This window comes from Dioscorea cayenensis, chromosome 18, assembly GCF_009730915.1.
Source record: "Dioscorea cayenensis subsp. rotundata cultivar TDr96_F1 chromosome 18, TDr96_F1_v2_PseudoChromosome.rev07_lg8_w22 25.fasta, whole genome shotgun sequence".
In the NCBI taxonomy this organism is placed as follows: domain Eukaryota; kingdom Viridiplantae; phylum Streptophyta; class Magnoliopsida; order Dioscoreales; family Dioscoreaceae; genus Dioscorea; species Dioscorea cayenensis.
The window spans coordinates 7,955,108-8,027,196 of NC_052488.1; the positions used below are offsets into that span (position 1 = coordinate 7,955,108).

Below are 72,089 nucleotides of genomic sequence, written 5' to 3' on the forward strand. Positions count from 1 at the left end.
GGGAATTTTCTTGAGCTTCTACATTTTTATGCATAACATAATGATAAAGTCAATAGTGTTGTATTACTAATGCTGTAGGAAATCAAAAAATGATTGCTCCTTTAATCTAAAAAGACATTGTGTCTGTAGCTGCAAAAGAAACTACCAAGGCTATAAATATTATTGATCTTAGAGATGATTTTTTTAGGATTTTAGCTAATGAATCTCATGATGTGTCATGTAAAAAGCAAATGACTTTGATTTTGTGTTAGGTGGATAGAAGAGACATTTTGTGGAAAAATTTATCGCCCTCGCTCATGTTTCTGATACTTTAGCTGCATCACTTAAAGGTGCTATTAGTTCAATGCTTTTATAGCATCAACTAAGTTTCTCAAGAATTCAAGTGCAAGGTTATGATAGTGCTAGTAGCTTGAGTGGGAATTCAATGGCTTGAAAACTATGATTATGAGAGAAATTAAATTTGCCTGCTATATTTATTGTTGTTCTCATTAATTACAATTAGCTTTTGTGTTTGTTGGAAAGAATAATTTTGTTATCAATGATTTCTTTAATTTAGTTTATCATTTGTTAAATGTGATTGGAGTTTCTTATAAGCTTTAAGACAAGCTTGAAGAGCAACATGCAAACAAAGTTATGGAATCATTGATTAATGGTGAAATGCAAATTGGTGAAGGCTCAAACCAAGAAATGAGTATTAAGAGGTTTGGTGATACTTGTTAGGCCTCTCAATGCACTTCATTCTTGAATATGATGGCTATGGTTTCTTCAATTATGAATGTACTTGAAGACATCAAAAAGAATGGTACTTATCAGGATAAAAAGGATGAAGTGCATCATCTCTTGGAACTACTAGAGTCATTCAATTTTAATTTTTACATACATTTGATGGTGGCAATCTTAGAGATTGCTAATGAAGTGAACTTCACTTTTTTGAAAAAAGGACCAACAAATTATAAATGCTATGTTACTTCTTAAAACTGCTAAGAAATGATTACAATAAATGAGAGATGATGGATGGAAAGATTTCATAAATGATATTTCTTCATTTTGAAATAGTATCAAAATTCAAATGCTGGACATGGAAGATACATATGTTAATGGAAGGAATCATTAAGTGTTGTATGTTAGAAATCTAGACCATTATCAAGTTGAACCATTTTATGGTATGATTGATATGCAATTTTGAGAGCTTAATTATCATTCTAATTAAGTAAATATTGAATTACTTTTGTGTTTCTTGCTTGAGTCCAAAAAACTCAATTAATGCATTTGATAAAGAAAAGTTGCTAAAGATGGTTGAATTTTATCTGAGTTTTCTACTATTAAGCTTTTGGCTCTCAAAAATCAACTTGAAAACTATACTGTGTATGGACATGGGGATGAAAGGTTTGCTAATTTAAATGGAATAGGAGAGCTTTATTAAGGGATGGTAAAGACCAAGAAACATTGCATTTAATTGCTCTATTGAAGTTGTCATTGATTTTACTAGTAGCTGCAACAACTGTGGAGCAAACATTTACTGCGATGAAATTGATAAAAAGTGATTTGTGAAATCAAATGAGAAATTAGTGGTTGGATGGTTGTCTAATAATATATATTGAAAAGGATGTCTTTGGTAGTGTTAACATTGATGCAATATGAAAAAACGTAGAGGAAAATTGTAAAAGAATTTTATTAGTTATTTTGGTATTATTACTGTTATATAATCAAAATCTTTTTTACATGTATGCCAACTCCATTTGATCACATGAAGGTTGTCATCATCAGATAGGTATCTATTCACACCAAAAGAGCCCTTTTTTATATTGAATTCTTGGACATTGAGATTATAACAATGATACTTAAATTTAAGGATCTTGGGGCTTTTTTTCTCTATGGCTGAGGTTATCAAGTTGCCTACAAACCTAATGAATGTATTCAAGAAGCTTCACAAGGATGTTGGATGCTCAATTCCTTCACATGGTAATCTACAAAGATGGGTTGTCCAAGTAACTGGCGTTATATATGTGCTATTAATTATTTTTTGAGTATTTTATTTGGTTAAGTATCTTTAGATCATCCATGGGATTTAAATAATTCAATTTTTACTTGTGCTTGAATGATTCTGACTACTTTTCTATTGAGCTTCATTGTGAAATAATGAAGAGAAAATAGATCTTATTTCATGTAGGACAACCATAGCATTAAACCATTCTTATGTGTGAAGGGTGTTATTTTTGTTAGTGTGAAATATATTTACTATTTGATTTGCTTGGCATCACCATGCTTGCATAGTAAATATCTATCTTTTCTCTATAATTTAATTTTATATTACATATATGGCCCCATTATATAAACTCACTAGATCCACCAGTATTGTAGAGATCATTTTAAATGTATAGCATGCTTGCAAATCTTAGTGCTCTAGTTTGTATTTCTATTTGTGGTGCATCATTATATTGCAATGGAGGGACTTTGAATCCTTCATGTTTTATTGTTATTTGAGATGATTCTAGCTTAAGAAATGGACAAATAATTTGGAAGGAAGGTGATCGAAATGCAAGTGTACGTGTCTATTGTGTGATAGCAGTGTGCGCAAAACATAATGTCGGTCTACAGGAAAGAAACTGATTAGTAGTAGTAGCCCTAATTCTGAAAATTATCCTAATCGATTGAATGATGTATGCGTGAATAAAAGAGAATGAATTAAGAAATACAAAAATAAAACATTACATAAGTCAGGGGAAGAAACGATGTCCGGGCATAATATCCATTTAGGTATATGAAATACAAGACAAAGGTTGTCGAAGTATGCAATCCTATTAGAACCAAGAGGTTTTCAAAAGTATAATAAACCCTTCTTGCAAAGATGAATAGTAAATAAAACGGTACAATGCTGATACAGTCACCCTGCAATCGCATTAACACTCTATGAAACTTCATTGCAAGCAAATGATGATCTCTTAAGTAGATAGCCTCCATTGTGAAAAGAGATTATCCTTAATCCGAATACAGAGTAGAGACGTGATTTCTCCTAAAATCTACTCCACATTATTGAAAAGAGCATAGAGATGATCACTAACTCATTCCAAAGAATTAATGTAGATGTGGTATCCAAAGTATCCGATCTAGAGGCTTACTCACAATCCCCTCGAATTGTGGCATGTCTATGCTAGGTGGGGATTTCTTCTCGTCACCAAACACATCAAACGTATGAAAATTTGGGGCCTCTAACCACAATAGCAATCAATCAATAAAAGCACCCAATTAGATATGAAAACATATATTGAAATTAATAAAATAAAAAAACACAAGCATCCATAACCATTGTAAAAGTATAAACCATTGATTTAACTATGCCCAAACATCTAATAAATTAGCTCTCCATAAAAGGAGAGCTATCAATCCAAATACAAGAAACAATGAGTAAGATAGGAAGCATTAAAACCCCTTCTCTATCATATCATAGTGGGATTATTGGAGAACTATCCAAGAATCTTCCAACACGCCGTCAAGGTGAGCTTGATAGTTGAGATCTCCAATCCCCTTGAATGTGAATTAAAATCTCCCTCGGAATAGCCTCTTGAGCCTTGGAGATTCATCTCTTTTCTTTCCTAACGTCACATCCAAGAAAAAGAACAAAAGAAATCCAAGAATGCTCTAAAAATCCTCATCAGATCTATTTATACCCGTCTGCTTATGGGTTGCTTACAGGTGTAAGGACGTGGCCGCAAGAGATCTAGAGAAGATGGTCGTAAGCATTATGGGAACACTTATGACCATAAGTCATGTCAATAAAGTCTTCTATTTGTGTTATGGTCCAGCTAATGCCCGTAAGCTCTGGACCGTAAACTCTACTGTACTTCTTCTTGCAACCGTGCTTACGGGCATAAGCTATGGTCATAAACTCCTCTGGATAGTCCTTACGGGCATAAGCGTAGCCCGTAAGGTCCTCAGTTTTGGTTCTGGCTCCTCCTTACGACCATAAGCATACCTGCATGGTTCTTTGGAAAGTACTCATAGCCGTAATCTCCCCATAAGCCACCTAGTTTGCCTTGTCCTTAGTCAAATGACGCAGAGAGAACTCTGACTTCTTCGATTAAGATCTAGAATACTTCTTTTGGTTCTCTCTCATCTATAAGGTCTACCTTAAGCCTGAGAATATGAAACATAGTTGATTTATCATCGAATAAACAAAATAATTCTAATAAAAACCAAATGAGTGTACAAAATGATATAAAATACATGAATTTTCTACACTCATCAAGAGGAAGTGATGAAATGCTTGGCATACTTGAATTTTATGGAAAGTGGTAAAGAAAGCTTGGTTGGATTTGTTCTTGGGTTTATATAACTTTATGCTTTAGGTTTTATTGTTTTTAGAAGTGAATCCGATGATATTGTAAAAATTTCCATAAAATTATAGGATTGATTTTGTATTTAGATTGTTGAATTAGAATTGTTGGATTGTTATGTATTTGTGTAGCCTTAATTTGTGTAGGATTCATGATGTTTCATTATCTATTTGGATGCTCCTCAATCACGACCATTACTAGATCAGACAGCCACTTTTTTAGAGCATCTTCTTGATCCACAATTAGAGCACCTTTTCTGCCTTAGGGCAAGAATGGAGGAGATTAACATTCTCTATATAGTTTGTTTTTTTCTTTTTGTAGTATTTTGTTTACCTATCAATCTTCCATTTTCAATTTGCTTTGAAAAACAATGAATTCACACCTCAGTTCAATTATTATGAGAATTACTTATTAGCTAATCACTGGATTCCAAAGTTTGAAAATAAATAGATATAATCTCTAGTTCTATTGTCATTATGATTTTAGAATGAGTTAAGAAGTAGGTTGATGTCCTTAAGAAGTGGACTGAATTTGATCCCTTATTGTAGTAGTATTTAGAGATTATTAGCTTGCATGCACTTAAGTGATGTATAGTTACAAGTTCATGTTGGTAACAAAAAGATTCAAAATGGTTTCTTGACAAAAAAAAAAAAGATTATATATATATGGTTCTTTCACAACCTTCATTTGAAGGGTAAATTAGAATCTAGAAGTGTTTTCTTATGGTGAAGAGAAGAAAGGTTCATAAATCAGAAGTTGTTGAAGAAGGAAAAAATTGTGAAATATATTGTAAGATGGATTTCTATTAGACTGATTCCACGGAAAACATACTTTGTAGCAATCAAAAAAATATTTCGGGATTGATAATTTTATTTTTGCAATAGTATTGTTGAATCTACAATTCATTCTTCTATTGTAGTTTGCTTGGTTTTTCTTATTGTTAAAGATTGGAGTTACATTGTTTATCTTCTAGCTCACTTTTGTTTCTTAAAGTGATCTTTTAATAAGTTTGAATTCTCTATTGTTTGATGCTTACTAAAATATATGTTTAAATACGTATTAAAACACTAGTAGTGAGAATTTCATATCTCATACATGATTTAGTTTGCTATGCTTTTGATAAGAAAGTGAATGCCTTGGAATAAGCCTTGCATATGAAAGAGTAAGACTAGAACTATATGTATTCAAACTTCAAAGGTTGGGGAATGAATTGTCAAAGTTAAGGATTGTCTTCCCTTTAATAAGGACTTGAAGTAAAATGAAATGTAGTCCATGTATGTGGTATATGTCATGACAAATTGTAATAAAAAATTTATATTCTTAAATGCTTCCTTTTATTATTTTATGATGTAGTGTATTTACAAAATTAGTTTGTGGTATGAGACACTTTATAAATAGAAAAATAAGGTAAAATGGTATGTGCCAACATTATGTAGCATTCATGGGAGTAGTTTATGCTATTTTACATGAATTGCCTTAGAAATTATGAAATGAATTATGGTTAAATGTTGAAACATCTATTGCAAGTAGATGGCTAAAAAATATTGCACCTATGATAATTAGACATGATTTTTATTGGTTCTAATTAATTATATGTTTATGTGTTCTCGCAACTCTAATAAGCTAAATTATGGTCTACCAATAATAAAACTAAATTTAAAATCAATAAAAGGCAAGTGAACCTTATAAGTTCCATGAGAATTGCATGTTCTTATCAAAAGCAACAAAAGATCGACCTCAAGAGGAAATGCAAATGATGGCTTCCATGTCATGTTTTTTTAATAAAATCAAGTACTGGCTATACTTGAATATTCCACAAACAATATGAAGCTTCTTATTCTTGTTAAATTTGTGAGATGTAAGAAGAATATTATGGTTAGCGAAGAGGTTAAATGATGTCCTACATGCAACAATGTTCTTACTATGCATTTTGTTCATGAAATGGGGATGAAAGTAATGGGAATGGTAATAAGAATGGGAATAATAAAATGAAAAACAATGTTTATTGAAAGAATTTAGAATTGGAAATCAGAAAAATTGGAGGATATGTGATAAAATCACTTTCATGTCTTATACAAATAATCGACATTTTAAATAGTGAGTTATAATTAGTTCCCTTATGTTAATTTCTATTATTTTTTTAACTATTATAATTAAATATTTAAATTAAACAATTTATGTTAATGATAGTTTTATATTTAAAACATACAAGTCAATTTAATTATTATAATTAAATATCTCAATTATAATTTTTGAGTTGAATGTGTACCAATTTCTCAAAAAGAGAACAAAACTTTAATTTTACAAAGCTATCAAAAGATAACACTTTCATTCCTAGCACCATAGTTTATCATTAGTGCTAATATCAGAGAAACTCATCACAAACAATAATAGAACAGTTAACCATTGGATAACCCAATGGTATCACACAAGAGTGCTAAGGGAGAGGGCAAGGGTTTGAATCCTTCCCTTAGGAGTACTGTTCATACACTATTTATAAGTGCTATTCACGGGTCTATGTCTATGTCCCCTGTGGGAGAAACATTGGTTTCACCGTTCCAGGGTTCCACAGCAGGGGAATTTTTCTAGGAGATTCCTAAGCCACCATAACTAGTGCATCTCCGTACCTATCTATCCCTTTGACAATTCCTTAAATGGCGGTATTTGTCACCTATTAGTCAAAGAAAAAAAAGGGAAAAAGAAAGAAAGAAAGAATAGAACATAAATTGTGGGTTTCAACATGATGTGAATAATGAATTAAAAAGTACAACTTTTGAAAGCATTTTCTTCAAAAACAAAAACCAGTAAAAGAGTCAAAAAAAGGGAAATTTATATTAAAAATATTATTTATCAAGTCTATTTTAATTTGAAAAATTAAGCTGCAGAATACATAAGAGGATCAATAATCACTGGCCAAGCTTGAGGGAAAAACCACAAGCACTATTGATCCATGTCACATTTATGTGTTCAACACACATGAAGCTTACACATATATGCCAAACCAAATAATCAGATCAAACAAAACCAAAGAGAATAGTTCTCCATAAAACTTTATTGCTTATATAAAGCAACAACCTAGAGTAATCATGATTCTCATAACATCCTACCACTATAGACTCTTGGGAGATGATTTATTTGATGTTGCAAGAAGGTGAAGAAAACATATTGCTCGAATAATAAACCAATCATCATAGTAGCAAAGCAATGGCCTTCATGACAAAGGATACATTTTAAAGATGCATAACTATGATAACTAAGATAACTAGATAATTAAATAAAGTTAAAAAAAAAGAATAAACATCAACCATTTTAAAAATAAAACATCCTACTTATTTATATAGAATAAACTCAAAAAAGCAATTATTAGAATGTATTGCATTCACCAAAACAATAAAAAAAACTAACAAATATGACAGAATTGTCACGCCCCGAACCCGTTTCATGGGACTCGATACGTCAACAAATGGGAGCATACCCACAAGGCCAAGACCAAGTGGACAAACAAGGTATCAATATCTGTCTCACAAACATAAAGTATAACAAAGTACCAAACTTCAAAAACAAAAGAATTCAAGGGATACAATAACCAGGTTTACAACTATGGTCCAAGGAAACTAGAAGTACAAGATTCAAAGCTTTAAACAAATAACAAGTTCTTGGTTCACAACAGAAGATCTATTTACATGCTAACCGACTGGTGTTCACTCAACGGTCCCAGTTAAGCTATCCACCAAATACTTACTCCGGATCTAAAAAGGATAAAAAAACTATTTATGACCTTGATAGCATAGTAAGAAACCACTAAAAACAACAAAATATACAGATCACAAAAACTCAATAATTTCAAAAACATACTTAAGTGTGACCTTGTATAATAAATATCAAAAATAAAACCAAGAATTCAGAGTATTTCAAAGCAACATAATTTTTCAAATGAACAAGTATATATGTCCCCAAAATAACTGATGACAAAAAAAAACAACAGAATTCATATATTTAAACTCATTGACCGTAGACAGATTATCAGAGTTCATTTATTTACCCTCGGTGATCCGAGCCAGGTTATCAAAGGTCATTATTCTCCACCGACGGAACGGTGCAAAAACTATAGTTTCTTATCAGAGTCAGAGGTTCACGTCGGCATGGTCAGTGTTTAACCCCACGTGATAGGGTTATTGCAAAGTTAATTTGGGCACTACAAGTTAATATATTAAAATGCGTCGGGTCAAACCTATTGTCAACGCAGAGATACTGAAATTCGGTGATATTGTTTTCAAATGAAAATAATCAATTATTCCAAACAATAATACATTTAACAAACCAATAATCAAATAAAAATCTTTTTATAATTTAACCATAAAACAAAAATAAAAAAATAGTTAAATAAGCATAGCTAATAACCCAATAATTAGTCAGATAAATGATTAAATATATAATAATCAATAATTGAATACATAATTAAGATTATAAATCATGATTTCTTCAAACCATTCAATAATTAAGTAGCAAGTGCTTCTAGAAATTCACAAGAAAGAAACCAAAATAAGAATATCGTATACATAAGTAAAGTGGTTGCCAAACTAAACATACAATCCAAAATTAAGTAGTAGCAAAATCAAATGATTAAATAAACAATTAAATAGATAAAAATCTATACGTTCTGAAATGGATGAAAGGTATATCCTTTAAAACCCCAAAACATTTAAATATTATATCATAATGATTTTAAACTGTAAAAGCCAAAAAAATAAATAATTATGTAAACCAAATTCGATAAACCAAATTCGGTAATCCGAAATTTTATATGTATATATATACAGGTTTATATGTGGTTTACTTAGTTGATGCTGGTGAATACCGAGGAGGTTTTCCTATGGATTACTTGTTTTACTTTTGATTTGATTATTGATTGTATCTTGCTCCATGAAGAGCTAAACCCCCTAGTGGGTACTTGGATTTGTGAACCCTAGAATATATTTGTTTCATTAATCTTCTATTATGTTTTCCTTAATTAATGTCTTTAATTGAGCTTCAATCTTGAATGCTTGTTGCACGATTTTTCCCTTAGAGTGACACTAAGGTTGAGAGTCTATATTAGTTACCTTTGTGAGTGAATGACACACCATGAGGATTATACATTGCAAGATTGGAGAGGGTCGAGAGGGTGAGTCGAGAAGTAGCAGAGCGTCCTCTTTCACCTCCGATGTGATTTATCCTAGCTCCACATTCCAAGAGTTCTTTCCGGTCATAGTAGAATGAATGGGCTAAGGGATGACCTTCGCTGGGGCTTAGTTGCACAAAGAACGGAGTGAAGCATTGAAGTGATTTTAGCACCTAGAGCTTAATTGTGACTAGGGTTTTTTGCCTTGACCAAAAGGTTAGATCTACATATAGGAATAGGGTTTATCACTCTGAATCCCTAGAGATTCTTGCAACTTTACATGGTGTGAGGTGTTAAAGCTGAGCGATTTCTCCACCGGGGCATAGTGTAGAGTTAGTCACGGTTGACCTTAGGATTGGGATCGTGTATTTTAGGATTTCCACGACTCATTAAGCATCAGTTAAGAGACATAATAGTTGGTCTTGTACTTGAAGCAATAGTCCTAGGGGGAGCAATGTCCGAGTACCCCACTTCTTATCGATTACCTTTCCTCTCATTTATTGGTGTCTCTCTTCCTTATTTCTTTTATTTGTCTACATTACATCTTATCAACACAATCATTGATTCGTCATCGCTTGGTTAAGTAGCAACCTTGGTATTTCTATTCCCTATTCCCTATGGATACGATGCCCACTCACCTGGTATTTATTACTTTGCCAAACCTGTGCACTTGCGGGTCACACGCAAGGGGCGTTGTCAAGTTTTTGTCACCGTTGCCGGGTAATAAGCGTTTAGAGGCACTTTGCACTTTGCTATTTTAGCTATTTATCATTCATTCTATTTCACACTTTCTTATCCTTCCATCATTCTCATTTTTTTTTCTTTTGTCATGCCTTACGCTTTTTTGCAAGAAGCTTAAATGATGATTGATTCGCTCATTGCTCTATATTATCAAGTTGAAGCTCTGAGTAAAAAAGGATATAGTATTGTTACTTCACAACAACAAAGCAATCCATGTTACAGCACATATTATTCAATTGAAGTGGGCTACCCAAACCCATTATGGAATAATGATGGACAACATTGGGAAGCACCTGAAGGTGACTGTCAAAAGGGTGAGCTACTTGGAAAGCATGATCTTCAGTTGCAAAAAGTATTAGCTAATTTTATTGATGCAACTGATGTCCATGTCCAAAATATCGAGACCACATTTAGATGTCATGAAGCCTCCTTTAAAAGCCTTGAGCATCAATTAGGAGGGATACTTGACACACTCTCTAAGGAACAACAAGTATTTGAGCAAGCAATTCAAATTCCTTCTAGAAATGATGTGGTTGTGAATGACAATGAAGAAGTAGGACAGAATGGGTATGATGTTATACAGAGTGAGAGGATGGAAGAAGAACCTTTCTTTCAAAGTGGGGATTGCTTCAATGGACAGTGTGTTTGTGGGCAAGGAATGATGCAAGAAGGCTTGGTGAAGACATATTGCTTTCAAGTTGAAATGGAAGAAGAAGCAAACCCTATGGCAATGGAACAAGCATCTCTCTTTGGGATTGATCAACTCATAAATTGCAAGAAAGAGATTTTGGGTTTGGAAGAAGATGTGGGTAGGAGATTGAAGCTATCCAATGACCCACCTGTGCTAAGCTTGGACAATTCCGAACCCAAATTGTTTCCTTGGAGGCCAAAGGTAAGATAGTTGGACTCTGTAACAAATATTCGGCTGTGGCAAGAAGATTTGTGGTTTAAAGGAACCAGTTTATTGAAGTAGCTATACAATTCCGAACACACTCTTTTCAAGCCCCCATAAGGTAAGGAAGAGGTGCGTCAAGCTAAGTGACGTAAAACAAGCGCTTCTAGGGAGGCAACCCAAGTTTTTATTTTTAATGTTTTTCTAGTTTTTAGTTAGTATTTGCATGAATAAGGCTTTGAGTGATAGTGCCTAGATCTTTTAGATGCTTTTGCTATGCTTCCTTGTAGATCATTTGGTGTTATCGTGTGCTTAATTATATATGGAGAAGTTGTTGGTCGTTTGAGCGAGTTTGTTGTGTTTCCCCTGCTATATTTTGCATGATAGAGCAGGCTTTGAGCGTATGGAGATGTTTAGGAATTTTTTGAAGAGCCTGCATTTTTTCTAAGTCATCCAGAGAAAACACACGGCAGTGTGGAATTTCCACATTGTTGTGGGTCTCTACTATGTGCTCTTCCAGAGAGGACACTGGGGCGTGGACTCACCCCTGTGAACCACCTTGTGATAGTCACACGCCCGTGGGTAATTTCCACACGGGCGTGTGTCTTCCTGCAAAGACTTCGAAATTTTTCTCGAGAAGACACAGGGGCGTGGACTCGCCCCTGTAGATGATCCTGAGCTATACACACGGGCGTCGGTAATTTCCGCACGCCCATGTGGATCTCTTCAGAAGACCTCTTGACAAGATCCCCTTGCGTATATCCCACAAGTGCATGGGCTTGTCGAAGTAATAATTCCGGGTGAGTGGGTATCGAATCCACAGGGAGTAGGGAGTAAAGACACTTAATTCGATTCTTAGTTATGTGGAATATCAACAATGATAAGTGTGACAATGATTCAATTCTCAACAATTAAAAGCAACAAGTAAGAGAGCAAAAGTAAGGAGGAGGTAAGGCAATCGATAAAGATGGGGTACTCGAATGATGCTTCACCTAGGATAATTGCTTCAAGTGCAAGAACTCTCTATTATGCTTCCTAATCAATGCAATGGTGAGTCGTGGAAATCCTTACATACATAGTTCCAAATCTAAGGTCAACTATGCCTAACTCTATTCATGTCCCGGAGGAGAGATTAAATAACCTCTCAACCTCGCACTTGAATAAAGTTGCAATGAGCTATAGGGATTCCAGGTGATAAATCTCTTCCTAATTATAGACCTAACCCTTTGGTCCAGGAGGAAGGTCCCTAACCACAATTAAGCCCTAGATACTAAGATCCCCTTAACGCTTCACTCCGTTGCACGCGCAACTAAGCCCCAGCGGAGATTCATCCCTTAGACCATTCACTCTATTATGGCTGCAAAGAACTCGAGGAATGGAGGTAGAATCTATCACGTCGGAGGGGAAAGAGGACGCTCCTATACCTCTCGACTCACCCTCTCAACCCTCTCCAACCTAGCTTTGTCTAACGCTCGTGGTGTGTCACTCACTCACAAGATTACCAACAAGAACTCTCAAACCTAGTGTCACTCTAGGGGAAATGTTCATACAATCAAGCATTCAAGGTTGGAACTCATAATAAACATCAATTTATTGAAAGCATAATAAAGAAGTTCAATGAAACGAATACATCCTAGTGTTCACAATCACCCAAGTACCCCCTAGGGATTTAGCTCTCCATGGAGCTAAGTACAATCAAAGAAATCGAATGTAAAAGCAATGAATCCATAAAGAAACCCCCTCGATGGTCATGTCAATGGTCTTGTGGAGAGTCCTCTACTCATCACAAGGGATCCTTTGTCCGGCCTAGGATACACCTCGCCGGATCGATGCCGACGAAAGCTCTCCCAATAACCTTCTTCCAAACGACGCGCGATTTTGGAGCCGTAGAACCTCTCCAAAAATCTAGCCAATACCCCTCAAAAACCTAGCCGAGCCCTCTCTCAAGTTGGGGAAAAGATGGAGAAAAGAATACCAAAATCGGGGTTGAATCGGCTTAAAATAGGGATGGAATCTGGCGACTCCACGGGCGTGGACGGTACACGCGCCCGTGCGGAATTTCCACACGGACGTGGATAATTTCCACACGCCCGTGTGGATTCTCTGTTTCTCTGATTTCTCGGCCGGCTGTGAACATTACCTGCTACAGTGATTTTCTATAGTGATTTGCTACAGTACATGCTACAGTACTCTACCAGAAATACTCCCGAATCCACTTTCATCGAGGTAACATAAACGGGCACACGTTTATGCCGTGGATCACTTTGCTTCTTCAATGACGGATAAGATGATGGAGATCTTGTTCTATGTGCATAAGTAAGAATGCTTGAGTGTGACTGCCCTTGTGCCCCTCCAAATGATTGTGTAAACTCAAATACGGGGAGGTTGTCACACACTCTAGCATCTCGCACCCGACTTATATCTTCGCATTTGAACTTTAGCAAGATTTCGTCCAAAATCGGTGTATTGTGATCCACATTGGCTTCTTTCCTTCATAATTGGTTTCACAACCCTACATGCACGAAAGTAACATAAAAACAAATATATTAGTGTAAAAACACGAGGAAAGTAATGCTCAACATAAGGAAATAATGCTTCGCATTCATATCGCACAAGCACTTATCACCTCTCTTCAATCCCGAGAAGACACAGTAGCGTGTGGGTACCCCTGTGAGCTAGCCCTGTAAAGGCCCACGCCCGTGTGGAATTTTCGCATGAGTGTGTAACATACTTAGAGAGTTTTCTCGGTTGGATAGAGAAGCCACAGAGAAGTGTGTCTGCACATGTGGGTTGGGCACACGGGCGTGGGTAATTTCCGTATGCTTGTGTGATTGCATTCAGAAGCTTAGAGTGTTTTCTCTAGAGCACACAGGGGCACGCGTCTGCCCCTGTGGGTCTCTCCTATGGAGGCACACGGGCGTGAGTAATTTCCACAGCCCGTGTGGATGTACATAACACAAAAAGACTGCATTTTCTCTTTATAAATTTATTTTTCCTTTTCATCTTTTCACTCCCAAATATTGTGAGAGTGCATCGTTGCACTCTCCGGACCTCTCACTGTCATTTTAGAGGCTTGTTAATTGAGTTTTCCGGTTGTTTTCTATAAATTCATTCTCATTTTGTAGGTAAGCTTCTTTTTCTCTTTTCTTCGCCCAATCTTCATTTATTTTGCAGCACCAGCATCATCTTCACCAGTAGCGGCAACAAATGCACCAGCAATTGACACCAACACTTGAGGCATCTTTACCTTCTTTGTTCTTATTTTTCGTATTTTATTTTTGCATTTTATTTTTGACTTGTATACTCAGAAAGAATTTTCCTTCTGAGTTTATCTTTTATTTTTGTCTCGAGTTGTATTTCATCGCTCTATCTTTTATATACTCAAGTCATTTTTATTTATTGAGCTTCACTGAACCCCTTTGTGTATGCGTGCAAATGGTCTTGTCTGTATGGGAACTGAGAACTAGTAATGGACACGGTCAAGGTGTTTTACACTTGGTCGTGTGTGCTTCACAACCCGTTGGAACTTCTCTCCCAAGGAATTAGCTATATCAAACGCTCCACTAGGAGTCAGGGGAGTATTGTTTCAATTGCCCACTCCCACGTGTGTTTTAAATTGTATTACCTTTATTGTGCTTTCATGCATACTTTGAGGGCAATGTAAATCTAATGTGTGGGGGGAGTTCACATTACACATGTCCTTTATATAAATTTTGATTGGCATACATGCTCAGGTAGCCAATGGCGGTTCACCTTAGTTGCAATGATTGTATTCTTGAGTTTAGGAGAATTTTAATATTGAATGTTTTCATGCTCTAGTTTGTTATTGAATTTATAGGAATTTTTGCCCGATTGACACTTGTTGCACCACTCGCTTATGAAACTATTTTGGAAACTCAAGTTGGACGTTTAAGGGACTAATTAGTTTTGTTTTTTGTGTTATTTTGTTAACAAAAATTGGAAAAAGAAAATAAAGAAAAAATAGATATATTGTTTAGTTGTGTATTTTGGGTGGAAAAAGCTACCACCTATGAAGCATGAAGCTACTCTCATAAGTCAAATACTAGTTATGCCCTAATGAGAAAAAGAGCTACCTCATTGGATGACTGAAAGCTACAGCCCCGGTAGAAAGAGCTACCATCTCGAAAGTGTGAAAGCTACCTTAGCGGCCGCTTCGGAGAGGGCTACCTAAGAGGATGTGTGAAGATACTACCATCTTTTTATTTTTTTACATTTTGTAGTTAAATAAGTCCTTATACTTGCAACATTCAGGAGTATACTTTGAGTTTACACACACTTACACGATCTCGGGTTTGTTGTCCTTTTTTATTTGAGTTTTTAGCTGGAGCATTGATTTTTCGTATTTAGTGTTGAAACTTCCCTTACTTGTAAATTACACTCCTTGTATGCTTTGGTGAACCTAAGGCCAAGAACTTTCAATATTTTCTTCTTCTATACTTCAATGTTTTATTTTTGCTTGAGGACAAGCAAACGCTTAAGTGTGGGAGAGTTTGATAAGTGCTTGTGTGTTAAGAATCCAAAGTATTCTTTCCTTACAATGAGCATGACTTTAATCAGGTTTAAGCGCTAATACATGTGTATTTGTGTTCTTTTGCGCATGTATGGTTGTGAAGCTAAGTATTAAGAAAGACAAAAATAGATCGTGAATGCACTATTTGGTGGAATCTTGGAAGCAACAAATGTGAAGACACAAGTGGGGCTCTGAGATACGTGAGTTTGTGCCAACCTTCATGTGTTCAAGCCATTACAATGAGTTGGAGGGGCACGAAGGCAGTCACATTTGCGTATCCCAATTTGTGCAATGAGAGCAAGATCTTCACCACTGAACCCGTTTTTTGAAGAAGCGATGCAATCTACAGCATAAATGTGTGCCCGTTTATGTTGCCTCGATGAAAAGTGGATTCGGGAGTGTTTTTCGCAGGGGGTACTGTAGCAGGTTACTGCAGCACTCACTATAACAATTTACTATAGCAGTTACTGTTCACAGCCGACCGAAAATCATAATTCTGGAGAATCCACATGGACATGTGGAAATTCCACACGCCCGTGTGGAAATTCCACAGGGGCGTGTGGAACATCCACAGGTCCATATGGATACCAGATTCCAGCCTATTTAAACCCATTTTTCAGCCCGATTTTTGGATCCTTTTTCTCATATTTTCTACATCTTTTAGGAGGCCGGCGACTAGGGTTTAGGAGGGTTTTGGCAAGGCTTTTGGAGTGGTTCTCCTGCTTCGACACCACGATTCTCTTGGAGGATAGTTATTCGGTTAGCTTTTGTCGGTACCAATTCGGCGAGGTGTGCCCTAGACTTGACAAGGGGACCTTTGGAGAGGACCAGCCCACTCCACATGACTATCGACATGAATACCGAGGGGGTTTTACTCTGGATTACTTGTTTTTACTATTGATTTCATTATTGATTATATCTTCCTCCATGGAGAGCTACACCACGTAGTGGGTACTTGGATTTGTAAACCCTAGGATGTATTTGATTCATTAATCTTCTATTATGTTTTCCTTAATTAATGTCTTTAAGTGAGTTTCAATCTTGAATGCTTGTTGCATGATTTCTCTGTTACAGCGACACTAGGGTTGAGAGTCTACATTGGTAATCTTTGTGAGTGAGTGACACACCATGAGGGTTAGACATTGCAAGATTGGAGAGAATTGAGAGGGTAAGCCGAGAGGTAGCGGAGCGTCCCCTTTCCCCTCCATGTGATTTATCCTACCTCCACGTTCCAAGAGTTCTTTGTAGTCATAGTAGACTGAATGGGCTAAGGGATGACCTCCACTGGGGCTTCGGTGCACAGGCAACGGAGAGAAGTGTTGAAGTGACTTTAGCACCTTGGGCTTAATTGTGACTAGGGGTTTTTCGCCTGGACCAAACATATAGAAATAGGGTTTATCACTTCGAATCCCTAGAGCTTTTTCCAACTTTACACAGTGTGAGGTGTTGAGACTAAGCGATTTCTCCTCCAGGACATAGTGTAGAGTTAGTCACGGTTGACCTTAGGATTGGGATCGTGTATTTTATGATTTTCACGACTCATTAAACATCAGTTAGGAGACATAATATTTGGTCTTGCACTTGAAGCAATAGTCCTACAGGGAGCAATGTCCGAGTGCCCCACTTTTTATAGATTGCCTTTCCTCTCACGTTTTTTGCCTCTCTTCCTTATTTTTTTTATTTTGTCTACATTACATCTTATCAACACAATCATTGATTCATCTTCGCTTGGCTAAGTAGCAATCTTGGTGTTTCTATTCCCTATTCCTTGTGGATACGATACCCACTCACTTGGGATTTATTACTTTGACAAACCCGTGCACTTGCTGGTCACACACAAGGGGCGTTATCAGCCATCTTAGCGGCCGCTTTGGAAAGGGCTACCTTAGAGGATATGTAAAACTACTACCATCTTTTTGTTTTGTTACATTTTGTAGTTAAATAAGTCCCTTATACTTGGAACATTGATTAGTATACTTTGGGTTAACTTGAGTGACTTTACACACACTTACAGGATCTTAGGTTTGTTGTCCATTTTTATTCGAGTTTTTAGCTGGAGCATTTATTTTTCATATTTAGTGTTGAAATTTCCCTTACTTTCAATATTTCCTTCTTCTATACTTCAATGTTTTATTTTACCATGAGAACCAAAAAAAGCTTAAGTGTGTAGGAGTTTGATAAGTACTCGTGTGTTAAGCATGAGAAGTATTCCTTCCTTACGATGAGCAAGACTTTTATCAGATTTTAGCGATATTACAGGTGCATTTGTGTTCTTTTGCGCATATAGGATTGTGAAGCCAAATATGGAAAAAATAAGCCAAAGTAGATCGTGAACGCATTATTTGATGAAATCTTGTAAGGAACAAACACGAAGACACAAGTTGGGATCAAAGATACGTGAATGTGTGCCAACCTCCATGTATTCAAGCAATTTCGATGAGTTTGAGGGGCACGAAGGTTGTCACATTTGCATATCCCAACTTGTGTAATGATAGCAAGATCTTCACGAATGAACCCGTTTATTGAAGATACGACGCAATCTATGGCATATACGTGTGCCCGTTTATGTTCCCTCAATGAAAAGTGGATTCGGGAGAGTTTTTAGCGGGGGGGTACTGTAGCAGGCAAACGTAACAAAGCACTGGTGCAATCCACTGTAGCAATTACTGTTCATAGCCGGCCATAATAAGAATTTCAGAGAATCCACACGGGCGTGTGGAATTTCCACAGGCCCGTGTGTAAATTCCACAGGTACGTGTAAAACATCCTCAGGCACGTGTGGATGCCCGATTCTAGCCTATTTAAAGATGTTTTCAGCTAAATTTCAGGATCCTTTTTTCTATTTTTTCTCTATCTTTTGAGAGGCCGGCCGCTAGGGTTTACAGTGGTTTTGGCAAGGCTTTTGGAGTGGTTCTCTTGCTTCGACACCGCGATTCTCTTGGAAGATAGTTATTGGGGAGCTTTCGTAGGTATCGATTCGGCGAGGTGTGCCCTAGGCTTGACAAGGGGACCTTTGAAGAGGACAAGGCCACTCTACAAGACCATCGACATGAATACTGAGGGGGGTTTCCCTATGGATTTCTTGTTTTTAATTTTAATTTCATTATTCATTGTATCTTGCTCCATAGTGAGCTAAACCTCCTAGTGGGTAATTGGACTTGTAAACCCTAGGATGTTATTGTTTCATTGATGATAAGTGGTTGTGCGATATGAATGCAAAGCGTTCATTCCTAATGTTGAGCATTACTTTTCTCAGGTTTTTACATTAATATGTGTGTTTTTATTTTACTTTTACGCAGGTAGGGCTATCAGGCCGAGCATGAAGGAAATAGGCCAATGTGGATCATAATGCACTTATTTTGGAGGAGATCTTGCTAAAGTTCAAACGCGAAGACATAGGAAAAGTGTGAGATGCTAGAGTGTATGGAAATTATCATTGTAGCAATTACTGTAGCAGTACTGTTTACAGCCGGCTGAGAAATCAGAGAAACAGAGAATCCACACGGGCGTGTGGAAATTATCCACGCCCGTGTGGAAATTCCGCACGACTGCGTGTAGCGTCCACGCCCATGGAGTTGCCCGATTCCAACACTATTTAAAGCCGATTCAGCCCCGATTTTGATATTCTTTTCTCCATGTTTTCCCCAACTTGAGAGAGGGCTTCGGCTAGGGTTTTGAGGGGTATTGGCCAAGGTTTTAGGGAGGTTCTACAGCTCTGACATCGTCATTCCTGAGGAAGAAGATTGGTAGGGGAGCTTCCGTCGAGGCGTATCCTATACCGGACGAGGGAATCCTTGGATGACGAGTAGAGGACTCTCCGCAAGACCATCGACACGACCATCGAGGGGGTTTCTTTATGGATTCATTGCTTTTACATTCAATTTCTGTGATTGTACTTAGCTCCATGGAGAGCTAAACCCCTAGTGGGTACTTGGGTGATTGTGAACACTAGGATGTATTCGTTTCTTTGAACTTCTTTATTATGCTTTCATTAAATTGATGTTTATTGTGAGTTCCAACCTTGAATGCTTGATTATATGAACATTTCCCCTAGAGTGACACTAGGGTTGAGAGTTCTTGTTGATAACCTTATGAGTGAGTGACACACCACGAGCGTTAGACAAAGCTAGGTTAGAGAGGGTTGAGAGGTTGAGTCGAGAGGTACAGGAGCGTCCCCTTTCTCCTCCGACGTGATAGATTCTACCTCCGTTCCTTGAGTTCTTTGCAACCATAATAGAGTGAATGGTCTAAGAGATGAACCTCCGCTGGGGCCTAGTTGCGCGTGCAATGGAGTGAAGCGTTGAGGGGATCTTAGTATCTAGGGCTTAATTGTGGCTAGGGACCTTCCGCCTCGACCAAAGGGTTAGGTCTATAATTAGGAAGCGATTTATCACTTGGAATCCCTAGAGCATATTGCAACTTTATTCGAGTGCGAGGTTGAGAGGTTATTTAATCTCTCCTCCGGGACATGAATAGAGTTAGGCATAGTTGACCTTAGATTTAGGACTATGTATGTAAGGATCTCCACGACTCACCATTGCATTGATTAGGAAGCATAATAGAGAGTTCTTGCACTTGAAACGATTTTTCCTAGGTGAAGCATCATCCGAGTACCCCATCTTTATCGATTGGCTTGCCTCCTCCTTACTTTGCTCTCTTACTTGTTGCTTTTAATTGTTGAGAATTGAATCATTATCACACTTATCATTGTTGATACTCCACATAGCTAAGAATCGAATTAAGTGTCTTTACTCCCTACTCCCTGTGGATTCGACCCCGCTCACCCGGGATTATTACTTCGACAAACCCGTGCACTTGTGGGATATACGCAAGGGGACCTTGTCAATTGACCTTTTATTATGCTTTCTTTAATTGAAGTCTTTAATTAAGTTCCAATCTTGAATGCTTATTGAATGATTTCTCCCTTAGAGTGACACTAGGGTTGAGAGTCCATCTTGGTAGCCTTTGTGGATAAGTGGCTCATCATAAGGCTAGACAATGCTAGATTAGAGAGGGACGAGTGGGTGAGTCGAGAGGTAGCGAAGCGTCCCCTTTTCCCCTCCGATGTGATTTATCCTATCTCCATTTTCTAGAGTTCTTTGTGGTCACAATAGAATTAAGTGCTAAAGGATGAACTTCACTGGGGCTTAGTTGCGCGAGCGACAAAGTGAAGCGTTGAAGTGAACTTTAGTATCTGTGGCTTAATTTTAACTAGAGGTCTTTTTCCTGGACCAAAGGGTTAGATCTACACATAAGAATAGGGTTTATCACTTGGAATCCCTAGAAATCCATGCAACTTTGCACAATGTGCGGTGTTGAGACTGAGCGATTTTTCCACTGGGGCATAGTGTTGAGTATTCATGGTTGACCTTAGGTTTGGGATCGTGTATTTTAGGATGTCCATGACTCATTAAGCATTAGTTAGGAGACATAATAGTTGGTATTACACTTGAAGCAATATTCCTAGGGGGAGCAATGTTCGAGTGCCCCACTTCTTATCGATTGCCTTTCCTCTAACTTATTTGTGTCTCTCTTTCTTATTTCTTTTATTTTGTCTACATTACATCTTATGAACACAATCATTGATTCATCTTTGCTTGGTTAAGTACAAATCTTGGTGTTTCTATTCCCTATTCCCTATGGATGCGATACCCACTCACCAGGGATTTATTACTTCAACAAACCCGTGCACTTGCGGGTCACACGCAAGGGGCATTGTCATCTATGTTCGGGGCTTGTTATTGTTGTTGGAAACCTGGTAGTGCCATATGCTTCTGTTGTCCTTCATTACTCCAAGAAAATTTCGGGTGGCTCCTCTACCCGGATTTTAGGTATTGCAATATGGATTTCCTTTACCTCTCATTGCATTCCCCACTTGTTCCACCGAGGATGTACTACCAATAGAAATCAGGCAATCAGATAGAGCATGTCCTCCTCCACGCCCAGTGAAACTCATCGTAGCCACCACTCTAGGAGAAATTAGAATGTCTAACTTCTTGCTCAATGACTCAACCTGGGCCGCTAATGAGGTAACTACATCAATCTCATGAAGTTCGGCTACCTTCTTTCTGCCCTTTGTATTCCACTGATGCCATTTCTTCAATGAGATGTCAAGCTTCTTCAGGTGTCTTGCTCCCTAAGGTACCTCCTGCTGCAGCATCAAGTAACTGGTTTCTACTTGGGTTCATCCCACTATAGAAAGTTTGAATAATCATCAACTAGGGAACCATGTTGAGGACATTTCTGCAAGAGCTCCTTGAACCTATCCCATGTCTCAAAAAGAGACTCCAATTCCATTTACACAAAATAAGATATTCATTCCTAAGCTTTGTAGATTTTTCGGGAGAGAAATATCGGACAAGAAAAGCTTCTACCATCTCCTCCCATGTAGTGATCGCTGCTCTACTTAATGAATATAGCCATTGCTTCACTCTGCCTTTCAAGGAAAATAGGAAGGCCCTCAACTTGATATCATCTTCCATAACACCATTTATCTTAAGCATGTCACACACCTCCATGAAGTTCTCTATGTGATTATTTGGATCCTCATCGGCCAAACCATTAAACTGTGCTAACTGGTGCAACATCTGGATAAAGCTTGGCTTGAGCTCAAAATTTTGAGCCGTGATTGGTGGCCGCACAATACTAGACTGCTTGCCAAGAACTGCGGGCCTAGCATAATCGGAGAGTGTCCTCTGCTTTCCATTCTGTTCTGCTATATTATCAGACCCTTTGCCTTCTATCTCAGCTTGATTATACTGTTCTTGTACAGGTTCTTTTCCCCTTTTATGAATTCTTCGCTCAATGTCCTGATTTCCGTCAACAAATGTCGAAGGGTTTCTGACAAGTTCCCTTTGCTTATATCCCGCAAGTGCAAGGACTTGTCGAAGTAATAATCCCAGGTGAGCGGGGTCGAATCCATAGGGAGTAGGGAGTGAAAATACTTAATTTGATTCTTAGCTATGTGGAAGGTCAATTGTGATAGGTGTGAAATTGATTCAATTCTCAACAATAAAATCAACAAGTAAAAGAGCAAAAGTAAGAAGAGGGTAAGGCAATCGATAAAGATGGGGTACTCGGATAATGCTTCACCTAGGATAATCGCTTCAAGTGCAAGAACTCTCTATTATGCTTCCTAATCAATGCAATGGTGAGTCGTGGAAATCCTTACATACATAGTCCCAAATCTAAGGTCAACTATGCCTAACTCTATATATGTCCCGGAGGAGAAATCGAACAATCTCAACACCTCGCACTCGCATAGAGTTGTAATGAACTCTAGGGATTCCAAGTGATAAATCTCTTCCTAAATATAGACCTAACCCTTTAGTCTAGGCGGAAGGTCCCTAGCCACAATTAAGCCCTAGATACTAAGATCCTCTCAACGCTTCACTCCATTGCACGCGTAACTAGGCCCCAGCGGAGGTTTATCTCTTAGACCACTCACTCTATTATGGCCGCAAAGAACCAAAGGAACGGAGGTAGAATCTATAATGCCGGAGGGGAAAGGGGACACTCCTGTACCTCTCAACTCACCCTCTCAACCCTCTCCAACCTAGCTTTGGCTAACACACGTGGTGTGTCACTCACTCACAAGGTTACCAACAAGAACTCTCAACCCTAGTGTCACTCTAGGGGAAATGTTCATACAATCAAGCATTCAAGGTTGGAACTCACAATACACATCAATTTTATTGAAAGCATAATAAAGAAGTTCAATGAAACGAATACATCCTAGGGTTCACAATCATCCAAGTACCCACTAGGAGTTTAGCTCTCCATGGAGCTTAATGCAATCAAAGAAATTGAATGTAAAAGCAATGAATCCATAAAGAAACCCCCTCGATGGTCATGTCGATGGTCTTGTGGAGAGTCCTCTACTCGTCATCCAAAGATTCCTTCATCCGGTATAGGATACGCCTCGATCGAAGCTCCCCTACTAACCTTCTTCCTAATGGAATCACGATGTCGGAGCCGTAGAACTTCTCCAAAACCTTGGCCAATACCCCTCGAAACACTAGCCGAAACCCCCTCACAAGTTGGGGAAAAGATGGAGAAAAGAATACCAAAATCGGGGTTGAAATCGGCTTTAAATAAGGCTGGAATCGGGCGACTGCACGGGCGTGTATGATGTCACACGCCCCTGTGGAATTTCCACACGGGCGTGGATAATTTCCACACACCCGTGTAGATTCTCTGTTTCTCTGATTTCTCGGCTGGGCTGCTACAATACTTGCTACAGTGCTTTGCTACAGTAACCTGCTACAGTGCTATGCCGGAAATACTCCCGAATTCCATACTTTCATTGGGGTAATGCAAACGGGCACACGTTTACGTCGTGAATCACTTGCCACTTCAATGATGTGCACGTTGGTGGATCTCTTGTTCTTATTTGCATAAATCAGAATATTCGAGTGTGACTGCCTTTGTGCCCCTCCAAATGAATGTGCTCACTCGAATACGAGGAGGTTGGCACACACTCTAGCATCTCACACCTTACCTATGTCTTCGCGTTTGAACCTTAGCAAGATCTCCTCCAAAATAGGTGCATTATGATCCACATTGGCCTGTTTCCTTCATACTCGGCCTCACAACCCTACCTGCATAAAAGTAACATAAAAACACACATATTAATGTAAAAACCTGAGAAAAGTAATGCTCAACATAAGGAATGAACGCTTCACATTCATATCGCACAAGCCCTTATCAGTTTCCTCGGGTTATAACCTGGAGCTGTAACTAAAGAAGTAAAGACAAATAGAACGGTGGAATAGGGTTTATCACTTGAAGCCCCTAGAGCTTTAAGCAGCCTTGGACATGTAAGATGTTGAGATTGACCGATTTCTTCGCTGGGCATAGTGTGTGTTTAAGGTTTTCCATGACTCATTAGACATCAGTTTGGAGACATAATGATTGGTCTTGCAATTGAAGCAATAGTCCTAGGGTGAGCAATATTCGGGTACCCCACTTTTGATCGATTGCCTTTCCTATCATTTTATTGTATCTGTCTTTCTTCTTTTCTTTATTTCTTTTCTTCACATTGATATTGTTAATACCACCTTGGAATCATCATCATCCTAGTTAAATATCAATTATAGTGTTTCTGATCACTATTCCCTGTGGATACGACTACGCACTCACCAAGTAATTATTACTTCGATAACATGTGCACTTGCGGTACACATGCACGGTGTGTTTCAAGATTTTGGCGCCGTTACCGAGGAATAGGCATTTTGGAAACACTTTACACTTTGCTATTTTAGCTATTCATTACTTGTTCTATTTCACACTTTCTTATTCTTCCATCGTTCTGATTTGTCTTTACTTCTTTAGTTGTGGCTCCATGTTATGACCCGAGGAAACCCTCTGATATTGGTAGAAGGAAATCAGGACATTGAGCGAAGAATTCATAGAAGGGGAAAAGAACCTATATAAGTGACACGTCTGAATATGCGTGTAAACCGCAACTGCACGAGTGTCAAAGTAATAATCCCATATGAGTGGGTATCGTATCCACAGAGAGTAGGGAATAAAGACACTTAAGTTGTTTCTTAACTAATGTAGAAGATAAATAGTGATATGTGTGACAAAATATGAAATAACAAAAATAAAAGCTACAAGATAGAGAGCACAAGTAAAAGAGAAGGTAAGGAAATCGATAAAGATGGGGTACCCAGATATTGATCCGCCAAGGACAATCGTTTCATGTGCAAGAACCCTCTATTATACTTCCTAATTGATGCAACTATGAGTCATGGAAATCCTTAATTACATGATCCCAAATCTAAAGTCAACCATTCCTAACTCTATACATGTCCTAGAGGAGAGATTAAATAACCCCCAACCATGCACTCGCATAGAATTACAATGAGCTCTAGGGATTCTAAGTGATAAACTATATTCCTATGTATAGACCTAACCCTTTGGTCCAGGTGGAAGATCCCTAGCCACAATCAAGCCTAGATGCTAAAATCACCTCAACGCTTCACTCCATTGCACTCGCAACTAAGCCCCAGCGGAAGGTCATCCCTTAGCCCATTCACTCTACTATGGCCGCAAAGAACTCTTGAAACTTGGAGGTAGGATAAATCACACCGGAGGGGAAAGGGGACGCTCCGCTAACTCTCGATTCACCCTCTCAACCCTCTCCAATCTAGCTTTGTCTAACTCTCATGGTGTGTCACTCGCTCACAAGGGTTACCAACAAGAACTCTCAACCCTAGTGTCACTCTAGGGGAGTATTCATACAATCTAACATACAAGATTGGAACTCAGAATAAACATCAATTAATTGAAAGCATAATAAAGAGATTCAATGAAATGAATACATCCTAGGGTTCACAAATACCCAAGTACCCACTAGGGGTTTAGCTCTCCATGGAGCTAGATACAATCAATGAAATCGAATGTAAAAACAAAGCATCCATAGAAAACCCACTCGTTAGTCGTGGCGATGTTCTAGTGGAGAGTCATCTACTCGTCACAAGGGTCCCTTTGTCCGGCCTAGGATACAACTCGCCGGATCGGTGCCGACGAAAACTCTCCCACTAACTTTCTTCCAAACGGCGCACGATGTTGGAGGTATAGAACCACTCCAAAGCCCTAGTCAATACCTCTCAAAACCCTAGCTGCCCATCTCTCTCAAGTTGGGGAAAAGATGGAGAAAAGAATGCTGAAATCGGCTTTTAAAGGGCTGGAATCGGGAATCCACACGCCCGTGTGAGCGCCCCGATGGATTTTTCACAAGGGCGTGTGGAATATCCACACACCCTTGTGGATTCTCTGTTTTCCTGTTTTCTCAGCCGGCTGTGAACAGTGCTGCTATAGTATTTTTGCTATAGTTTTTACTTCAATACCCTCCTATAATACCGGCCAAAAATACTCCCGATCCATGCTTTCATCGAGGTAACGTAAACGGGCAAACATTTACGTCGTGAATCGCTTTGCTTCTTCAATAACGGACATGTTGCTGGAGATCTTGTTCTATATGCACAAGTCGGAATGCTTGAATGTGACTGCCCTTGTATACTTCCAAATAGTTTTGCTAACTCAAATACGAGGAGGTTAGCACACATTCCTACATCTTGAACCCGACCTATGTCTTTGCGTTTGAACCTTAGCAAGATTTCCTCCAAATTGGTGCATTACGACCCACATTGGCTTCTTTCTCTCATAATCAGTCTCACAACTCTACCAGCATGAAAGTAACATAAATACACACATATTAGCGTTAAAACCCGAGAAAAGTAATGCTCAACACAAGGAAAGAACACTTCGTATTCTTATCACACAAGCACTTATCAAACTCCCCCACACTTAAGCTTTTGCTTGTCCTCAAGAAAAAATTAAAACATTGTGTGCATGGATGAAAGAAATATTGGAAGTGATTGGCCTTAGGTTCACCAAAGCTTACAAAGAGGGCATTCTAAAAGTAAGGAAAATTTCAACACTAAATACAAAAAATCAACGCTCTATCTAAAAACTTGAATAAAAAAGGACAACAACCCGAAATCGTGTAAGTGTGTGAACTCACTCAAGTCAACCCTAAGTATACTCCTCAAAGTTCTATGTATAAGGGACTTATTTATCTACAAAAGGTAACAAAAATTCAAAATGGGTAGTAGCTTCACACATCCTCTAAGGTAGCTCTTTCAAAAGCTGCCGCTAATGTGGCTTTCACACTTTCAAGGTGGTAGCTCTTTCTACTGGGGCGGTAGTTTTCACACATCCCATGAGATAGCTCTTTCTCTCATTAGGGCATAACTAGTATCTGACTTATGAGAGTAGCTTCATACATCATAGGTGGTAGCTCTTTCCACTCACCAAGCACAACTAAACAACAAAACTATTTTGTTCATTCTTTTCATTTTTTTTAGAATTAACACAAGAAACAACTAAAACTAGTCCCTTATACATCAAACATAAGTTTCCAAAAGAGTTCAAAGAGTAAGTAGTGCAATAAGTGTCAATCGGGCAAACATTCCTAGAAATTCAAGAAAAAACTAGAGCATAAAAACATTCAATGTTAAAAATTCTCCTAAACTCAAGAATACAATCAATGCAACTACGGTGAACCGCCATTGGCTATGTGAGCATGTACATCAATCAAAACTAGTATAAAAGAGATGCGTGCACTATGAAACTCCCCCCCGCACTTAAGTTGTACATTGTCCCCAATGTACACATGCAAGCTCATTCATAATGTAAATTAATTAAATTCAGATGTGGGAGAAGCACTCAAAACAATACTCCCCTGACTCCTAGTGTTGCATTTGACGAAGTTAAGTCCTTCGGAGTGTTGTTCCAACGGGTTGTGAAGCTCACACGGCCAAGTGCCGAAACACCTTGGCCATACCCATGACAAAGTCTCAATTCCCATGATGACAAGACCATCTATACGCATACACGAGGAGGTTCAGTGAAGCTCAATAAAAACAAACACAACTCGAGTATATAAAAGATAAGACAATGAATACAACTCGAGATACAAAATGAAAATAAACTCAAAAATAAAGTCCTTTTTTAGTATACAAGTCCAAAATAAAATGCGGAAGTAAAAGATGAGGAAAATAAAATCAAGTGTCAATGTCTTCCTCTGGCTCTGCTACTACTGTTGCTGGTGATGAAGTACATTGTGGGTCATTTGGTACAGGAATAGGGGATGGAGGTGCCGGAGAAACCAAGGGGGCCTAAGGAGTCCTCGGCCGCAGGACAAATGATGAGCCGACGTCTCGCTCTAAAATCTGTTGTAATATGTCGAAACGTGCCATGAACTCCGTATACTGTGCGGCCTGCGCAGCCTTAATATCGGAAATCTCTGCTCGGGCCTCTGCTACCTCTGCTGACTGAGGCTCGGGGGTAGGGTGGGAAGCCTCAGAATCATCACCCTCATCCTCGCCTATCTCTGGGGTCAGTAGAACCAGAGCATAAACCCCTATCCGAACCCTACGAACCATGCCCATCAGTCTCATCGTCTCCAGGCTCAGGGGCGCAGGTATACTCGTCTTCTCGGCCCCGCGAATCGCTTCCAAGAGACCCATACCCAGAGCTAATCTCGTAATGTATGGACCCGAGAAGATTGCTCATAATCTGGCATACTGGCCCTGATGTTGAATGTACTCAACGCCGATGTGCCCTAGATGGATCGGTGTGCGCTGCATCATCGAATACAAGTACAGAAGCTCTTGCTGGCTCAGAACACCAGTACTATCACCACGACCATTCACCGACCTACTCATGATGGCATGTAGATATTGGTACGCAGGTCGGGAAAGGCACGTGGCCTTGGACACCACCGGCTCATACTAGCCCTGACCACATAATGCTTTGTAAGCTCTCTGTGGGGTCAGAGCTATAGGATAATGCGTCGGTAACTAATAGTACTCCTCAATGCCTCCTCATACAAGTCAAGCCGAACTAAAAACTGAGTGATACTGAGACTATAGTAATGTCCAAGTGCTCTAAACTGAACTATGTCGAGGTCGTCGAATCTCGCATAAGATCTGTCGAACTCGAATGATGACAAAACCTCCAGTGAAAGCTGCCGTATGGCTGGCTCTCTAATCGACAATAATTGCCTCCAATCACCCATTGAAACTAGATCCCAGACCTCATCAATGAACTCATCCCCCTGCTACAAATCTCTCAATATACTCGTGTCCAAGAACCGAATCTGTCCAAACTGAAGTTTTGACAGACGCTGAAAATGAGTCTGATGCTCTGGGATAGTGAATCTCATGCTCTCGAACTCAGGAGATGACTCTTGCGGACGCTTATCACCTTGCTTCTTTGACCTGGGTTCCATAGTCTGCAAAAATTGAAAGAGAATTAATCAAACCAATTAATTAAACATAGCTGCAGAAATCCATACGATCGTACGGAATTTCCGCACGTCTGTGTGGATCAACGGGCTGTAAACAAACGCACGACCACGCTTCAAACTCCAAAACTTCACCATTACAATGCTTTTACTTCATTCTAAATATAAATAATCATTCTAATTGAAGAAACGAAGTATTATTGACTAGTTTCATCGATAAAAATCATAAATTTGTGAAGGAAATCAAAGATAGGGCTTACCGTTGAGTTGAGATGAGAAAGCTTTGAAAACGATGTGAAAACCAAGCAAAATCCTTCCAAATTGGCGATATGAGGTCGGGAAACAATGTAGGAGTGCTCTTAGACAATTGGAGGATATTAGGGAAACAATAATCCTTTTAAAAGGACTCACGCCTCTTGGAGTTCTGTACATCTACATGGGCGTGTGGAAACTACCCACGCCTGTGCGCCTCCACAGGAAAGCTTCAGAGGAGCAGGTGCACGCCCCTGTGTGCTCTCGGGAAAACACTTACTACCTCTGAACGCAACTACACGGGCGTGTGAGAAATACCCACGCCCGTGCGCCCGACCCATAGGTGCAGCCGTACGCCCCTGTGGCTGCTCTGGAAATCTAACAAAAATTGCTAAGTGTTCCGCACGGGCATGGGAATTCACAAGTCCAACTCACAGGGGCAAGCGCACGCCCCTGTGACTTCTCGGGATGAAGAGAGCTCCTCTGCAGAGATTCGCACTGGCGTGTGGAAATTATCCACGCCTGTGCGATTTTCACAAGGTTGCCCACAGGGGCGAGTCCACACCCCTGTGTGCTTTCAGGATAATCTGCCAATCTCTGCAGGAATTCACATGCCCGTGTAGCAATTACCCACGGGCATGCGAGAATCACATGGTAGTTCACATGGGCGAGTCCATGCCTCTGTACATTCTCTGGATGAGCTCACAATACAAAACCACGGGCGTGAGTTAATTCCACACGCCCGTGTGTTTTCTATGGATGCCTTAGAAAACTCTGCAGGCTCTTCAGAAAATTTCTGAACATGTTTACACACTCAGAGCCTGCCCTAATATGCAATTTATACCAGTGAAAAACATGAGAAGTAGCTCAAACAACCAAAACTTTGCCAAATTCTCATGAAAACACAAGATGAACTTGAAAACCCACAATCAAATCACAGCAGAAATATGTAAAAAAATCAAGACACCAACACTCAACAATTTATTCAAGCAATACTAAACTACCAAATTAAGAAAACAGTAAACACTTGGGTTGCCTCCAAAGAAACTCTTGTTTAACGTCACTTACCTTGACGTACATTATCTTACCTCATGGGGCTTATAGATGAAAGTTGTCATCTTAACCATAGCTTGGAAACATGATGAGCAAAATCTCTTGAGGGTAGACGGTGAACTATCGGGCTTTTGACCACCAATCAATGATTCACCCAGTTTGTTAGGTACACACACGTCTCCAACAGCCTTGGAGCGTTTCTGGTGGCATCTCCTAGACCTCTTCAAATTCTGGAGCACCTTCTTCAAAATCCCCGGGGTAGATGGTACTTCTTCCGTCGAACCAAGCATCATTACTTCTTTATTGTCCTCCTCTTGGTCGAACAAGCCTTCATATGGATCCGGATTGGGAAGGGAGCATGTCCTCCACCACACCCGGTGCAAGTAATCACGGTCGCTACTCTATTCGAAGTTAGAAGATCTAACTTCTTACTCAATGATTCCACTTGAGCCGTTAATGAAGTCACTACATCTATCTCATGGAGACCGGCCACCTTTTTCTTCTCCCTGACATTTCATTGGTAGATTTTTAACCCCATTTCTTTAATTAATTGACAGACCTCATCGGGGATCTTGCTACGTAAGGTACCTCCTGCTACCGTATCCAAGAGTTGCCTTGTACTCGGATTCATACTGTTGTAAAAGGTCTGAACAATCATCCACTCTGGGAATCCGTGTTGTGGGCACTTTCTCAGAAACTCCTTGAACCTTTCCCGCATCAAAAATAGAGACTCCAATTCCAATTGTACAAAGGATGAGATCTTATTCCTAAGCTTTGCAGATTTTCTGGGAGGGAAATAACGGCCAAGAAAAGCTTCTACCATCTCTTCCCATGTGGTAATTGATGTTTTAGATAATGAGTGTAGCCACTGCTTCGCTCTCCGTTTCAAGGAAAATGGGAAGGCTCTCAACTTGATGGTATCATCCGTTACCCCATTTATCTTGAGCATATCACACACCTAGAGAAAGTTCTCTATATTACTGTTTGGATCCTCATTGGCCAAACCATTGAACTATGCGGATTGCTGCAACATGTGGATGAAAGTTGGCCTCAACTCGAAGTTCTAACCTGTAATCGGGGGCGCACAATGCTCGATTGTGTTCCCAATACTGAAAGTCTGGCATAATCGGATAATGTTCGCTACTGCTCATTCTATTCTGCCATGTTTTTAGATTCTTCTACTTCAAAATCAGCTAGATTAAACTATTCTTACACAGGTTCTTTCCCTTTTCTTCTAAGTGTACGTTCGAGCTCGGGATCTCCTTCAATAAATATTGAGGGGTTCCCTCGGGTCATAATCTGGAGCTGCACCAAAACAAAGAAAACAAAATCAGAATGATCACAGAAAAGAAGATATGAAATAGACTGAATGAATAGCTAAGAAAACAAAGTGCAAAGTATCTCTAAAAACCTACTCAACGGCAACGGCGCCAAAAACTTGACATGTCCGAATTTGCGTGTAAACCGCAAGTGCATGGGTGTCGAAGTAATAATAACAGATGAGTGGGTATCGTATCCAGAAAGAGTAGGGAATAAAGACACTTAAGTTGTTTCTTAACTAATGTAGAAGATGAATAGTGATATGTGTGACAAAATATGAAATAACGAAAATAAAAGCAACAAGATAGAAAGCATAAGTAAAAGAGAAGATAAGGCAATCGATAAAGATGAGGTACTCGGATATTGATCCACCTAGGACAATCGTTTCAAGTGCAAGAACCCTCTATTATATTTCCTAATTGAGGAAACTATGAGTCGTGGAAATCCTTGATTACATGATTCCAAATCTAAGGTTAACCATGCCTAACTCTATACATGTCCCGGAGGAGAGATTAAATAACCCCTCAATCTCGCACTCGCATAAAATTTCAATGAGCTCTAGGGATTCCAAGTGATAAACCCTATTCCTATGTATAGATCTAACCCTTTGGTCCAGGTGGAAGATCCCTACCCACAATTAAGCCCTACGTGCTAAAATCACCTTAGCCCATTCACTCTACTATGGCCGCAAAGAACTCTTGGAAAATAGAGGTAGGAAAGATCACACCGGAGGGGAAAAAGGGATGCTCCGCTAACTCTCGATTCACCCTCTCAACCCTCTCCGATCTAGCTTTGTCTAACTCTCATGGTGTGTCACTCGCTCACAAGGGTTACCAACAAGAACTCTCAACCCTAGTGTCACTCTAGGGGAGTATTCATACAATCTAACATACAAGATTGGAACTCAGAATAAACATCAATTAATTGAAAGCATAATAAAGAGATTCAATGAAATGAATACATCCTAGGGTTCACAAATACCCAAGTACCCACTAGAGGTTTAGCTCTCCATGGAGCTAGATACAATCAATGAAATCGAATGTAAAAACAAAGCATCCATAGAAAACCCACTCGTTAGTCGTGGCGATGTTCTAGTGGAGAGTCATCTACTCGTCACAAGGGTCCCTTTGTCCGGCCTAGGATACAACTCGCCGGATCGGTGCCGACGAAAACTCTCCCACTAACTTTCTTCCAAACAGCACACGATGTTGGAGCTGTAGAACCACTCCAAAGCCCTAGCCAATACCTCTCAAAACCCTAGCTGCCCATCTCTCTCAAGGTGGGGAAAAGATGGAGAAAAGAATGCTGAAATCGGCTTTTAAAGGTCTGGAATCGGGAATCCACACGCCCGTGTGAGCGCCAATATGGATTTTTCATAAGGGCGTGTGGAATTTCCACATGCCCTTGTGGATTCTCTGTTTTCCAGTTTTCTCGGCCGGCTGTGAACCGTGCTGCTATAGTATTTTTGCTATAGTTTTTACTTCAATACCCTCCTATAGTACCGGCCCAAAATACTCCTGAATCCATGCTTTCATTGAGGTAACGCAAACGACAAACGTTATGTCGTTGATCGCTTTGCTTCTTCAATAACGGATATGTTGGTGGAGATCTTTTCTATATGCACAAGTCAGAATGCTTGAGTGTGACTTCCCTTATGCCCCTCGAAATAGTTGTGCTAACTCGAATACGAGGAGGTTAGCACACATTCCTACATCTCAAACCCGACCTATGTCTTCGCGTTTGAACATTAGCATGATTTCCTCCAAATTGGTGCATTACGACCCACATTGGCTTCTTTCTCTCATAATCGGTCTCACAACCCTACCTGTATGAAAATAACATAAATACACACATATTAGCGTTAAAACAAGAGAAAAGTAATGCTCAACATGAGGAAAGAACACTTTGTATTCTTATAACACAAGAAACTATCAATAAGAATAGTCTAATCAAGCTTAGATAGAAGGTGAAAGGTTTGATGACATGGTAGAACAGAATGAGCAGTAGAGGATACTCTTAGATTATACTAGACCGGCAGTTCTTGGCAAGCAGTCTAGTATTATGCGGCCACCGATCATGGCTCAAAATGTTTAGCTCAAGCCAAGCTTTGTCTGGATGTTACAGTAGTCATCACATTTTAATGGTTTGGCCGATAACGATCCAAATAATCACATAGAGAACTTCTTGAAGGTGTGCGACATGCTCGAGATTAATGGTGTTACGGATGATGCTATCAACTTGAGGGCCTTCGCATTTAACTTGAAAGGCAGAGTGAAGCAATGGCTTTATTCATTACCTAGAGCATCGATTACTACATGGGAGGAGATGATAGAAGCTTTTCTTGCATGATATTTCACTCTTGAAAAATCCGCAAAGCTTAGGAATGAAATATCCAGTTTTGTGCAAATGGAATCGGAGTCTCTTTTTGAGACATGGGATAGTTTCAAGGAGCTCCTACGGAAATATCCTTAACATGGCTTAACCGAGTGAATGATTATTAAGACTTTTTACAGTGGGTTGATCCCAATCATGAAGCAGTTACTTGATGCTGCAGTAGGAGGTATCTTAGGGAGAAAGACCCCCGAAGAAGTCCGACATATCATCGAAGAAATGGTTATGAACAGTTATTAGTGGAACACCAAAGACAAAAAGAAGGTAGCCGGACTTCATGAGATTGATGTAGGCAACCAAAGTCTTTACTATTTTTTAGATTTTAGTTTAGTGTTTGCATGAATAAGACTTGAGTGTTTGTGTCTTGATTTTTACATGCCATTGCTGTGTTTTTCTCGTGGATCATTGGTGTTTTTGTAGGCTTAATTGTGATTGCCGAAGTTTATTGGTCGTTTGAGAATGTTTTCCATGATTCTCTACTCAGTTGTTCATAGTATAAGTAGGCTCTGTATGTGTATAAGTGTGCAGAAATTTTCTATAGAGTCTGTGATTTTTTTCTAAGTCATCCAGATAAGACACACGACTGTGTGGAATTTTCACACGGGCATGTGTTTTCATTTAGAGCTCACTATGAGAGGACACAAGGGTATGTGTCTACCCCTGTGAATAACCTTGTGACGGTCACACACCCGTGGGTAATTTCCACATGGGCGTGTGTTTCTCTGCAGAGTCTTAGACTCTATACCGAGAAGACATAGAGGCATGTGAATAGCCCTGTGGATGACCCTGTGAATTACACACGGCCATGGGTAATTTCCACACGCCCATGTGAATCTCTACAGAAAGTTCTCCTCTATCCTGAGAAGACACAGGGGCAAGTGGAATGCTTAGCCAAATGTTTTTTGGGTGGACAGAGAAGCCAGAGGGGCGTGTGGGTGTCCCTATAGGTCGTGCATATGGGCATGGGGAATTTCCACACGCCATTGTTGATACGTTCAGAAATAGCAAGACGCAATCTCGAGAGCATACAAGGGCATGTGTCTGCACCTAAGAGCCCACCTGTGGAGTCACACGAGCGTGGGTAATTTCCGCACGCCCGTGTGGATGTGCAGACAATAAAGAGGTGGGACTTTTCTTTATTAATCACTCGGGCCCCTCAACTCTTTTAACTCCCAAACACTTAATTGATACCTCTCCCCCAACCCCTCATCGTCCATTTATAGAGATCTAGGGGTATTTTCTTGCTACATTCAAGGTTTTTGAGGTTTATCTCGTTGGCAAGCCCTATCTCTCTTTCTCTTCACCGAATCTTGATTTATTTCAGTTAAATTTGTGTTTACTGCCTAGTTTTCATGATTAATTGTTCGGTGCATGCATGAGAGTGGGTTTAAAGTGAAATTTTTATGTATTTTTACGATTTTTACATGGTGGCCGTGTGGCTTTCAAGCCCCATGGATCCACACGGGCGTGTGAAATTTACACACGACCGTGTGTATTTCTGTAGTATTATTCTGTGAGTATATGTGATCAATTTTCTTCTCAATTCTTCTATACATGGCCTTCAGTATCAAGAAACAAGCTGACAAGCATCCTAGAGAGTAATCCCCTAAGCCGGATCACATGGAGTTTGCTATTCCTGAGCAGCAAGCTGGGTTTGAGTGACTTTCGAAGCTCAAGTTCGGTCATACATGATTCCAAGACTTGATTGCGCTCAGGGAGGTTCAGTTAGCTGATGATATGGCAGACGAGATTGAGGAGCTCATCACTATAGCCAGTTGGCGCATATTGTTGTCCATTCGTGATCCAACCATTCATATGCTGACATTGGAGGTGTTAGTGTCTTTCGAGTTTTACCCCTCGCACTCCAGCTTTGCTAGCATTGATGCCATCCAGTTTTCAGCCTTCGGATAGTATCACTATATTAGCGTCACTCAGTTTTCAGTCCTCTTGGGTCAATATGATGAGGCATTCATCAGTACAGAGGAGTATGAGCAGTTGCCGACTGATTACCCTGACAATCTAACACCGCAGCGCGCTTACAGGGCGTTGTGTGGACAGGGTCAGTATGTGCCGGCGGTGTTGAAGGCCACGTGTCTCTCCCGACCGAGCTACATATTCATTCATGCCATTCTGAGCAGATCAGTGAACAGTCGTGGCGACAGCACCGGTGTACTCAGCCGACAGGAGCTGTTATATTTATATTCTATGGTACAGAGCACACTAATTCACCTTGGACAAATCTTGGTAGAGTACTTACAGCATCTAGGACAATATGCCAGGATCGGCGTCCTCTTCTCTGGCTTCTACATCACTAAACTCATCATTGGGATGGGTTTGTTAGACGCGATCAGAGGGGCCGAGAAGACGATCATACCTGCTCCCCTTAGCATAGAGATGATGAGATTGATGGGGATGGTGCGTAGGTATCGGTCGGGAGTGTATATACTGGTTACACCCGCTATAGAGATAGCTGAGGAAAGGAGGTGAAGCTGCCTAGGTGTCTCAGCCTGTTCTCGAGCCATAGGAGGAGCAGATGGAGACAGAGGCACCACCCACAGTACAGGAGCCAACACTAGTCTGGATTTTCTCTCCGACTTGAGCCCATGATATTTTAAGAGGCTCGAGAGTGCTGTGTGGGTGTTACAAGCAGACTTGGCTGAGGTTCGCGTGACACAAGCCGCGAACCACATGGAGGTTATGGCGGGTCTCGACGTTCTACAGGAGCTACTAGAGCAAGATGTGACTTCTCTGTTGATGATGAGACCCCGTATTCCTCAGGCATCACCAGCAAAACCATCACCAGTTCCAGCAGCGCCAACTGATCCACTAGTATCAGTATCTTCCCCAACAGTAGCAGAGCAGATAGCAGCAGACATTGATGCTTGAGGCGTCTCTACTTTTGTTTCTTCATTTGTTTTCGTATTTTTATTTCTGCATTTTTGTTGGACTTGTATCACTCAGGAAGGATCGTCCTTCTGAGTTTATCTTTTATTTTCATTGTCTTAAGTTGTATTTTATTTTCATATCTTTATGGACTCGAGTTTTATTTTGTTTTGTTTTTGTTAAGCTTTACTGAACCCCATTGTATATACATGCACATGGTCTTGTGAGTATGGAAATTGAGGAATAGTCATAGACACGGTCTTTGTGATTTTTATATAGCCGTGTGTTCTCCACAACCCATTGGAACTCAACTCTCAAGGAACATAGCTCTGCCAAACGTACCATTAGGAGTTCAGGGGATTATTGTTTTAATTACCCACCTCCACATATGTTTTTGATTGCTTTATATTTTATTGTGCTTGCATGCGTACATTGAGGGCAATGTACATCTTAAGTGTTGGGGGGAGTTCACATTACACATGTTCATGTACACTTATGCATTGCTTGCGCATGCTCATGTAGCTAATGGTGGTTCACCTTAATTGTGATGGTTGTATTCTTAAGTTTTAGGAGAATTTTTAACATTTAAAGTTCTCATGCTCTAGCTTCTACTTGAAGTTTTAGGAATTTTTGCACGATTGACACTTATTGCACTACTCGCTCATTAAACATTGTGGAAATTCAAGTTTAATTTTTAGGGGACTAGTTTAGTTGTTTCTTGTTTTAATTTCTTTTAAAAAAATTTATGTTTTTTTTGCTTGTTAATTGGATGTGGAAAGAGCTACCACCTATGAAGTATGAAGCTACTCTCATAAGTTGGATACTAGTTACGCCATAATGAGAAAAAGAACCATCTCATGGGATGAGTGAAAGCTACCACCCCGGTAGAAAGAACTACCACCTCAAAAGTGTGAAAGCCTCCTTTGCGGCCACTTAGGAAAGGGTTACCTTAGAGGATGTGTGAAGCTACTACCTTCTCCTTTCTTTTTGTGAGGTTAGGAAATGATTTGAGAGTGCTCTCAGACGAATGGAGAATGTTAGGATGAAGAGGAACATCGATCCTTTAAAAAGAACTCGCACCTCTTGGCGTTCTGTACATCTGCAAGGGCGTCTGGAAATTACCCACACCCGTGCACCTCCGCAGGGGGGAGCCATAGGGCAGATACACACCCCTGTGTGCTCTTTGTATAACACTCAATTCTTTGAATGCAACCACACAGGTGTGCGGAAAATACCCACGCCCGTGCGCCCGACCCACAGGAGCAGCTACACGACCCTGTGCCTTCTCTGTCCAAGCGAGAAAAATCGCTAAGTGTTCTGCACGCCCGTGCGGAAATTCCGCACGGGCTTGGATATTTACAGGCCCAACTCACAGGGGCAAGCGCACGCCCTTGTTCCTCTTCGGGATGGAAAGAGCTCTTATGTAGAGTTTCGCACAGGCGTGCAGAAATCAACCACGCCCGTGTGTTTTTCACAAGTTCACCCATAGGGATGAGTCCACGCCCCTATGTGCTCTTAGGATATGTTGCCAAGTCTCTGCAGGAAAACGCACGCCCATGCAGAAATTACCCACGGGCGTGCAGAAATCACAAGGTCACTCACAGGGGCGAGTCCACGCCCCTGTGCCTTCTTTGGATGAGCTCGCAGTACAGATCCATGGCCGTGTGGAAATTCTACATGCCCGTGCATTTTCCCTAGATGCCTTAAAAACTCTGCAGGCTCTGCAGAAAATTCCTGAACGTATTTACACACTCAGAGATTGCCCTATCATGCAAACTATACCAGCGAAAACATGAGAGATAGCTAAAACAACAAAAACTTCGATAAATCCACATAAAAACACATGATGACAATAAAACCCACAATAAAATCACTGCAAAAGAATCTAAAAATAAAGACACCAACAATCAACACATTATTCATGCAAACACTAAACTACCAACTAAGAAAACAGTAACCACTTGGGTTGCCTCCTAGGAAGCGCTTGTTTTACGTCACTAAGCTTGATGTACCTTGTCTTACCTCACGGGGGTTCATAGATGAAGGTTACCCTCTTACCCATAGCTTGAAAGCATGATGAACAAAGTCTCTTGAAAGTAGAGGGTGAATTATCAGGCTTGGGACCACCTAGCAATGGTGCGTCCAATTTGTTCGGTTCATGCGCGTCTCCAACAGCCTTAGAGCATTTCCGGTGGCGTTTCCTTGCCCTCTTCATATTTCGGAGCACCTTTTTAAGGATCCCCGGAGTAGATGGTACTTCTTCAGTCAAATCAAGCATCATAACTTTTTCATTTTCTACCTCTTGGTCGAACAAACCCTCGTACGGGTCCGGATTGAACATTTCCTGCATGTATTCATCAACAATCTCATTAGTAGTGTCTAGAAAATACAAAGCATCATCGAAATCAAGAGAATACCGCATGGCTTCAAGAAGGCGGTATGTGAGCTTCTCATCTCCAACTTTCAATGTTAGCTCCCCTCCGTCCATGTCAATCAATGCCATGGAAGTCCGCATGAACGGTCTCCCAAGTATCAAAGGTACATCCGCATCCTCATCGACGTCTAGCACTACAAAGTCTATAGGAAAAATGTACTTGTCTATCTTGACAAGCACGTCTTCGATGATACCCCTCGGATGTCTCACCGTTCGATCCACCAATTGCAAAGTCATCCGAGTGAGTCTAGGCTCGCCCAAGGCTAGCTTCTGAAAGAAAGTGTATGGCATGACGTTGATACTGGCCCCTGAGTCCGCCAATGCCATTTCTTCAGCCAAATTGCCAATATTACACGGAATAATGAAGCTTCCCGGGTCTTTCTTCTTGTTCGGCATGTTCTTTTGCAACACCGCCGAGCAAGAAGCATCTAAGATCACTAAAGCACTCTCCACCAACTTCCTCTTGTTAGTCAACAAGTCCTTCAAGAATTTTGCATGCATAGGCATTTGGGCTAATGCCTCATCAAAAGGAATATTGATATGAACTTGCTTGAACAAACTCAAGAACTTCTTGTACTGTTCATCCACTTAGTCATTCTTCAATCTAGAGGTATAAGAGATTCTTGGCTTGAAAGGTGGGGGTACCACCTCCTTCTCTTTGCTTGCTCCCTCCTCAACCATTATAACCTCGGGTGCTTGTTCATTGGGCCTCTCACTCGGAAGCCTACCTTCAACCTCACGACCACTTCTCAAAGTGGTCGCCTTCACATGCTCTCTAGGATTGCTCTCGGTATTACTTGGCAAGCTTCCTTGTGGCCTTTCCGATAGAGACTTCACAATCTGCCCCACTTGATTCTTAAGATTAGGCAAAGAGGTGGTGTGGTTACGAAGTGTAGCCTCGACTGATTGAAACCTTGTATTTGACAATTGCACAAATGATGCACGATCCATAAGCGCACGGAGTTGTCAAGTAATACCTCTCGTGCGAGCACGAGAGGGTCGTATTCCCTGGGCCCAAGGATCTACCCTTACTTCCTCTTCGCGTATTATCTAGTTGAAAGATTCGAAGGGGTTCTCTAATCTATTAATTAAATTGAAAGAACTACAAGTGGAGTTTAAAACAAGGCAAGGGTATAAAATCAGGGGAATGAAATGGTCACGAATGCGGATTCACTAGGGGCTACTGAAATGTAAAGGATGCTAAGAATGTCATGCAATTGAAGGTTTGGACCTAGAGATTTCTTAAATTAGATCAACCCGATGGTCACAGTAATTGACCCTTAATCTGGTATAAGTATTGATACGGAATTTCTTCCGATCAAATCCTAATACGATTGCATTAACAAGGGAGAAATCTCTAATTAAAGCCGGAACACAACTTGGTGTAGCCCTAATGTTGGAGGGGTACAAAATATCCGATGGTCACGGCGTATTCGTACATGAATCCCTTCCAAACTTGGTGTGTCTAGTACAAGGGCGATGGTCATGCTACCAAGTACAACCTAGGAGTTGGTTTACAGAGTTCTCATGTAAGCAACACATCAAATGCACCAAGAATGAATCACAAACGCACAACTATTGCAATAAACAAAATTAGATCATCCAAATACATAAGTTCACCCCAAGGTTCACCGGCATCCGGTGACCTTGGGGTCTACTTGTCCATGCAAACAAATACAAATAATAGGTCCATAAAAACAACTACAAATGGCATAAGAAAACTCCCTCAAACATTAGAAGTGAGATGACAAGCCAAGTTAGGTGGAAAGCTTCCACGGACGCCGTGATCGGGGCAGTTTCCCTCGTCTTCTGCAAGCTCCCAAAGAAGAGATCGATGAAGATCTAGCCAAACCAAGCTTCTCCCTTTGATTCCCCTTCTCCAAAATGTGTGATCTTGCCTCCTCTGAACTGGTGGAAGTCGGCTCCAAGAACTCCCCAAAAAGCTTTCTCCAAAAATGTCTCCCTTTTTGCCCTAGAAATTCAGTCCAATATATACCCTGTCAGGTCCATATGGGCTCCATGAGGGCGCATGGAGCCTGTGAAGCTCACTGCCATTTTGCCCAGAAAAGGTGTCGGTGCTACAGTACACAGCTACAGTATTCCGGTGCATTATTTTTACTACAGTACTGAGAATTGTGAATTTCCAGCAAACCTCACGGGCACTCATGCGGGCGCATGGACCCCGTGAAGCTTACAGCCGAATGGCCAGCATCATGAATAGTGACTCCGCTACAGTACCTGCTATAGTGCCGAAACCCCAAAATTGCCATTTTTGGTGTCGAATTCGTCCAATTTGCATTTTTTAGCTTCGTTCGGCTCTTTTAGGATCTGCAACACCGAAATAACCAATTTAGACTTAAACGGGCATCAGTTCATTAAAATATACACAAATAATACAAGATTAATACATATAAAATACATATATTTAGGTGTTTATCGCCAAACTTAGTCAAGGCCTTCTCCAAATTGGTCATTCGAGTCTCCAAACCTGAAACTCGGTTTTCCATGTTTGGGGCTTGTTGTTGGCAACCCAGTGGCCCCATGGCCTTTTGTGGACCTTGGTTGCTCCACGAAAAATTGGGATGATTCTTCCTACCCGGATTGTAGGTGTTGCTATATGGATTGCTTTGGTTCCTCATTGCATTACCCACAAAATCGACATTCTCAACGGTAGATGCATCACCAATAGAAATTGGGAAATCGGAGGGAGCATGTCCTCCACCACACCCGATGCAAGTAGTAACGGCCGCCACTCTATTCGAAGTTAGAAGATCTAACTTCTTACTCAATGATTCAACTTGAGCTGCCAATGAAGTTACTGCATCTATCTCATGGAGCCCGGCCATCTTTTTCTTCTCCCTAGCATTCCATTGGTAGCTATTTAACCCCATTTCTTCAATTAATTGATGGGTCTTACAAGGGGTCTTGCAACCTAAGGTACCTCCGGTTGCCGCATCCAAGAGTTACCTTGTACTTGGATTCAACCAGTTATAAAAGGTCTGAACAATAATCCACTCCCAGAGTCCGTGTAGCGGCACTTTCTCAGGAGCTCCTTGATCCTTTCCCACGTCTCAAATAGAGGCTCCAATTCTGACTATACAAAGGATGAGATCTCATTCCTAAGCTTTGCAGATTTTCAGGAGAAAAATAACGGGCCAGAAAAGCTTCTACCATCTCCTCCCATGTGGTAATCAATGCTCTAGGTAATGAGTATAGCTACTGCTTCGCTTTCCCCTTTAAGGAAAATGGGAAGGCTCTCAACTTGATGGCATCATCCGTCACCCCGTTTATCTTAAGCATATCACACACCTCGAGAAAGTTCTCTATATGACTGTTTGGATCCTCATCGGCTAAACCATTGAACTATGTGGATTACTGCAACATGCTAATGAATGCCGGCTTTACCTCGAAGTTCTGAGCTATAATCGGGGGATGCACAATACTCGATTGTGTCCCCAATGCTGAAGGTCTGGCATAATCGGATAATGTCCGTTGTTGCTTATTCTGTTCTGCCATGTTTTCAGATTCTTCTACTTCCAAACCAGCTAGATTAGATGGTCCTTGCATAAATTCTTTCCCTTTTCTTCTAAGTGTATGTTCAAGCTCAGGATCTCCTTCAATCAATCTTGAGGTGTTCCTTCGGGTCATAACCTTGAGCTGCACCAAAAGAAAGAAAACAAAATCAAAACAATGATAGAAAAGAAGATGTGAAATTGAATGAATGAATGAATAGCTAAGAAAACAAAGTACAAAGTATCTCTAAACTCCTACTCCAAGGCAACGGCTCCAAAAACTTGACAACGCCCCTTGTGTATGTCCCGCAAGTGCACGGGTTTGTCGAAGTAATAAAATCCCGGATGAGTGGGGTATCGTATCCACAGGGACTAGGGAATAAAAACACTTAAATTGTTTCTTAAATAAGTGAAAAATGAATAGTGATATGTATGATAAGATGTGAAATAATAAAAGAAAAAGACAAGAAGGAGGGCACAAGTAAATGAGAAGGTAAGGCAATCGATATAAATGGCGTACTAGGATATTGTTCTGCCTAGGACAATCGTTTCAAGTGCACGAACCCTCTATTATACTTTCTAACTGATGCAATAATCAGTCGTGGAGATCCTTAAATACATGGTCCCAAATCTAAGGTCAAACATGCATAACTCTATACAAGTCATGGAGGAGAAATTGAATAACCTCTCAACCTCTCACTCGTATAGAATTGCAATAAGTTCTAGGGATTCCAAGTGATAAATCCTCTTCCTAGATGTAGACTTAACCCTTTGGTCTAGGTGGAAGGTCCCTAGCCAGAATTAAGCCCTAGGTGCTAAAATCACTTCAACGCTACACTCCGTTGCACCCGCAACTAAGCCCCAACGGAAGGTCATCCTTTAGTCCATTCACTCTATTATAACCGCAAAAAACTTGAGGAAATGGAGATAGAATAAATCACACCGAAGGGGAAAGAGGACGCTCCGCTACCTCTCGACTCATCCTCTCAACCCTCTCCAATCTATTTTTGTCTAAGTCTCGTGCTGTGTTACTCACTCACAAGGGCTACCAACAAGAACTCTCAACCCTAATGTCACTCTAAGGGAGTATTCATACAATCAAGCATTCAAGATTGGAACTCAAATAAAACATCAATTAATTGAAAACATAATAAAGAGGTTCAATGAAACGAATACATCCTAGGGTTTACAAATATCCAAGTACCCACTAGGGGGTTTAGCTCTCCATGGAGCTAATTACAATCAATGAAATCAAATGTAAAAGCAAAGAATCCATAGAAAACCTCCTCAATAGTCATGGCGATGGTCTTGTGGAGAGTCCTCTACTCATCCAAGGGTCAATTTGTCCAGCCTAGGATATACCTCATCGGATAGGTGCCGACGAAAGCTCTCCCACTAACCTTCTTCCAAACGAAGCGCGATGTCAGAGCCGTCAAACCTCTCCCAATCCCTAATTAAAACCTCTCAAAAAACTAGCTGCTGCCCTCTCTCAAGTTGTGGAAAAGATGGAGAAAAAAAAAGAATCCTGAAATGGGGGTTCAAATCGGCCTTAAATAGGGCTGGAATTGGCAATCCACACGCCCATGTAGGCGCCCCTGTGGAATTTTCATATGGATGTGTGGAATTTCCACACGCCCGTATGGATTCTCTGTTTTCCTCCTTCTTCTGCCGGCTGTGAACAGTACCTGCTACAATGTTTTGCTACAGTGCCTTGCTATAGTACCGGCCCGAAACACTCCCGAATCCATGCTTTCATCGAGGTAACATAAACGGGCACATGTTTTCATCGTAGATCGCTTTGCTTCTTCAATAACAGACATGTTGGTGGAGATCTTGCTATACATGCACAAACCGGAATGCTTGAATGTGACTGCCCTTGTGTCCCTCCAAATTATTGTGCTAACTTGAATACGAGAAGGTTGGCACCCATTCTTGCATTTCGAACCCGACTTATGTCTTCGCGAAGACATAAGTCGGGTTCGAAATGCACCATTTGGAGGAAATCTTAAGAAGGTTCAAATGCGAAGACATAAGTCAGATTCGAAATGCGGGAATACGTGCCAACCTCCTCGTATTCAAGTTGGCACAACGATTTGGATGGGCACAAGGGCAGTCACATTCAAGCATTCAGCTTGTGCATGTATATCAAGATCTCCACCAACATGTCTGTTATTGAAGAAGCAAAGCGATCTACGACGAAAACGTTTGCTCGTTTACGTTACCTCGATGAAAGCATGGATTTGGGAGTGTTTCGGGCCGGCACTGTAGCAGGGCGATGTAGCAAAACATTGCAGCAAGTACTGTTCACAGCCGGCCGAAGAAGAATAAAAATAGAGAATCCACACTGGCGTGTGGAAATTCAATAAGCCCGTGTGAAAGATCCATAGGGGCGCCCACATGGCCATGTGGATTCCTGATTACAGCCCTATTTAAGGCCGATTTCAGCCCCAATTTCAGGGGTCTTTTCTCCATCTTTTCCCATCTTGAGAAAGGGTCGGGCCTAGGGTTTTGAGAGGTATTGGCTAGGGATTGGGAAAGGTTCTACGGCTCCGACATCGCGCTCTGTTTGGAAGAAGGTTAGTGGGAGAGATTTTGTTAGCACAGATCCGGCGAGGTGTATCCTAGGTCGGACAAAGGGAACCTTGGACGAGTAGAGGACTCTCCACAAGACCATCACCACAACTATCGAGTCTATGGATTCTTTGCTTTTACATTTGTTTCCATTGATTGTAATTTGCTCCATGGAGAGCTAAACCCCGTAGTGGGTACTTGGATATTAGTAAACCCTAGGATGTATTCGTTTCATTGAACCTCTTTATTATGCTTTCAATTAATTGATGTTTTATTTGAGTTCCAATTTTGAATGCTTGATTGTATGAATACTCCCTTAGAGTGACGCTAGGGTTGAGAGTTTTTATTGGTAACCCTTGTGAATGAGTAACACACCACGAGACTTAGACAGAGATAGATTGGAGAGGGTTGAGAGGGTGAGTCGAGAGGTAGCGGAGCATCCTCTTTCCCCTCCGGTGTGATTTATTCTACCTCCATTTCCTCAAGTTCTTTGCGGTTATAGTAGAGTGAATGGGCTAAAGGATGACCTTCCGTTGGGGCTTAGTTGCGGGTGCAACGGAGTGAAGCGTTGAAGTGATTTTAGCACCTATGGCTTAATTATGGCTAAGGTTCTTCCATCTGGACCAAAGGGTTAAGTCTACATCTAGGAAGAGGATTTATCACTTGGAATCCCTAGAACTCATTGCAATTCTATACGAGTGCGAGGTTGAGAGGTTATTCAATTTCTCCTCCGGGACATGTATAGAGTTAGGCATGGTTGACCTTAGATTTGGGACCATGTATTTATGGATCTCCATGACTCATTATTGCATCAGTTAGAAAGTATAATAGATGGTTCTTGCACTTGAAATGATTGTCCTAGGCGGAACAATATCTGGGTACCCCATTTATATCAATTTCCTTACCTTCTCCTTTACTTGTGCTCTCTTTCTTGTTCTTTTACTTTTATTATTTCACATCTTATCATACATATCACTATTCATCTTTCCTTTAGTTAAGAAACAATTTAAGTGTTTTTATTCCCTACTCCCTGTGGATACGATACCCCACTCGTCTGGGATTTTATTACTTCGACAAACCTGTGCACTTGCGGGACATATGCAAGGGGCGTTGTCAGGGTCTTTCGATTGGACTAAAAGGTTAGGTCTATGTTAGGGAATAGGATTTATCACTTTAAGTCCCAAGAACTTTAAGCAATTCTGCATAGTATGAGGTGTTGAGACTGAGCGATTTCTCCACCAGGGCATAGTGTAGGGTTAGTCACGGTTGACCTTAGGTTTGGGACTGTGTATTTTAGGATTTCCATGACTCATAAAGCATCACTTAGGAAACATCATAGTTGGCATTTCACTTGAAGCAATAGTCCCAATGGGAGCAATGTCCAGGTGCCCCACTCTCTATCGATTGACTTTCCTCTCATTTTTTATAGCGTGTCCCTTTCTTGTTCTTTTTATTTCTTTTCATATTGATATTGTTCACACCACTATTGATCCATCTTCACTTTTGTTAAATAGCAATCCTTGTGTTTCTGATCACTATTCCCTGTGGATACGACTACCCACTCACCAAGGTATTATTACTTCGACAAACCCGTGCACTTACGATACACACGCAAAGGGCATTGTCAAATTTTTGGCACCGTTGTGGGGGATAGGCCTTTTAGAAACACTTTCCACTTTACTATTTTAGCTATTCACCATTTATTCCATTTCATACTTTCTTATTCTTCCATCGTTCTGATTTGATTTTCTTTCTTTGGTTGCAGCTCTAGGTTATGACCTAAGGAACCCTTTGACATTAGTTAAAGGAGATCCAGAACTTTAACGAACACTTCATAGAAGGGGAAAAGGACCTGTGCAAGAACAGTCAAATCAAGTTGAGGTAGAAGGTGAAAGGTTAGATAATATGGCAGAACAAAATGAACAACAGAGGATATTATCAGATTATGCCAGACCCACAATTCTGGGCACACATTCTAGTATTATGCGATCACCGATTGCAGATCAAAACTTTGAGCTAAAGACAACATTCATTGAGATAATATAGCAGTCGGTACAGTTTAATGGTTTGGCTTATGAGGATCCGAACAACAACATCGAGAACTTCTTGGAAGTATACGACATGCTTAAAATTAATGGAGTTATGGATGATGCTATCAAATTGAGGGCCTTCCCATTTTCCTTGAAGGGGAGATCAAAACAATGGCTACATTCATTACCTAAAGCATCGATTACTACTTGGGAGGAGATGGTAGAAGATTTTCTTGCCCGATATTTTCCTCCTGGAAAATATGCGAAGCTCAGGAATGAAATTTCCTCCTTTGTGCTAACGGAATTGACGTCTCTTTTTGGGACATGGGATATGTTCAAGAAGCTCCTACAGAAATGTCCTCAACAATTGTTCCCCGAGTGGATGATCATTCAGACTTTCTATAATGGCTTGAACCTGTGCACAAGACAGTTACGTGATGCTGCAGCAGGAGGCACCTTAGATACTCATTGGCGGACATCTCATTGAAGAAATGTCTATGAACAGTTATCAGTAGAACACAAGGGATGAAAGAAGGTAGCCGGACTTCATGAGATTGATGTAGTTACTTCATTGGCGGCCCAGGGTGAATTATTGAGCAAGAAGTTCGATACTCTAAGCCTTTCCTTGGATGAAGGTTTTGGGAGGTTTTATAAAGTAAGGTAAAGTAAAGTAATGGGAGGTAAAGGGAAGTTTTTAAACCCTTCCTTGCTTGGGGCAAGGTAAGGTAAATGGAGGTTTTAAAACCTTGTTGTTTTTGGTTTGAAGGTAATTGGAGGTAAGGTTTTATAGTAATATTACCAAATTACCACTATGTTGAATGACAAAAGTTGTAACTTCATTTACAATGAAATGAAACTTACATGATTCTCTCCTTATTTACATAAATATCTCCCTTGGATTATTGTTATATTAATTAGTATTATTATATTAATTAATATTCTTTTATGGTTTAAAATTAATTAATATTGACAGAGGCTCTTCATAATTATATGGTGTCCATGAATACTTCACTATTAAAAGGTATATCATATATACCAACAAAAATTTTAATGTTTCATTTACAACAAAAATTTTACAAAACTATATGACAAAAAGTAAAAGAAAAACAAACATCTCATTCTCCACAATTATAAAAAAAATAAAAATAAATAAATAAATATTCTTAATATCTCATTCTCCATCCCAAACCCTTCTTAATATATTTACCCAAATAAATGGCATTGAGAAAAAAATCTCAATATTCATAAATATTCTTAGTCTTATTCTCCATCTCAAACCCTTCCTGTTTCCTTCAAACCAAAAACAAATACCAAACCATATAATAACATCAACGACAACAAGAAATAAACAACAAAAACAATAATCAAAGAAGTTCCAATAAACACATGCATCATCATCATCATCATCATCCCAAACATTAAACACAAAATACCCAAAACCAACATGTCCCATACATGAAAAAAACAATAACAAAGAATGAAAGAAACTAAACATAATACTCAAAACAGTGACACTTGCTCTTCATCATTCATCATCATCATCCCAAACATTAAACACAAAATAGCCAAAACCAACATGTCCCATACATGATAAAAACAATAACAAAGAAAGGAAGAAACTAAACTTAATACTCAAAATAGTGAAACAGTTGCTCTTCATCATTCATCATCATCATCCCAAACATTAAACACAAAATGCCCAAAACCATCATGTCCATAAGCATGAAGCAAACTCCCCTCAAATGAAAAAACCTTTCACATAGCCTACATCAAAAGATCTCAATGGCAAATGCTAAGAATGATAAGTAAATATATTCAATGGAAAATACTAAGAAAGATTAATAGCAAAGACACAATTTTCCACCAATGTTCAATAACTTACCTTACATTTTTTTTCAATCTCGTGGTTCTTGATCATAGCCAATTGAAATCAACAACAACGACTTACGATGTATATCCGGGCATCCCATTATAGCTTCCAACATCTTAGGATCCTTCATGAGAAACAAATAAGCTTTGTTTAGAAAAGGTTGTGAGAACCCTAAATTCAGTAGTGTGGCCCACACATCGGATGCTTTAATTGGATCCGAGCTTTAACCAAGTTTATTCAAAATTTGGGTAGGCACACCCAACACTGTGTTAGATACTTTAACTATTGCAGTTGTTGATTGAACAATTGCATTCGATATTGACTCCATCCCCGTAGATAACACAGTAACATCATCACAACTATCGGACCTTTTAGCTTTCTTGGACTTGGAAGACCTTGGAGCTTCGGGAGATGCTTCCTCTACAAACTCAATTTATTCTCTCCCAAATTTTCTAAGTTTGTTGTGTTTTGGGAAACCATGAAATCAATGTCATAAATTGTATTCCTTGAATGAGGTCCACTTGATGCATTTGTTGAATTTTTGAGCTTTTTTTCATCTCATTTCTGATGCAGTCTCAGTATGTTGTCCAGTTGCTCTATCTTGTCTATAGAGTTGAACTAACTTGTCATAATTTCTGATGCTTTTATTCATCCACTCAGCAGCTTCTTGTTTGGCCTATAAATAGAATAATGGTAAGAAGATTGCATCTTATATTATGAATATTAACTTTCATTACTTGTACTAAAACAAAAAAAAAACAAAAACAAAAAACTCACTTCAATTAAGTGTTGCCATACTTCAGGCTCAGCTTCCCACATCTCTTTTGTTGGATTCCAAGTGAATTCACTCATCCCATTATTGAATACATCATAGCATTTGGTAAACTCTCTTTTCATATTTTTCATGCGGTTTTGAGCCCTTTCCTTGTCTATTGGTTTATCCGGAAATTTTCCCTTCAATTCATTGACAATGTTTTCTAATGCATGTGTCGTGAAGGTGCCACCAATTTTATTTCCCATTGTTTGTTGATGCAAATATGCATCAACTAAAGCATCATCCATAGTAAAATTCCACAGACACATGGCATTTGCATCAGTAGCATTTGTGTTAGTCTTTCTCCTTGGCATACTTTAAATACAACAAAAATATAAAAAAAAAAAAAAGATTAACAATAACAATGTGTATATCTATATATATACACACATCTAACCCATGAGTAGGAGTTAAAAAATAAGATATAAACATGAAAGCGATACATTTTAACATAAAAAAAGGTCATACATTTGGAATAAATGGATATAATAAGAAGAGGTACGTAGGAGACCATACATTAAATTAAAAGTCAACGTTAGATGATACAGCAACAAAAGCTCTTAATTTAAGTAAAACATTCAATAAGACAACCATCAACTTGTACCACATAATTCAAATTACTCATTATAATTGAGCCACATTTCAGCTGCTATAGAATCTCTAATAAGCTCTCCTGCCATTGTTTCTTCATTGTTTTCTCTACTAACATGATGTTCATCTTCTGTGCTATCCACAAGTTCACTATCAACTTGTGCTACTATTGGATCATCAAGGTCCGCACACATTAAATAATTGTGTAAGATACAACATGCGAAAAATAATTGTGTTTCCAAGCCATAATGAGGCCCTGTAGAGCTCCCAATTATAGGGAAACGGTTTTTAACAACACCAAATGCTCATTCAATAGCATTGTGTAAAGACGCATGGCAAAGATTAAACAGTTCACGTGGATTTCGTGGTGGATTCCTCGAATACTCTTTCAAGTAATATCTTTCCCACCGATATGGTGTAATAAGTCCACGTCTCAACATGAAGCCGGCATCAACTAGATAAAATTTCCCTGTACATTAATTTTAAACTTTGTTATACACTATATAAGTATATTGTTTTTAATTTATTATTATATCATGCACATAAGTACCTTCGGGAATTTTAAGTACCTTCCCACCCAGGTAACACATACGTGAACTTTAAATCAAATGTGCATGCGGCCAAAACATTTTGTGTTGGATAATCTTTTCTCCCACAGTACTTGGGAGCTTCTGTAGTACAGACCTTTGCACAGATATGTGTTCCATCAATAGCTCCGACACAATCCTATGAAATAATTTCACATTTTCATTCTCAACAAACACGTATTTTAACATTAAATTATAATTCAATATATAACTTATTACCTTAAAGTATGGATAAAATCTATTACTGTTGAATATTTTTGAAGGAGTTTCTGTGCCATCGGGTTGTTTCAGAAATTTATCCTCCAAATCCACTATATATTCTAGCACATTGTGAAAATGACAAAAATTGTCTCACGAGAACGCCAGGAAAAAAAGGATAATTCACGATGCGAAACATTATTACCTAGTAGGTATAATGTTTCCGTGACCTGTTCCTCAAACGTAGCTTATGGTGTTGGTGTAAGACCTCCTTCTCTTACTAACATGTCACACAATCCTCGAAAAGCTATAGGACGCATCTGTATCATACTATGACATAAATCACTAGAAAGTAGAAGTGACATTAACCCATCTCGTACTCAGTTTGCTTCTAACAGAATTTCACGTGGGATTTGGTATCTACTAAGTTCATGCCTATGTCTTGCATACCAACCAATTATGGCAATAACAACCTCAGCTGCTGCTAAATGATGTAATTATTACAATTTTATAAAATGGTAATGCAATGTAGTTAGGGCCATCAAAAGTTTAGCCAACATTTGTTTTTCGTCATCCATCTATACTTAACAAATTCATTGATCAAAATAAAAATAAAACTTTTTTTTTTGTGCATAAAATTCAGCATAAACTAACATAGAAATTTAATATAAATCATCATAAAAAAAAAACAAGAAGAAGAAGGAAATCATGTAATAATTAATCTATTCCACATGCATGCCACATCAATGTGATATAAGTTGGGATAATTTTAATTTAAGCATAACTCTTAATTTTTTCAGTAGCATAAGTTACTACCAATGCTTGCCACATCAATTGTCATGTAGTATTATCTTTTCTCATAATTAAAAAAATTAATTAAGGAAATCATGTAATAATTGATCTATTCCACATGCATGCCAATTCAATGATATTAAACAAAAATGGATTGTAAAGTGGCAATATCCTATACTTTTAAAGTTAAAATATATATGTATATAAAGGGCTTTGCATTTAAAATATATTGATTAAATAGTGTATTTAAACTTTCTATAAATAATAATGCTACTAATAATAGTATTAATATTATTATTTTAGAATATTTATGTCCTATTTCATTAAAAACTGATATGATATACTCAAGTCAGACTTTTGAACTAACAAGTACTTATCTAGCTAAATCATAAGATGTAAACATTTGTTTGAGAAAAGTTTCATTGATTTGATGGTTGTTGAGGAAGTGAATTATATACAAGGATAGGAATAATACCAAATTCCATAATCCTGAACACTAGATTGGATCTAATGTTATATATGTTGGTCTAGACATGATGAAAAAATTGTTTGCTATATGTTGGTTATCATGTTGGGGCAAACTTTCAAAGGTTCTTTTGTAGACAGAATTTTATTTTTTCATTCAAGTGGAAATCAATGGACAAGGAGATGATACTTTGAAGAAATTTACATCTATGATTATGAGTTTACTATTTTTAAGCTTTCAGACAAAAACCTTGAAGGTATTATTCTCTTGGGCTAGTGAGACCAAATGTTCAAAAAGTTTGTCCAGATTCTTGTTATCTCTCATGCATATCCATGAGAGATAATTACTAAACAAATCAATAAAGATTGCTTATTCTCTGAGATCATGTTCATTTCCAACATTTTAGCTTTTCAGAATCATATTGAACCCTTCAACCACAAGCACACACACACACGCAAAAAGGAAAAAATATATCTTCTCATCAACACATGAAAACAATAGTATCAAGACTGGGATCATGTTCATCTCCTTCTCATGTTTCCATCATTCTCCCTTCTATCAACAATCATATATAGCAAGAGATATGAAATCAAATGAAACTGTATAGAGAGCCATGATCGGAGAAAAACATCACCAAACAAAAGAAATACCATAAAAAAAATGGAGCAGATGGCTACAATGGCTGCGATTAGGGTTCGATGTATCTTCTTCTTTGGGGTTCCTGAGAGAGAATGAAGAGGGGGCTAGAGAAATGAGATGAGCAAGAGTGGGATATGTTTATTTTTTTAATTAAATAGGTTGGAATTCTTGTAAATGACCAAGGGCATTTTGGTCAACAAAAAAATAATCCCCATCCAAAACCTCCCCAGCCCTCCAATTTGGAGGATTGGAAAATGGGGGTTAGATGGAGGTTTTTAATTAAAACCTCCATCTAACCCTCTAAACCTTTACCTCCATCTTTATTCCCTCCCCCAAGCAAGGTTAATCTCAAAACCTTACTTTACATTACCTCCCAAAACATCCAAACAAGCAAGGCGTAACTTCTTCTAGAGTGGTGGCCTTGACTAGTTGCACTGGGTGTGGGGGAGGACATGCTTCGTCCGATTGCCCAATTTCTATTGGTGGTACATCCTCGGTATAACATGTGGATTTTGTGGGTAATGCAATGAGAAGCCAAGGCAATCCATATAGCAACACCTAGAATCCGGGTTGGAGTAGCCACCCGAATCTTTCATGGAATAATCAAGGGAAACAACAGGCCATGACACCACCAGGTTTCCAACAATAGCAACAAACCCCGAATATGGAAAATCGAGTTTTAGGCTTGGAAACCCGGATAACCGATCTAGAGAAAGCTTTGACCAAGTTCATCCAATCGTCAAATACAAGGTTTTAGTCAGTCGAAGCTACACTTCGCAACCACACAACGTCATTATATAATTTAGAGAATTTAGTGGAGCAAATTGCAAAGTCATTATCGGAGAGACCTCAGAAAGCTTGCCTAGTAACACCCAAACTAATCCGAGAGAACATTTGAAGGCGATCACTATGAGAAGTGGTCTTGAGGTTGTGGGTAGGCTTCCGAGTGAGAAGACCAATGTTGAAGTACCCGAGGTTGTCGAGATTGAGGAGAGAGCCAAAGAGAAGGAGGCGGTGGCCCCACCTTACAAGCCAAGAATCCCATATCCTTCAAGATTAAAGAATGACCAAAATGATGAGCAATACAAGAAGTTCTTGGGTCTATTCAAGTAATTGCATATCAAGATTTCATTTGTAGAGGCATGGTCTCAAATGCCTCGCAATGCAAAGTTTCTCAAGAACCTCTTGACCAACAAGAGGAAGTTGGAGGACAGTGGGTCTGGCATTCTAGATGCTTCATGTTCAGTGTTGTTGCAAAAGAATATGTCAAACAAGAAGAAAGACCCTGGAAGCTTCATCATTCTGGGCAACATTGGTAATTTGGGTGAAGAGAAGGCATTGGCAAACTCAGTGGCTAGCATCAACGTCATGTCTTACTTGTTATTTCAAAAGCTAGGCTTGGGAGAGCCTAGGCAAACTCGGATGACACTTCAATTGGCGGACCAAATTGTTAGACATCCGAGGAGTATCATTGAAGATGTACTTGTGAAGGTTGACAAGTATATATTTCCTGTAAATTATGTAGTGTTGGATGTTGATGAGGATCTCGATGTTCCATTAATACTTAAGAGGCTGTTCTTGCATACTTCCAAGGCTCTTATCAAAATGGGTGGCGGGGAGTTGAATTTGCGAGTTGGGGATGACAAGCTCACATATTGCCTCGCCGAAGCCATGAGACATTCCCTAGACTTTGATGATACTCTTTACTTTCTTGATACTACCAATGAACTAATAGACGAATATGTACAGGAAATGATGTGTTCGGACCCATGCGAGGGGTTACTAGATCAAGAGATGGAGAATGAGGAACTTATAGCTCTTGGTCTAGAGGTTAAAGTGTAGCCTACCCCGGGGATCATGAAGAAGATGATCCGAAAGATGAAGCGTGGAAGGAGACATCACAAGAGACTCCCCAAAGTTAATGGGGATATGCAAGAACAGAGTAAGGGTGGCGAACCCTTGTGAGGTAACAAACTCGATAACTCCCCCTCTACATTCAAAAGATTATATTCATCATGCTTTCAGGTTATGGGTAACAGGGAAACCTTCATCTATTAGCCCCTGTAAGGTAAGAAGAGGCATGTCAAGCTTAGTGACGTTAAATAAGCGCTTCTTGGGAGGTAGCCCAAGTCTCTACTATTTTCTAGGTTTTCGTTTAGTGCTTGCATGTATTAGAGCTTGAGTGTGGGTGTCGTAATCTTTTACATGTTTTTGCTATGATTTTCTCATGGATCATTGGTGTATTAGTGTGCTTAATTGTGGTAGGTGAAATTCTTGGTCTTTTGAGCATGTTTTATATGATTCTCTGGTCACTTGTTTATAATGTAGGCAGGCTCTAAGCATATGTAAATGTACAGAAATTTTTTGCAGAGTTTGTAATTTTTCTTGGTCATCCAGAGAAGACACGGCCGTGTGGAATTTCCACATGGGCGTGTGTTTCTGTTCTGAGCTCAACTTCTCTATCCATAGAAAACACAGGGGCGTGTGAATGCCCCTATGAATGACCTTGTGACAGTCACTTATAAATGTTTGAGTAGACATAGTTTTCTATATATTTTACATGCATTGAGCATCACTTTTACCATGGTTTATGTGTCATATTGTATATTTGGTGTTCTTTTGTGCAATTAGGTTGTGAATGTCTTGAAGGATTAAAAGAGAGCAAAGATAGGCTAAAAAAGGCACAATGTTGAGAGTTCATGTGCAATTCAAAGACCAAGACATGAGAGGAGTTCATGAATGTGAAGATGTGTGCCAACTTCCAAGGAGATTCAAGTCAATTCACTAGTTGGAAGGACACAAAGGCAGGCACATCTTCATGTTCCTTCTCTTTGTGAAGATTGCAAGATCTCACGAAGACACGTTGATTAAGAAAAGTCTTATTGCCAACCACATGATCATGTGCCCGACTATGTGACCTCAAGAGTAGAATGTTTGGACAGCGTGTGTAAAAAGTATTGTAGCAAAGTACTGTAGAAAAACATTGCAGCAATTTTAATGCAAAAGTACTGTAGCAAAATCACTGTTTATGCACCCGCGTGGAAATTTCTGCAGCCCATTTGGCCACGTGGAAAATCCACATGGGAGCGTGGGGTTACGTGACAGACGCGGTTTAGGCTTATAAATAGCCGTTTTGCCCTATTCTTTGCATCTTTTGTGTGGCTCTTGAGGAGTGAAATAGCTAGGGTTTGGAGAGGAGGTCTTTGCTGATTTGGAGGGTGTTCTTCACCAACTTTGATAGAATCCTTCGCCGTAATAGCACTTGGGAAGCCACCGACGACCTAGCTTCAGAGAGGAATTCTTCAAGACATTAAACTACCCATCAAGGCCAATCATCACGAATTCAAGGGGTTTTCTCTATGGCTTTTGTTGTTTTTCATTGTATTAATTATTATTTTGTAACTTTCCCCATGGAGGGCCAAACCCTAGTAGGTACTTGGGCATGTGAACCCTAAGATCTATTCTTTTATATTGATTTGCTTTATATTCCTAGTTAATCTGAGTTGATGTGAGTTTTAACCTTGTGATTTCATTGCTTGCATATTCGTCTCCGGCATTTATTTCTTCACACATTAGATCACCACACCTTTCCATTTTTGAGATTCATTGAACCTCTTGTGTGTGAAACTCTGCAGAGAGTTCTCATCTATCCTAAGAAGACACAGGGGCATGTGAGTGCCCCTGTGAGAGGCCCTTGTGAAGACCCATAGCCATGTGGAATACTTAGAAAGTTTTCTCTAGGGGACAGAGAAGCCTCTGGAGCTTGTGGGTGCCCTTGTGGGTTAGGCACACGGGCGTGGGGAATTTCCACACGGCCGTGTGGATACGTTCATGGAGTAATCAAGGGCAATAAAAGGCCATGAAACCACCGGGTTTCCAACAACAACAACAAGCCCCGAACATGGAAAATCGAGTTTCAGGCTTGGAAAACTGGATGACCGATCTAGAGAAAGCTTTGACCAAGTTCATCCAATCGTTGGATACAAGGTTTTAGTCGGTCGAAGCTACACTTCGCAACCACACAGCGTCATTGCATAATTTAGAGAATTTAGTGGGGCAAATTGCAAAGTCATTATCGAAGAGACCTCAGAAAGCTTGCCTAGTAACAACCAAACTAATCCGAGAGAACATTTGAAGGCGATCACTTTGAGAAGTGGTAGGTTGTGGGTAGGCTTCCGAGTGAGAAGACCAATGTTGAAGTACCCGAGGTTCTGGAGATTTAGGAGAGAGCCAAAAAGAAGGAGGTGGTGCCCCAACCTTATAAGCCAAGAATTCCTTATCCTTCAAGATTAAAGAATGACCAAAATGATGAGCAATACAAGAAGTTCTTGGGTCTATTCAAGCAATTGCATATCAACATTTCATTTGTAGAGGTGTTGTCTCAAATGCCTCGCTATGCAAAGTTTCTCAAGGACCTCTTGACTAACAAGAGGAAATTGGAAAACAATGAGTCTGTGATTCTAGATACTTCATGTTCGGCGGTGTTGCAAAAGAATATGTCGAACAAGAAGAAAGACCCTGGAAGCTTCCTCATTCCGGGCAACATTGGTAATTTGGGTGAAGAGAAGGCATTGGCAAATTCAGTGGCTAGCATCAACGTCATGTCTTACTTGTTATTTCAAAAGCTAGGCTTGGGAGAGCCTGGGCAAACTCGGATGGCACTTCAATGTGCGGACCGAACGGTTAGACATCCTAGGAGTATCATTGAAGATGTACTTGTGAAGGTTGACAAGTACATATTTCCTGTAAATTATGTAGTGTTAGATGTTGATGAGGATGTCGATGTCCCATTAATACTTGGAGGCTGTTCTTGCGTACTTCCAAAGCTCTTATCGACATGGATGGTGGGGAGTTGACTTTACAAGTTAGGGATGACAAGCTCACATATCGCCTCACCAAAGCCATGAGTCATTCTCTAGACTTTGATGATACTCTTTACTTTCTTGACACTACCGATGAACTAATAGATGAATATGTTCAAGAAATGATGTGTTCGGACCCATATGAGAGGTTACTAGATCAATAGTTGGAGAATGAGGAAGTTATAGCACTTAGTTTAGAGGACAAGGTGTAACCTGCCCTGGGGATCATGAAGAAGATGATCCGAAAGATGAAGCGTGTAAGGAGACGTCACAAGAAATTCCCCAAAGTTAATGGGGATGTGCAAGAACGGAGTAAAGGTGCCAAACCCTTGTGCAATAATAAACTCGATAACTTCCCCTCTACCTTCCAAAGATTATGCTCATCATGCTTTCAGGTTATGGGTAAGAGGGAAACCTTCATCTTTGAGCCCCTGTGAGGTAAGAAAAAGTAAGTCAACCTTAGTGACATTAAACAAGCGCTTCTTGGGAGGCAACCCAAGTCTCTACTATTTTCTATGTTTTAGTTTAGTGCTTGCCTGATTAAGAGCTTGAGTGTGGGTGTCATAATCTTTTACATGCTCTTGTTATGATTTTTTTTGTGGATCATTGGTGTTTTCGTGTGCTTAATTGTGGTTAGCGAGGTTCTTGTTCGTTTGAGCATGTTTTGCATGATTCTCTGGTCAATCTTTCATAATGTAGGCAGGCTCTAAGTATATGTAAATGTGAAGAAATTTTTTATAGATTCTGTAATTTTTCTAAGTCATCTATAGAAGACACACATCCATGTGGAATTTCCACACGGGCGTGTATTTTGTTTATAACTCAACTTCTCCATCCAGAGAAGATACAGGGGCATGTGAATGCCCCTATGAATGACCTTGTGACGGTTAAACGCCAGTGGGTAATTTCCACACGAGCCTGTGTTTCTTTGCAGAGTTGACAGCTCTATCCTGATAAGACACAGGGGCATGTGTCTGCCCCTGTGGATGACCTTGTGAATTACACACGGGCATAGGTAATTTTCACACGCTGGTGTGATACTCTGCAGAGAGTTCTCATCCATCCTGAGAAGACACATGGGTGTATGAGTGCCCTTGTGTGTGGCCCTTGTGAAGACCCATGGCCATGTGGAATTTCCACACAGGCGTGTGAAACACTTAGAGAAATTTCTCGGGGGACAGAGAAGCCACAGGGTGTATGGATGCCCGTGTGGATCGAGTACACAGGCGTGGAGAATTTCAACTCACCCCTGTTGATATATTCAAATTAAAAGTGTGCTATCCCGAGAGCACACAGGGGCGTGCTCTCGGGATAGCACACTGGCGTTGGTAATTTCCACACGCCCGTGTGGATGTAAGAATTCAAAAGGCCTCATTTTTTCTTTATAATTCTTGTATGCCTTTTCATTTTCACACTCCCAAACACTCATATAACACATCGTTTGCTTTCCCAACCTTGTTTCCATCTAGTTGAAGGGATTTTACGGTGTATTCTAGCCAATTTCAAGGTTTTCACTCTCATTTTGTCGATAAACCCTCTTTCTCCTTTACTTTTGCCAATCTTGATTTATTTGGTTAAAACTAGTGAATGTTGCTCTGTTTTGAGAATTAAATGGTTGGTGCATGCATTAGAGTGGTTTTAAAGAAAAATTTTGATGTATTTTGTGGATTTTGGCATAGTGGCCGTGCAGTTTTCACGCCCCGTGGATCCACACGTGTATGTGGAATTTCCACACTGCCGTGTGAATTTCAGCAATATTGATTCTGTGAGTGTTTTGGATCAATTTTCTTTTCAAATCTTGTAGACATTTCCCCTAGGACAAAGAAGCAAGTCGGTAAGCATCCGCATGAGCCATCACTTGAGCTAGAGAGTATGGGATTGGTTATTCCCGAGCACCAAGTCCAATTTGAGCAGTTATCGAAGCTAAAATACAATCTTGGTTCCCAGACACTAGTGCATTGAGAGAGATACAGCAGGAAGATGATTTAGCTAATGAGGCCGAGGCGATTATGTCAGTGGGTAGTTAGCGGCGGTTGCTATAGATAAGTAAGGCAGCTATCCGTGCATTGACACTAGAGGTTTTGTCGTCGTTCGAGTTTGACCGGTCGTATTCAAGTTTTGGTAGTGTTGACACCATATAGTTTAGAGTGCTTGGACATCAATATATTATGAGTGTCACACAGTTTCTGATCCGGTTGGCACTGTATGATGAGATTTTTACTACCACTGAGGAGTACGACCGATTACTGATCGACTACCCTGGTAGTTTGATTCCTTAGAGAGCATAGCATATAGGACTTTATGTGGTCGTGGTAAGTATTAGCCGAGAGTGTAAAAGGCTACATGCCTCTCCTGATCGAGCTGTAGATATATCCACGCAGTCTTAATTAGGTCAGTGAGCGCCCGTGGTGATAGTACCGGAGTTTTGAGCAGACAGAAGCTACTTTACTTATACTCCATGGTGTAGAGTGAGCCGATTCACTTGGGACACATCATGGCGGAGTATTTGAGGCATTAGGGATAGTATGCACGAGTAGTAGTGATCTTCTCAGGCTCATACATTACTAGACTTATCCCGGGGATGGGTCTTCTGGACGCCATTAGAGGAGTCGAGAAGACGATTGTACTAGCACCCGTCGGCGTAGAGACGATGAGACTCATGGGTATGATCCGACACTACAGAGATGGGGTGTATATGCTGAACATATCCCCACCAGAGCAAGTCGAGGCCGAGGAAATTGCAGCACAGTGATCTCGGGCAGCGCAGGAGCCCTAGTAGATGCAAATAGAGACATAGGCACCTTTCACAGCACAACAGCCACCTCCCTTACACATTTTCTCTCCACCTTGAGCCCATGATGATTTTAAGAGGCTTGAGAGTGCTGTGGGAGTATTACAGGAAGACCTGACTGATATTCTGATAATACAGGCTGTGAACCACATTGAGTTGATGGCCCGACTCGACATCTTACAGCAACTATTAGAGCAAGAGGTGACCTCAACATTCATTATGAGGCCCAGAGCCCCACTGACACCTCCAGCATTACTGGCACCACCATCACCAGTTCCAGCAGAACCGATTAATCCACCTAATTCACCGATACCAACAGCAGCAGCAGCGGTGACCATGACACTGATGCTTGAGGTGACTTTACTTTTCTTCTTTTTCTTCTTTTCATATTTCATTTTAGCATTTTATTTTGGACTTGTATCACTCAGGAAGGATTTCTTCTTCCGAGTTTATCTTTTATTTTTCGTTGTCTCGAGTTGTATTTTATTACTTTATCTTTAAATACTCGAGTTTGATTTTGTTTTTTGTTGAGCTTCACTAAACACCCATGTGTATACATGCAGATGGTCTTGTGAGTATGGAAATAGAGGACTAGTAATAGACACGGTTAATGTGACTTTTTCACATGGTCGTGTGTGCTCCATAACCCTTCGGAAGATAGTTCTGGTAAGGTGTGCCCTTGGCTTCACGAGGGAACCCTTGGGAAAGACGAGGTTGCTCAACAAGACCATTGATACAGCCTACAAGGGGTTTTACTTATGGATTGCATGCTTTTACTTTTGATTCCATTATTGATTGTCTCTTGAAATATGGAGACCTAAACCCCTAGTGGCTACTTGGACTACTAAACCCTAGGATGATATTGTTACTTTGACCTTCCTATTTTGTTTCTTTGATTAATGTCTTTAATCGAATTCTAATCTTGAATGCTTGTTGAATGGGTTTTCCCTTAGAGTGACACTAGGGTTGAGAGCCTACATTGGTAATCTTTGTGAGTGAGTGACACACCATGAGAGTTAGACAAAGCAAGATTAGAGAGGGTCGAAAGGGTGAGTCGAGAGGTAGCGGAACGTCCCCTTTCTCCTTCTGTGAGATTTATCCTACCTTCATGTTCTAAGAGTTCTTTGCAGTCACAGTAGAGTGAAGTTCTAAGAGACGAACTCCGCTAGGGCTTAGTTGCACAGCAATAGAGTGAAGTGTTGAAGTAATCCTTAGTATCTGGGGCTTAATTGTGATGAGGGGTCTTTCGCTTGGACCAAATGGTTAGATCTATGTTAGGGAATAGGGTTTATCACTTGGAGTCCCTAGAGCTTTAACCAACTTTGCACAGTGTGAGGTGTTGAGACTAAGCGATTTCTTCGCCGCGGCATTGTGTAGGGTTAGTCACGGTTGACCTTAGGTTTGGAACAATATATTTGAGGATTTTAAGACTCATTAAGCATAAGTTAGGGGTTTTGCACTTGAATCTATTGTCCTAGGTGGAGCAATGTCCGGGTGCCGCACTTTCTATCAATTGCCTTTCCTCTCATTTTTCTATAACGTCTCCCTTTCTTGTTCTTTTTATTTCATTTCATATTGATATTGTTCACACCACTATCGATCCATCTTCACTTTAGTTAAATAGCAATCCTTGTGTTCTTGATCACTATCCCCTATGGATACGACTACACACTCATTAAGGTATTATTACTTCGACAAATCCATGCACTTACGGTAAACATGCAAAGGGTGTTGTCACAATGTGATCTAATGCTTGGATGTATGCCCGTTCATGTGGCCTCAATGAAAAGTGTTGGTTCGGGAGTATTTTGGAGAGGTATGATAACAATATTGTAGCAAAGTATTGCAGCAAATTACTATAGTAGTTACTGTTCACATACCTCAGAAAATCAGTTTCCTAGACATTCACACGGGCATGTGGAAATTTCCGCACGTCCTTGTGGATGCTCGATTCTAGCCCTATTTAATTCGCGATTTCAGCCGTTTTGAAGAATCTTTCGGCCCATCTTTTTCTCTTCTTTTGAGGTACTCATGGCTAGGGTTTGGAGAGGCTTTGGCAAGGTTATTGGAGTGGTTCCATAGCCTCAACACCTTATTTCTTCGCAAGATAATTGTTGGTGGAGCTTTCATCGACATCGATTCGGCGAGGTGTGCCCTAAACTTGATGAGGGAACCTTTAGAGAAAACAAAACTACTCCTCAAAACCATTGATACAGACTACAAGGGGGTTTTACTTATGGATTGCATGTTTTTAATTTCGATTTCATTATTGATTGTATCTTGCTCCATGGAGAGCTAAACCCATAGTGGGTGCTTGGACTTGTAAACCCTAGGATGATTTTGTTTCGTTGACCTTTTATTATGTTTTCTTTAATTGATGTTCTAATTGATTTCCAATCTTAAATGCTTGTTGAAGTGATTTTCCCTTAGAGTGATACTAGGGTTGAGAATCCATCTTGGTAATCCTTGTGGATGAGTGACATACCATAAGGGTTAGACAAAGCTAGATTGGAGAGGGTTTAGAGGGTGAGTCAAGAGATAGTGGACGGTCCCCTTTCCCTTCTGGTGTGATTTATCCTACCTCTGTGTTCCAAGAGTTCTTTGCTGTCACAATAGAGTGAAGTACTAAGAGAGGAACTCCGTTGGGGCTTAGTTGCACAAGTGAAAGAGTGAAGCATTGCAGTAATCCTTAGTACTAGAGCTTAATTGAGACTAGGGGTCTTTTTCCTGGACCAAAAGGTTTGATCTAGATTATGGAATAGGGTTTATCACTTGGAGCCCCTAGAGCTTTAGGCAGCCTTGCACAGTGTGAGGTGTTGAGATTGAGCGATTTCTCCGCCGGGGCATAGTGTAAGGTTAGTCACAGTTAACCTTAGGTTTGGGACTGTGTGTTTAAGGATTTCTATAACTCATTAGACATCAGTTGAGAGACATAATGATTGGTCATGCACTTGATGCAATAGTCATAGGGTGAGCAATGTCTGTGTGCCCCACTTTCTACCGATTGCCTTTCCTCTCATTTCATTGCGCCTTTCTTTCTTGTTTTCTTTATTTCTTTTTTTCACATTGATATTGTTCATACCACCTTGGAATCATCATCATCCTAGTTAAATAGAAATTCTAGTGTTTCTAATCACTATTCCCTGTTGATACGACTACCCACTCACTAGGGTAATTATTACTTTGACAATCTATGCACTTGCGGTACACACACAAAGGATGTGTCAATCAATAATGTCCCAAGTGTGAGTTTTATCAAGTGCCTGTAACTTCTCTAACATTTCCTGCTACCACATGGGATTAGATGAGGCCTCTCGGAAAGTACATGGTTCATGTAGTGTGGCAAGAGCATAATAACAATGAAAATCATGAAGTTATGTGTTTGGTTCCCGGACTCTGATGGATCGGCAAAAAGGAAGAGATGTATGTGGGTAAGTCAAAAATGTATTGTTAGAAACCTCATTTGAAGGAAGATGGATCATTGCTTGAATGAGAAGATCCTGCATAGGTTTCATCATTAGGTGATATATCAAAAGATATATTAGTGAAAATTTGAGAAGATGGAGATTGTGAAGACAAAGGGTATATACTAACATATTGTTTATGTTCCCAAAAGACCACATGCCGGGAAATACGAAGACGCTTAGAGATTGAATCATAACTTCTATATCCTTTGTGTTCTATACCATAACCCAAGAAACAACATAATTGAGCACGAGGCTCAAGTCTAGTTCTTTCATGATTTGGTAGTAAAACAAAACAAATACACCCAAAAACCTTAAGAAAATGATAATTATGAATTTTATTATATAAGAATTCAAAAGGGGATCGTGTACCTAGGACAATTTTACTACAATAATGAACAGTTTGTCCCCAAAATTATTCAGGAAGTGAAGAAGAAACTAGTAGAGTATGAACAATGTCGAGTATGTGCCGATGTTTTCTTTTAACTCAAACATTTATTTGGGAATTATAAGGACATGACCGATGAGAGATAGTGTCATGATTCTTTAATATCTTACAAAAGTCAGCGGAAGTATATTCTGCATTATTGTTAAATTGAAAAATTTTGATTGTGCTAAAAAACTGAGTCTTGATCATATTATTAAATTCATGAAAAATTAACTAGAGTTCTGGTCGTTGTTTAAACAAATATGACCAAGTATATTACAAAAAATCATCAATAAAAATGACAAAATGAGTTGGCTAATAGAAAAAAGTAAATCAAGACCAAGATCACAAAGTAGGCCAACAAAAATCAAATTGAAGGCGAGGTTAGGAACAAGATGAATATTAGGTAGACAAAGAGTACAAGTATCTATATTACCAACGTGGGTGGCTATCAAGATAGAAACATTAGCAATTGTAATGTTGGAGGTATTTGGTATAGGCAATGTATTCTTAAATAATGAAGGATCAGAAGTCATATGATTTCCATATGCAGAATCACATAACCAGGTTTTACCTAATTGAGCAGTCGATATGGCAGTATTTGACATTATTTTATCGATCAAGACTTGAAGGTCATCTAAGGAAAGTGTAAATTTACCAGAAGACTCTGATGTGGATTCTGCATTAGGTGTTACAACAGCTATGGTTGTCCGAGGAGTAGAAAGCCGAGTTCCACTAGTATGATACACAGCTTTCCATTGAGCAAGAGGATGATTTGTTCTTCCACAACAAGAAAATGTAGTTGTGAAAGATTTTGAAGTAGAAGGATTCCGTGGTACTTGAGAGCTCAAAAGTCTTGTCCTATTTGCATGAAAGCTGGCCTTACATTGGGAAACAAGACTATTAGTTCATCCACATCGACGACAAGGCTGAGTATAACTAGTGCGAGAATTTGAAGTAATAGCAACCACAGCATCTAGATGATGAATGCGAGTTATGGCTAGCCGAATTTCTTTATAAAGTAACTCTGTTAACGTATTTTCCAAGGAAGTTAGAGGATGTCAACGCAAATGTGAAGAACTAGTATTTTCAAATTCATCTCGTAGAGCAATAATAAATTGGATAAGTCAAATCTAATTTCAATACGTAAGAAACATATCTAGGTCATGTTTGAAGTTTGGCTCAGAACACTCAAGCATATCCCACAAGTGTTGCATTTTGGAATGGAATTCATCAATAGACTGACTTGATTCTTGTTGAAGTTGAGACAATGTAATCATAAGATGATATTGATGAGAAAGCGTAGAAGAGTTGTACCATGTAGCAATAAAATTCCTGGCTTCTTTTGCAAGTTCAAAATACCCAAAATGAACATTGATAGAAGGAATTGTTGTATTGGTAAACCATGTAAGGATTTGATGGTTTTTACTTCCCTAGTCCTTAATTCGATCAGCAAACTTGTCATCAGATTCATTGGGTTGTTTGATTGGTGTCTTCATTCGCCAGTGACAACAAGCCACAGCTTCATTCCTTTTAAATAACTCCGCATAGCTGTAGCCCATAGTGTGTAGTTCTAGCCATCTAGTTAGGAAAAATTACTTATATATGTCTTCGCAGTAATCATTTTTCTGATAGTGATGATAGCATCAAGTAGTTCTTCATTGATGGAGATGGAATTTTTGCTTTGGATGTACATAAGGAAGATGAAATTGGGAATTTCCGATGTAGATGTAGATGTATATAAGAAAATAAAAAAAGAAGCAAAATATTATATTTTCCCTAGGTGATGCACCTTCGGGAGAAACCTGAAAAGTAGCTCTAGTACCATGAAAAGCAAATTGAATATGGAGAAAGTAATTAAATTGATGAGAAGAAAATTGAATTATAAACGTTTAAGTATATGTGATTACAAGAAGGTTTGAACCTTTATACTGAGAATACAAATGAGAAATCACCCTATCTTTCTCCTTCAGTAACTCCCAATCATCTGCATAATTGACCCTAAAACAATCTCCAATCAATATCTCATTGCCATAAATAGCACCATGAATATTTTCTTAACATAATTAGCACTGTAATTGATGATCTCAAATATCTTCTTAGCATAATCAACACCATGATTGATTATTTCCTTAACAAAAAAAAAATAATAAAAAAACACACACACACACACTTATAGGTGCATGCATGCAGAAAGAGTTGCATGATTGTGCTTTCTATTGCTAGAAAATTTGAGAGACATAGAATTATTATTATGTTTTCCTTCCTTTGAATCATATCAAACAATGCTATCAAATTTTGTGTTATTTTTCCCTAGCATGGTTATCTTGTGCTACTCCCATAGTTTTTGTTTTATTCCCAGGTTTCACAACTCCCAATTTTTTCGATGACTTTAATTTGAGCAGTCAGCCACCAAGTCCATTATAACTTTTCATGAATTAATCTTGTTCTTGTTTTTAATGTGATTGAATTTTGGTGCATATCATTTTAACATGACATATATATATATATATATATGTGTGTGTGTGTGTGTGTGTGTGTGTGTGTGTGCAAATAAAAGGTAAACAAGAACATATAAAAACATTCATTCTATTGACAAATAATAATAATTCTCATTTACCAGTTTTCTTGTTAAACGACATCACGACATCACTAAAAAGACTTAATGTTAGGCGTCCCTTTGCAAATGGGTACATAAGTTGGCTGATAGTTGATATGTTTCTATTCTCATTGGTGTCATAACCCATGCTTCAACAATTAAATAATATTCAAGTCATTAGTATTGAAACCTGCTCAAGGTCATCTCACTCTGCTTATTGTTTGTTTTCATTAATATTATAGTTATTCTACTAAATAAATTAAAAATCATAAATAATTGCTAATTAATAGAGGCAATTGCAAACATAGGATAATAATAATAAACTAAAACAGAGACAATTGCTAATTAATAGAGACATTTTTTATAACGCTCATAAAAAACTAAAAATTGGATCAAGACTTTGTAATCCAAACATAGAATAATAATAATAATAAAACTAAGATAGAGACACTTGCTAACTAACAAATATTAGAGATAAAACAGTGAATGACACAAAGAGAAGCGTGGCTAAAATCAATGAAAGCACAACTACACTACAGGGAATTTTACTATTCTCTATGTTTTCTTTGCTACAAAAATTATTTTCATAGCTAAATGTGGTTTATTGTCTATTATTTCTTGATTTCATAGGAAAAATACATGTTCTTAGTTGCCAAAAGTTTTCCAAAGGCGGGAAAACCATGGAAGGTAAATGAGGTCCTTTTATCTATGAAATAAATTGTAGAGAAAGTGATAAGTGTCTAAATGTAGGTGTTTTCATATATATATCGTATGCACTTTGCATGTATTTTGTGAGGTTTGATGCCCGTTTCGCGCTTAATCGTCTATTATTTGCTTTGTAGGGCATATGGAAGCCATGGAGAACAAGAAGATATCATTTTGGCAAAAAGAGAAGAAAACAGGAATTTCATACTACCCCCATACTACCCAGTATGGGGGCCGTATGCACTGTAGCAGCGGATTGATTTGGTGTTCTGTCCAGATTTCCATACTACCCAGTATACGGGGCCGTATGGAGGCCGTATGCACCCCGTATGGAACGCGAATCTAGGGTTTCTGAGTGCTATACGACCCCCATACGACCCCTATACGGCCCGTATGCCTCGGGGGGTATATATACTCACTTTTAGGGCTGATTAAAGGACTTTTTGCTGGCCGACTTTTGGGAGATCATTTTGGGAGATTTTGGGCGACCTTGGGGAGGAGAAGAAGGGCAAGAAAGCTAGAAGATCATTCAAGCCCAAGGTCCAAGGCTCTCAAGGCAAGAAGGCAACATCATTCAAAGGGGAGATCGATCACGACTTGAAGGAAGGAGAACCGCGGCTAGAGGAAGCGTCATTCGGCATTCCTTTGGCGGGGGAAGCGTCATTTGGCATATTCTCGCCTCATCCTTCACCATTTCATCTAGGGAGTGTCATACTATGTCTTTGTTTCATGTTTTGCTTGATTGTATGCTTTGTTATGAGATGATGACACACTAGACCCCCAATGCCACAGGGTGTTGGTGAACCTTGGGGGGTTTTATCATGTATTTTGGATGATTACTTGTTAATTCTATGCTTGGGTATGTTTGAGGTCTAATCCATTGTTTTCGTGCTAAGTGTTACACCAAGGAGAAATCCGTAGCTCTTTTATGAATGATGCATGTAGATGTGACTTGCTCGCATGTATTAGGTCATGAATGGATTAGAAGGGGATACTTGTATCATCACGCCGAGAAATTGGGTGTTTGGTAGCCCTCCATGTAGGTTTAATCCGAAGAAGAGTAGGTTTATTCCTAAGCGAGATTTCCTTGTACTTAATGCAATCGTAGGAATGTAGATTTGGAAGAAATTCCTATCTATGTTCAGTATGGGATTAGGGTTCAATCGCCGAGAAATTGGGGTTGTTCTAATCTTGGAATCTCATGGTCCAATTTACCCTTGCATCTTTAAATCATCATCCATGTTGCATGATAACCCCTCAAGGGGATCCACATCCATAGGCCTTTGCACTTCATTGATTCTCTTGCTTGCTTATTGCTTGTTCTCTCTAATTTGCTAGCAAATCTTGTGTTTAGTTTTATTTCTATTTAGTAGAGTAAATCCATCACTTAAGATCTTAGGCTAGATAATAGCTCGAGAAGGAATAATAGGAGATCCTTAGCCTCGTGGAATACGATCCTCGTGTCTTTGCACGAGGTATTACTTGGCGATCCCGTACACTTGCGGGGAAGCGATCAGAAAGTAAATACTTTTAGGTGCCAAAAATTTCCCACTAGCAGGAAAACCGTGTGCCGCAATCAATATTTTTTAACTACTATTTATTTTGTAAGTAAAATTCCAATTTTTTTCTCTATAGAAAATTGTGTAGAAAGAAGAGTTTGAACTTTCGCTATAAAGACAAGTGCCTGGTAGGCCAGTGACAGTGTCACAAGAAAGTCATGGGCAAGACGTAGGGTCAAAACCATGGGTTGAAATACTATATCGGCACTATTGTACTATTGGTTTTTATTGTTCCCAGACCCAAGTGCTGTTCACATTACTGTTCGAATGTGTTTGGTGGGCCTCCTATAGGAGGCGTTGTATTCATTCCCTCAACAGTTGCATAGCAGTTGGAATTTATTAACTCAGATTAACTCTTGAAAAACTTTTGAGCATGCACGTGGCAAGACTTTCATTATCCCATGTGATGCCTAGCTAGGTCAATAAATTTTTAGATGGTCGATAAGCCACCATAATTAGTGCACCACCGCACCTATCTATCTCTTGACAACTCCTTCAATGGTTGTCCTTGTGATCTTTGTCAAAAAAAAAACCCCCTTTCTCTATGACTTTTAAAATGTAGCTAAAGTCAGAGTTTTTATCTTTGAAAAAACGTACGTAAAACAGGTTAAACATATTTGACTATGAATTTAATACATTGAAAAGGTATACATATTAAAAATTAAAGTAAGTAAAACCTGCAAACAAAATCAAATTAAAACCTAAAACAAAAAAATGACAAAGTAAACAATAGCGCCAATGAAAATACTTCAAAATAAATGTTAATAATTGATATTTATTTTATATAACAACTAATTTGTTATAATATCTTGTTGGCTTTAAATATACTTTTATTTGTAATTGTAACTAAAATTATTACAAGGAATAAATGAATATAAGGGTATAGAATTACATATAAAATATTAAAGATTAGATATTTATACATGCATATTAACCGATTCTTTTGTTTACTTGGTAGGGCACTATCCATTCGCTGGAAGTTTCGCATTTAATACCGATATTTTAGCAACAAATCCAATAAATCTGAGTATAGTGCTTGGTGTATTGATTTTTTTTCTAATGAAGAATATAGCTCCATGAGCAAAGGCTCCTGTCATGATGAACCCTGCGATGTATTGGTGATGAGTATATAACGCAGCTTGAGTAGTAAAGTCTTGTGCTATGAATGCATAAGCAGGTAAAGAGTACATGTGTTGAGCTACTAAGGAAGTAATAACCCCTAAAGAGGCTAGAGCAAGACCTAATTGAAAATGAATCGAATTATTGATTGTGTCATAAAGACCTTTATGCCCACATCCTAATCGACCACCCCCCCCCTTTTTTACATCCCCGTGTCCCTCCTATGTGGCAACACGGGGACGTAAAAAAGAAAGAGAGGGATGGGGTTTCTCTCGCTTTTGGCATAGCAAGCCTTCCACTGGGAGGCCCCCACGACGGGCTATTAGCTCAGTGGTAAAGCACGCCCCTGATAATTGCGTCGTTGTGCCTGGGCTGTGAGGGCTCTCAACCACATGGATAGTTCCATGTGCTCATTAGTGCCTCGTTATTAAATGTGAAACTTCCAGCCAATGGATAGTGCCCAACCAAGTAAACAAAAGAATCGGTTACATTTTTCATATGCTCTCTTCATATAGATAGGACTAACAAAGAACCAGAATTCTTTTTATATCACCTCACTTGTCTTTTTGTAATCGATTTCTTTCTTTTTTTTTATTAAAATAGTTTAATTTTACTAAATAGTTTCATTAGCTCCCGAGGTATTATAAATACTAGTAGATAAACTTATAATAGTTTCGGGTAT

The 72,089-nt window shown here is 39.4% G+C and overlaps 3 non-coding genes across 3 annotated transcripts; 2 read left to right on the top strand and 1 right to left on the bottom strand.

The window, feature by feature from the left end:
- Nucleotides 1-21,882: 21,882 nt before the first annotated feature.
- On the top strand, nucleotides 21,883-21,988 carry LOC120283088. Its single transcript, XR_005543089.1, has one exon. It is a non-coding gene; the product is annotated as a small nucleolar RNA R71 (small nucleolar RNA).
- A 9,463-nt stretch (nucleotides 21,989-31,451) lies between these two features.
- LOC120283142 lies at nucleotides 31,452-31,558 on the top strand. Its single transcript, XR_005543143.1, has one exon. It is a non-coding gene; the product is annotated as a small nucleolar RNA R71 (small nucleolar RNA).
- A 2,918-nt stretch (nucleotides 31,559-34,476) lies between these two features.
- On the bottom strand, nucleotides 34,477-34,583 carry LOC120283216. Its single transcript, XR_005543211.1, has one exon. It is a non-coding gene; the product is annotated as a small nucleolar RNA R71 (small nucleolar RNA).
- Between the last annotated feature and the right edge of the window lie 37,506 nt (nucleotides 34,584-72,089).